At 41.5% G+C, this 58783-nt stretch overlaps 1 protein-coding gene across 1 annotated transcript; it reads left to right on the top strand.

The window, feature by feature from the left end:
* The first annotated feature begins 2648 nt into the window (after window positions 1-2648).
* Window positions 2649-39970, top strand: SEPSECS (Sep (O-phosphoserine) tRNA:Sec (selenocysteine) tRNA synthase). The gene is made up of 11 exons (XM_072862686.1): window positions 2649-2915; window positions 4312-4466; window positions 6776-6894; window positions 6976-7134; window positions 9695-9848; window positions 24157-24259; window positions 26516-26645; window positions 26766-26857; window positions 34205-34298; window positions 34946-35036; window positions 37047-39970. Exons 1-11 carry the CDS (start codon window positions 2802-2804, stop codon window positions 37294-37296), a joined length of 1461 nt encoding a protein of 486 aa, XP_072718787.1. The 5' UTR covers window positions 2649-2801; the 3' UTR covers window positions 37297-39970.
* The last annotated feature ends 18813 nt before the right edge of the window (window positions 39971-58783 follow it).

Below are 58783 nucleotides of genomic sequence, written 5' to 3'. Positions count from 1 at the left end.
GTTCCCACACCCATCCTTGTGTTATTAGCTGGGAGAAAGATAATACAACTATAACCCTAACACGCTGCATCAGACTTTGACATGGATGCCTTCCCCCACACCTCCCTATAGAAGAGGGTATTTCCTCAGTGCAGTGCTCAAAGGTTTTGGTGAAATGCAGGAGAAAGGTACAGGCATGGAGTACTTGTATAGAACTGGGATTCTGGGTTGTACTGGGAGCAAATCGGTTCTCAGCTAAAATAGTAATTGCACACATTTATTATTCATTATTCTCATAATTATTCATGATATAAGGATTCATTCTGGACATTACTTGGGTCACAGAAATTTCGAAAATTGCTTTGCTTGGTTACTGACAAAATAAACCTTACTGAAATGCTTGACTTGTGTTTGTTTTGTCTCAGGTTACCTGTCAGCTAGTGGACTTTGGAACTAAGTTGAGTGTCATTTACTCATGTAACTATTAATACCTGTAACACTTTATAAAATCTGTTCACACTTGCATTTCTGTTTCCATCCTTTCTACTAAAAGTGAACATATTCAGTCAACTGTGACTCCAGATGAATAGCCATTTTATGCCTAGTAAACAAGTATATGAAGGTTACAGCAACTGGATGTGATTTTCTGTACTGAAAATTATACCGATGTTAATTCCTGTGTGAAGCAGACAAAAAGATCAGACTAAAATGGGAGAAGTCTGACATTTTGCCCAGCAGACCATTAAGGAAGACTCCATCTCCCTTCAGCTACACTAGTTACGAGTGAGTTGCGGCTGTTCCAGTAACGCCCTGTCAAACACTTCATCCATGGGTTTCTAAACAGTTTGAAAGTTCTTTCTTTTGAATAAACTAAACAAGAAGTAACTCATTAGTTATTTCTTCTGATTTAGGGATTCATCTACACATGCTAGTGTGTGTCTAAATGCAGTTAACTGTCATTTTTAATCTTCTACTGCAATGAGAATTCTGTAACTTGCTCACAGGTCTTGATCTGGCGAAGTCTTTCCATTGCCTCAATCTCCAGTAGTGCAGAGTTCAAACACTATGACAGCTCATAACTGAACAAAATACACATCACCATCATAGTCATTAACAAACTATTAATTTTAATTCTGAGTAGCTAATACTCTCAATTAGCCACCTGGATTAAAATTACTAACAATTAAATCATGCAAATAAATTGGATCGTTTTCCTCGTTATAACAATTTTGCCTCTATCCTTCTAATCCATAGAGCACACTTTGTCATCTGTTTATATCTGAGCACTACGTCAAAACATTGGAGTGGGAAAAAGAGAAGGGAAAAAAAAGGGAATACATGCACAATCGTGGATTTTTAGCTTTAGGTGGGCGCCCTCTTGTGATACTTTAAAATACAGAACACGATGAATAGCTGCTCAGTATTTCTAAAGTAACAGCAGCACGACTAGGGGGACTAAGAAACGGGACAATTCAACTTGCAAAGCTCTTTTCTGTTCAAAAGGACTAAGAAACTGTGTTAATTATAGTCTGAGCCAAACAATTCAAACAGGTGTGTAAGATTACTCTGTCAGAACACCTGAAAGATCCTAATCACGCTAATTAAACCTACAGAAGCAGGACGATCACTATGTACTTTTCACACATTAATTAGCCGTCTGAGCTTAAAACTGTAAAACAGAAGAACCAGGTAAGTCTTCATAAACAAATTCAGTTGACCAGGTACAGGCTGGTTAAAAGTAAGCACACTGTGTACTTAACGCACCTCAATTTTCGCACACTTGCTACTGGCTATTTTAGGAAGGCAAATGGCAATCTGCCAGCCCCCATGGCTGCCTGAGTGCAAAGGACAGCGGAGGCAGCCGGGTGCTCAAGTGCCCTGAGGAGCCCCTGTGCTCCAGGTAAGCTTCCACTTGCTGAGGCTTTGCTGGCAGTTCCTAGTAAAGGTATCATGATGCCTGTCCCAGATTTCCTGCTGGCATAACTGTGTTTTCCCAAATAACGTGAAAAGAAAGCAAATCAGCTCTCTCCTAGTAGCGTGCTTCTCTACCTGTAGTGCAATGTTTTGCATTGCCTCCACAGCCCTGGCGGGTAGGCCGGGCTGCAGTTGCACCGAGTGAGCAGGTTGCTGTTACTCGCCGTGGACAGTCACGCAAGCGCCTTTGCTCACAGAAACGTGCAAGGAGCAAAAGGCTCTTACCCTGACAGGAACCTTAAGGGGAGTTACGTGGCTGTTCTCAACAGCCTCACGCTAAACTTCGAGGGGGAGGGAACCCCAGGAAAGGGTTCTTCACAGACAAGAAGTCTCGTTTCTGGTAGGCTTTCCGCCCTCACGGAGGGACGCCGCCGGCTGCGGGAGCCCGCGCTGCCTTTGAGTTCAAACGCTGTCATAGTGTACGAATTCACTTCCCCCGAGGGCGGAATGCGGAGGCCCCTCCCACGGCAGCTGCGGGCAAAGGCCGCCGCGGGTCCGTGCCAGCCCCTGTACCTCTAGCAGGGGGTGGCCCAGCGCTCCACCCAGAGGCCGAGGCCTCCGGTTGGCTCCGCCGGTTGTCTGCGCCGGGCGGCGGTGGCCCCGGGGGGAAAGGCCCTCAGCGCGGCAGCCCCCGCGGCGAGGCGGGCGCGGCCCAGCCTCCGTGAGGGGAGGGGCCCTGGCTCTCCTCAGCGGCGCATGCGCACTTCCTCCGCGCCTCTCTGGGGGCACCGGGCCGGCTAGCGGGTGCCCCGCTCGGCGGCCCTGCGCGCCGCGCCGGCGCTGAAGGGGGAGCGGCGGCTGGAGCCCGCGCCGCCGCCCGGAGCCGCGCTGCCGCCCGCCCCTCGGCCATGAACGCGGAGAACTTCGGCTCCAGCGAGCGGCTGGTGACGGCGGCCTACGTGCGCCAGGGGGCGCAGGGCCGCCGCGCGCACGAGCTGCGCCTGCGGGCGCTGCTGGAGCAGGTAACCGGGGCCGCCCCGCCAGGCCGCCCCCGCCGCCGCTCGGGGCACCGGGGCCCTGGAGCGGCGGAAAGCAGCACTGGGCCGCCCGCCGGCGTGAGCCCGGCCCGGCCCGGGGTCCCGCGAGTGAGCCGGTCCCGTCTGTTCTCCGCCCGGCGTCGGGCACGGCCCCCGCCTGTTCTCTGCCGGGGAGACCCGGGCCGTTCCGCTCCAGCAGCTCCCACAGTGGTTTTCCGGCCCTCTTTAACCCCCCGTGCCGGTGGGCAGGGGCACGGCGCTCCCGCCGTGTCGGGCACAGTCCGGGCGAGGTGGCTCGGGAGAGCTCGGCTCCTTTGCCGTAGTGGCAGAGACCTTACGGAGCCCTGAAATGAAAGGCCACGTTTGGGAGTAAAAAGTGATTGCCTTAGGTTGTGCGTTTGCTGAGAAAGGCCCAGCAAATAGTTAAAGAATTTTTTTAAAACAATAAGATAATAACATAGTATTACATGAGGTAAAAAATGATACTTGTAAGGTGCCAAAACAATGCATTTCTTTGTCTCCAGTGTACTGAAATAACTATCAATGAGTTCTCAAATGTTTCTGTTCTTGAACATCCTTAGTCACATCATCCACTGTTTCAAACTTAACTTTCATACCACACTTCAGAAATGAGTTAGTTTTACTGAATTTGTTTTACTGTTATTGGGCCATGTAAAAAAAAAAAAAGCCTCTGAACTGTTGAGCTGCTATAGTAATGCTTCATGGGTTTATGAGTACCTTTCCTCTGAGGATCTTTTCTGCAGCTTGCAGAGATGAGTGCAGTTCTTAATGCAGTAAAAAGCACAAGAGAGAGCATGGCTCTGGTTGCAGGCTTTGACACTTATTCTGTAAGTGGTTTCCTTACCTGTTAGATAATAACTAGAAAGGAAAATATGCAGATAGAAAGATGTGTTACAAGTGAAACTGTATTTCCCTTCTGCTCATAATTAATATTTTTGGTTCTATAATACCCAGTTATCTCCTTTTCATCCAGTTTTCTCTGCCAAATTCCTGTAGTAGTAGATTCTTGTCTAGAGAATACATCAAATAATCTATAGTCTTCTAGGGAGTAATTAACACATATGTGCTGCAGTGGTTTTGTGTGTACCTTAAGGAACACTTGAAAGTGAAAAATATCCTGACTATTTTGATGCCAGGATATGCTAATGTAATTGCACTTAATATATGAAAAAATAATTATTTAACTTTTCTCTGAATACAGGTTAATAACATTAGATAATATAAAATAGCATAATGAAAATACAAACTGCTGTTCTGCATGGGAAAGAAGGGTAACATCAATCAAACAAGTTGCATAAACTTTTGTTCATTTTTAATTTCCAAGTTTTGTAGTTACCTTTATATTATTATTATTATTAAGGGAAAATGTCCTGAAGATGGATGGGATGAAAGCACAATTGAACTGTTTCTTCATGAACTTGCTGTAATGGATAGCAATAACTTTCTGGGCAACTGTGGTGTGGGTGAGAGGGAAGGAAGAGTGGCATCAGGACTTGTTGCCCGAAGGCATTACAGGTACAAATTATTGGCAATTTGAATTATTCAAATTTATTATTAATGCTTTCAAATGGCGTATCTTATTGTGTCTTGTTATCTGATAGCATTTGAGAAAAACAGTATAATGCGATATTGAATTGATACAACTTTCTGTATTGAATTTTCATTAATAACTCATTGGAAAGTCTTGAATGAAACAAAAACGTTTTGTCAGCGTTACGTCCTGTATGCTGAACTGGTAGAAGCTTAAAATGTTGAGCTGACTGCATGCCAGGGAAGCAGAGATCTTCCTGTTTTAAAATAATCCATGCATTATTTGCCTTTTTTAACACTGTCCAGTTTTTTTATATGTATATAATTAAAAACTACTGCATATTGTAGTTGTAAAGTATCAAACATTCCTAGTGAACAGGTCTTTGTATTTTTTTATATTCATTAATATCTTTATAATGTGATTAGTTGGTATACACAGGAAAACCCAGTCCATTTATAATAGTTTTTATATGAAGTAAGGAGATCTATAAAGACAAGAAGAGCTTTTAATAACTTGTAGCCCTTCTGACACTTGATGCGTGTGTTGGATGCTATAATTCTAGAGGCTCTGCGTTAATTTCTTTATGAATATACTTTTTTTTTTTTTGCATAGAGTTCTGTGCTGAGTACCTTGCTGTGATGTTTTACCTAACAAACAGGAATGAAACAAAGTGAAATTTCCTGGAATGTTTCTCCTTGAAAGATTAACACAAAAGCATATTAGAGACCAGAAATGTAGTAACTTTACCATATGGAAGTTGAATTACTTAGGCTTAATGGCTTTCATAAGCCCTACACTACCATGAAAAATTAATGAAGAAAGCCAGTAATACATCAGTTTGGCCTTTTTTGTTTTCTGTACTGCTCTCTAGTCTAGGATATATGTGGTGAGGGAGGTAGAGGGTCACACCTGGGAGAGTATCCAAGGAAGTATTGCTTTCTGACAATGCTGGAGAAAGCATGCTCAGCTTCTGGCCAGAGAGAGCCTGGGCTGGCATTTCACTACTGTTGGTCTGATGCAGCTCTGTCACCTGGCATCTTGCCTTCACCTATGAGTGTCAGCAATAGCAAACGAAGGCATAGAGGCGTCCTCCACTCCACTTATTTCTGCAGTAAGTTTTACAGGTAACTTTGGGAGTGATGGAGGTAGCAGGAGATGGTTCTCAAGCTGTCTTTCCTTTCAGCTTAATAAATTCTAAGGGCCAGCCTTAGGGAGAATTGCTCCTTAGAAAGGAGTATGTATGTGCAGAAAAGAAAAAGTAGTAGTATGAGAAAGCTGTTACGAACATAGCAGCAGGAATGAGGGAAGGAAGAAAATATTTTTGATGGAGTGAGAATTTTATGCAAGTTTCAATTAATTATCAAGCTATTGTTGATTTCAATACATTGCTTGAAATGGGGAAAAAAATTCAAGCTGTAAAACTATGCTCCAAGAAGTTCTGAATTCCATACACTCATCAGACTGCATTTGACTTTATTCCCAAGACAAAAACAGAATTAAGGCCATAAATAGATGTGTATTGTTACTAGCTTACTTGAGCAGCTGCTGCATTTCAGCCATGGGTAAAGTTAGTTCTGTAAGCTTGTATTTTATACATGATTTCAGGATCCCCCACTCCTGAAAGGTGATAAACAATATCCAACATCTATAAGCGCAGTTTATAAATATAATTTATAAACAGAATGCAGAGAGAGATGGTATGGTATGATACCTAATATTGAATAGTAGAATGAGGTAGATGAAGTGAAGATGTAGAAAAAGATGGGCAAAGTGGTACATTAACCTAACTATCTTTCAGGACATTTTGTCACAGTATGTATTATTTCTTTGCCCTGTGGAGAAGAAGCATTTGTCAGGGGAGTAGCTGTACAATACCGCTATGCCTATCGTATGCTACACTATAGGCAACTGATTTTTGTTTTCCTTGGAGTTGTGTGTCTGAACATGTCAGCATTTACAATGCTAATTCAACAGACATCCAGGAGAGTTGAGGTGCATTTAAAAGGAAGCCTGCCAGATGCTAAAGGTATTGCTACTATGGGTCTTGTCAAAGTTTTTACTTGCATACTGGAACATTGTTTATCTACTGAAAAGAAAAAAAAAAAAAGACAGAGAGTTTCATACGAATATATGTAGTTTGTTATAATGGAACTCATTATGGCAGATATTGATGTTGCATTTGATACAGCATTTTCCACAATAGTTTATCATATTAAATGGTCTTCAGTCAGCAAGAATTATTGCTTTGGGATGTGAAAAAACTTGATGTATGTTTTCAACCTTTTTTGTTTAGGTTGATCCATGGGATTGGAAGGTCAGGTGATATTTCTGCAGTCCAGCCTAAAGCTGCAGGTTCTAGCCTTTTGAACAAACTTACTAATTCAGTAGTACTGGATGTTATAAAGCTGGCTGGTAGGTGTAAATCTGAAAATATCTCTCGTTTGTGGGGGCGTGTCATGGGTTCTTCATTTCTGACTTGCTTTTTATGTGCAGGTGTCCGGACAGTGACCAATTGCTTTGTGGTTCCTATGGCAACTGGCATGAGTCTAACTCTGTGTTTTTTAACATTACGGCACAAGAGACCAAAGGCAAAATACATTATCTGGCCCCGTATAGACCAGAAGTCTTGCTTTAAATCAATGATAACTGCAGGTAAGAAGTAGCTGACTGATTACGCAGTGTGTTCCTCTAAAAGATATCAAACTTCATCTAGCACAGTGATCAATTCATATGGTTGCAGTAAGATCCAGAAAAGGCCTAATGCATAGTAGTTCTAAGTACTTTATTTGTACACTCCTGATTTCTAACGTGTAGTCACACATATGAGTTGTCTTCCTAATGCCTTGTAAAACGTAGGTGTATGCTGAGATACAGAGGTGTATAAAGTAGTCAATAGAGAACACAATACCAAGGAAGTTACAGTTCACTCTTGGAGTTAGATGCCTAATTTGCTGTCCTGAGAACTGTGTAGAACCAAGGGTCATGGTTCAAATATCTCTCTTAGATTTATGCAAAAAACATATGTGTCCTAGGAATTGTGATCAGAAGGTGACAAGCTGTCTGATTTGCACATTCTTTTATTTTAGATTATGGGAAGTGTTAGCTGACCTATTTGTTTTTAATCTTGCAGTGTCACTCAGCTTACTCAGGAAATGAGTTTGGTGCCTTCCTTAGTTCAAACCTTAATTTCTCTCAAATGGAGTTCCTTGTTTACCAGTCTATAAGTTAAGGGTAGAAGTCTGTCCCTGCACTGAAGCTTTCCCCTTGATCCCCATGGGATCAAGGAAAGGGCAAGTAAGGGAGACCATAAGTTTCCAGCTCAGTGCACATACCTGCAGGTGGTGGCATAGATTCTAGTCCTAGTTCCTAGGACACGTTTATTTTTTGCATAAAAGACTCATTAAAGTGACTAAAACAATTGGAAGCAGGGACTGGATTCTGTCCAAGTAAGATGCAGAGGTCTTTGAAAGCAATCAGATCAGAACAAATAGAACATGTATATAAGAAAAGCGGGAGTGTTTTCAGAATATTATGCTCAATTTAGAACATCAAGCTAAGGAAACTACGTTTATAATGGAGAAGGTTGTGAGGAAATATAATTAATCTATTAATTTATTTACTAGTTAAGACAGCTATCACAAAATTAATTAAAAGAATTATCAACTAAAAATAAGAGAGAAGTAGGTATCAGATATCTAACAACTATTAAATGCAATCTCTGTCTTTGAGATCACTAATTGAAAACGAGACTAGGGCTAACAATGTCAATAAACCATTCTAGTCCCAGTTCTTCTGTAGAGTTTGAGCCTTACATGTCAGTGTTAAGGCATGGTGTTGAGCCATGAAGGAACAATTCACATCGCTGCTGCCATGTTACACTGTTTTGGAAATCACTCTTTCCCTTTCTCCTTTACTTTCATTCAGTAAACTGAACATCTCTCTGTTTTTAGGAAGGTAATGGTTGCTTCAGCTAGCATGATGTTGCTGCCATGCCACACCTGTTTGGGGAAGGGACTGGATGGTTTCCAGCGTTTTATTCTGTAAACAAAACCTTTCTGATTTATTTATAAGCTAGAAATTTGAACAACTACCATGACAGTCTTCCTTCTTTAAGAAAGAAAATTCTAAGCACTAGGTTAGGTCAACCATGTCTTTGTCTAGCTGAATTCTGAAAATCTTTGAGGATGGAGATTCCACAGCCTCTCTGGTTAGCAGTTCCAGTGCTGTGCTATCCTCTGAATGAAAAAAAGTTTTTCTTGCTGTTCATTCTGAATCCCTCAAGCCAAAATTTGTTGCTGTTGCCTCTTACTATATCCTACCAAGGAGAGTTCGGTGCTCTCGTCTTTGTAATTCCCGCTGCTATTAGATATTCTCTGTAGCCTTTTCAGGCTTGAAAAGTCTAGCTCTTACAGCCTTTCTTTCTAAGCTGTGTGTGCTATACTGCAGCCATCTTGGTAGCCCTCTGACAGACCCTCTCTGGTTTTTGAACATCCCTCCTGAGCAGCCCATTCCAAAACTGGAAACATTCCAGCATTTAGAAGAAGGGGATAACTTCCTTTTTTCAAACATTTTTCATATGTGTTCTTGAGAAACAACCTTATGAGGTTCAGCTGTTGTACATCTTAAATACAAACTAAAACTGGAAACTTATAAAATAAAAGACTTAGGAAATAGCTTGGATTTTATGATATGACAAAGTTAACTTTCAAAAGGAGGTCAAACATGGACATATTTATCTTTTAAGAAGTAATATGGAAATTTATAGATGGAATAAGGCAGAAGCTTAGGATGAAAGCCAATTCATAATGATCATTATTGCATTGCTACATCTAATGGCATCCTGTTTAGAGAGGCTGGTTTAGTATGCTAATGTTTTACGAGAATGCCACTCAAACACTTTCTTTTTAATTGGGAGGGAAGAGGTTAATCTGTTTTTAAAACAATCTTCAAACCTGTTGCTGTTGCATGCAAAGAATGTCCAGTAAACTTTTTTCTGGAGTCCAGTATTTAACAAGAATATTATTGTGGTTTTTAGCTGTATGGGTGTTGTACAATAAAACAGTTTAAGTATCTGTGTTCTTAATCCAAGTCTGAAAGAATCTGTTAAAACAACAGAAGCCAGAAGATTTTTTCAGAATTATACTAGAACTAAAAATCCACAATTAGTCAGAGATTTAATGATACACATTCAGGTCTTGCTGGTTTTGGTCAGGTTTTGAGCCTGTGGTGATAGAAAATGTATTAGAAGGCGATGAGCTACGGACAGACGTTGAAGCAGTGGAGGCTAAAATCAAGGCTCTTGGTGCTGAAAATATTCTCTGTGTGCATTCTACAACGTCTTGCTTTGCTCCGAGGGTACCTGATAGGTAAGTAGTCTTTGTAAGAAGTGTGTTGTTACTGTAAAAACAAACAAACAAAACCTCCATGTTTTGAATGTCCATCTTCCTAAAATTGCTTAATTACTGCCGACAATTAGTAAAAGCACTTTAATCCCTTTGCTTAAGGAAAATGGCAGGTTGAAACAATGTTCCACTTTCAGAAAAGTATGTTAAAAAAGTGGGAATAATGCAGAAGGTCTTCCTTCTGTCATATAACTGAGGTTCATGATGATCTCTTGTGGTGAAATGAATGTAATTTTGGTAGTGGTTTTCTTATAGTTTCATGGAAGTAGTAAAAGTAGACTTTCTTAGAAACATAGTCCAGGAAACGTAGTTCCATAGCTAATGCTGGAATTTTAATATTACTGTTGCCTTTTCTACTCTTCTCCTCCTAGTCAATGATGAACTTTCCTAGGCTGTTAATAGAGTTTTTTTAAAAAAAAGCTACAGCTAAATTTAAAATCTTTGCTTCAGTTACTCTTTCCTATATTATACTTATGTTTATAGAGCTAATTAAGATATACTGATATAAGGAAACTCTTGGAAGCATATAGGACAGATGTGCTGTGCAAGTATAACATATGAGATTTGCCCTGCTGTAACTTATCTTGAACATTTGCTGCCTGATTGCATGATGCTACTTCTTATCATTTCCAGCTCTGTTGTGGTTTAGCCCCAGTCAGCAATTAAGTACCACTCGCTCACCCTCCCCCCCCCCCCCCGGTGGGATGGGGGAGAGAATTGGAAGAGCAAAAGTAAGAAAACTTCTGGGTGGAGATAAGAACAGTTTAATAATAGGAACAAAAAAAATAATAATAATAAACTGTAATGAGAAGGAAAACAATGAGAGGAACAAAACCCAGGGAAATAAACCAGTGATACAACCGCTCTCCACTTGCCCACCGATGCCCAGCCAGTCCCCAAGCAGCGACCACTACCCCTCAGCCAACTCCCCCCAGTTTCTATACTGAGCATGACATCACATAGTATGGAATAGCCCCTTGGGCAGTTTGGGTCAACTGTCTTGGCTGTGCCCCCTCCCAGCTTCTTGTGCACCTGGCAGAGCATGAGAAGCTGAAAAATCCTTGACCAGTGTAAACACCACTTAGCAATAACTAAAACATCAGTGTGTTATCAATATTATTCTCATAGTAAAATCCAAAACACAGCACTATACCAGCTACTAGGAAGAAAAATAACTGTATCCCAGCTGAAACCAGGACAGTATCCACCCCTTATTCTATACCATCCCTGTCATGCCCAGGTCCCATTCTTTCCAATACATTCCAATTAATCACCACCACTTTCCCTGTCTTTTGATATATACACACAGATATCATTAGGCCCTTAGTCTATGGGCCATCCCTCTAAAGTGTCCATTGAGTTCATTTAGTCCATGCCTTTGGGCTCCATCTGTCATAACAGTCCTTCAGGGCAGGAGAGCTGGTGTGTGGTGTTGGATTGTTGCATGCTGAAGCCAGCTCTGGTTCCATCACTGCTGCACTTTGCTCAGTTTCATCAAAGTTCATTCTTCATTAATCTGGGTGATTCTCACTGAAATATTGTTGATATGGTGTATAGCAACCATAGAAGTGATGACATACAGTATTAGATAGCAATTAACATCATACTATTCAGTTCATTGGCTATTCTCACCCAAAATCAAATCCCCTTGAGGTACACAGCATAATTCCCCACCCTTCCGCATCACCCACCAAGTGCACCCAGGTCCTTGAGCAAAAGCAATCCCACGAATGGGCTTGCCTTTGCCCAAGGCAGGAATAACCCAGACTGTCTTCCCCAGCATGCTTTTTGTGTGTGCTACATGGACTTTATCCCCTTCTACAGTACGTAAGGGTTTTGATTGGGCAGGGCCAGCTCAATTGGCAGATCCCCTAGTGTTGACTAACCAGGTGGCCTTTGCTAGATGTGTATCCCAATGTTTGGATGTCCCAGCACCCATTGCTCTCAGGGTAGTCTTTAACAGTCCATTGTATCGTTTGATTTTCCTGGAGTCTGGTGCATGCTAGGGGATGTGATACACCCACTCAATGCTGTGTTCTTTGGCCCAGGTGTCTGAGGTTGTTTCAGAAATGAGTCCCATTGTCTGACTCAGTTCTCTCTGGGGTTCCATGTTGCCACAGGACTTGCTTTTCAAGGGCCAGGATAGTGTTCCGGGCAGTGGCATGGGGCACAGGATATGTTTCCAGCCATGCGGTCGTTGCTTCCACCATGGTGAACACATGGTGCTTGCCTTGGCGGATTTGTGGGAGCGTGATGTAATCGATCTGCCAGGCCTCCCCATACTGATATTTAGCCATCATCCTCCATACCAGAGAGGCTTTAACCACTTGGCTTGCTTGATTGCAGCACGTTTCACATTCATGGATAACCTGTGCAATAGTGTCCATGGTCAAGTCCACGCCTCAGTCATGAGCCCATCTATATGTTGCATCTCTTCCTTGATGGCCTGAGGTGTCATGGGCCCACTGAGCCATAAATAATTCACCCTTCTGTTGCCAGTCCAGGTCCACCTGAGCCACTTCAATCTCAGCAGCCTGATCCACCTGCTGGTTGTTTTGAAGTTCTTCAGTGGTCCAACTCTTGGGTACGTGAGCATCTACGTGACGTACTTTTACAACCAGGTTCTCTACCCAGGCAGCAATACCTTGCCACAATGCGGCAGCCCAGATGGGTTTGCCTCTGCACTGCCAGTTACTCTGCTTCCATTGCTGAAACCACCCCCACAAGGCATTTCCCACCATCCATGAGTCAGTATAGAGATAGAGCACTGGCCACTTTTCTCTTTCAGCAATTTCTAAAGCTAGCTGGATAGCCTTTACTTCTGCAAATTGTCTCGATTCACCTTCTCCTTCAGCAGTTTCTACCACTTGTCATACAGGACTCCATACAGCAGCCTTCCACCTCCAATGCTTTCCCACAATACAACAGGACCCATCAGTGAACAGGGCATACTGCTTCTCATTTTCTCATAGTTTCTTGTACAGTGGGGCCTCCTCAGCACGCATCACCTCCTCCTCTGGTGATATTCCAAAATCTTTGCCTTCTGGCCAGTCCATGATCACTTCCAAGATTCCTGGGTGACTGGGGTTTCCTATTTGAGCCTGTTGTGTGATCAGTGCAACCCACTTACTCCATGTAGCATCAGCTGCATGATGTGTAGAGGGGACCCTCCCTTTGAACATCCAGCCCAGCACCAGCAGTCGGGGTGCCAGGAAGAGCTGTGCTTCAGTACCAACCACTTCTGAAGCAGCTTGAACCCCTTCATGTGCTACCAATATCTCTTTTTCAGTTGGAGTGTAGTGGGCCTCAGGTCCTCTGCATCCCCAACTCCAAAACCCTGGGGGTCCACCTCCAGTTTCCCCTGGTGCTTTCTGCCAGAGGCTCCAGGTAGGGCCATTCTCCCTGGCTGCGGTGTAGAGCACGTTTTTGGCATCTTGTCCTGCCCGGACTGGCCCAAGGGCTACTGCATGAACTATCTCCTGTTTAATTTCTTCAAAGGCTTGTCATTGCTCAGGGCCCCATTTGGAATCGTTCTTCTTCTGGGTCACTTGATAAAGAGGGCTTACGATCAGACTGTAGTTTGGAATAGGCATTCTCCAAAACCCCACAATGCCTAAGAAAGCTTGTGTTTCCTTTTTACTAGTTGGTGGAGACATGGCTGTTATTTTGTTAATCATATCCACTGTGATCTGATGACGTCCATCTTGCCATTTCATTCCTAAAAACTGGATGTCCTGTGCAGGTCCCTTGACCTTACTTTGTTTTATGGCAAAACCAGCTTTCAGGAGGACGTGGACTATTTTCTTCCCTTTCTCAAGGGCTTCTTCTGCTGTGTTGCCCCACACGATGATGTCATCAATGTATCGCAGATATTCCGGAGCCTCACCCAGTCCCAGTGCAGTCTGGATCAGTCCATGGCAAATGGTGGGGCTGTGTTTCCACCCCTGGGGCAGTCGATTCCAGGTGTACTGAATGCCCCTCCAAGTGAAAGCAAACTGTGGCCTGCACTCTGCTGCCAAAGGGATTGAGAAAAACGCATTAGCAATATCAATTGTGGCATACCATTTGGCTGCCTTTGACTCCAATTCGTACTGAAGTTCCAGCATATCCAGCACAGCAGCACTCAGCAGCGGTGTGACTTCATTCAGGCCACGATAGTCTACTGTTAGTCTCCGCTCTCCATTAGATTTTTGCACTGGCCATATAGGACTGTTAAAGGGTGAGCAAGTCTTGCTGATCACTCCATGGCTCTCCAGTCGATGAATTGGTTTATGGATGGGAATCAGGGAGTCTTGGTCGGTGTGAGATTGCCTCTGGTGCACCGTTGTGGTAGTGATCGGCACCTGTTCTTCGACCCTCAGCAACCCCACAATAGAAGGGTCCTCTGAGAGACCAGGCAAGGTGGACAGCTGTTTTAATTTCCTCCATCTCCAAGGCAGCTATACCAAAAGCCCACCGGTACCCTTTTGGGTCCTTGAAATACCCTCTCCTGAGGGAGTCTATGCCAAGGATGCATGGAGCCTCTGGGCCAGTCACAATGGGGTGCTTTTGCCACTCATTCCCAGTTAGGCTCACGTTGGCCTCCAGTACAGTCAGCTGTTGGGATCCCCCTGTCACTCCAGAAATACAGATGGGTTCTGCCCCTATATAGCTTGATGGCATGAGGGTACACTGTGCACGAGTGTCCACTAGAGCCTTATACTCTTGTGGGTCTGATGTGCCAGGCCATGGAATCCACACAGTCCAGTAAACCGGGTTGTCCCTTTCCTCCACCTGGCTGGAGGCAGGGCCCCTCTAGTCCTGGTCACAGTATTCATTACCCACTTTTTAAAAATATGAGTCGGGAGTTCCTTCATTAAAGTCAGGAGTAAGACCAGCCCTTCTACTCTGTCTGGGGAACTGCCCACTGGAAACCAGAGCAGCAATTTTCCTGGAAGAACCCCCTTTGGTGATTTTTTTTCCTTGCAACTTACGTACCCGTGCCTCTAGGGTCAAGGTAGGTTTTCCATCCCACTTCCTCATGTCGTTTACGTGATGATGCAGGTAAAGCCGTAGGGTGTCCCGTGGTGTGTACCCTCTATATCTTCTCTCTTGAGCAGAGGGACGCTGACTTCTAATGGCTGAGATACTGGTCTGTACAGGTGGAAAGTAGGACCTATCTTCTTCAAGTCGCTGGACCTTCCGGGACAGTTTCTCCACAGCTGAGACAAGGGAGGAAGAGATACTTTTTTCGTATTCCCAGAGCTGGCTAGCTGCTTTATTCACTGTTGGACCCTATCTGTCTTTCCAGTTCAGTATTGCCAATGAGTTGCCAACTATGAAATGGTTGCCATCACGGAAACATGGTGGGATGACTCGCACAACTGGAGTGCGGCGATGGATAGCTATAAACTCTTCAGGAGGGATAGGCGAGGCAGGAGAGGCGGTGGGGTAGCCCTGTATGTTAGGGAGTGTCTGGATAGTTTAGAGCTTAATGATGGTGACGATAGGGTGGAGTGTCTATGGGTAAGAATCAGGGGGAAGGCCAACAAGGCAGATATTGTGGTGGGAGTCTGTTACAGACCACCCAACCAGGATGAGGAGACAGATGACCTATTCTGTAAGCAGCTGGGAGAAGCCTCATGATGGCTAGCCTTTGTTCTTGTGGGGAACTTCAACCTGCCAGACGTCTGCTGGAAATACAACACAGCAGAGAGGAAACAGTCTAGGAGGTTCCTGGAGTGTGTGGAAGATAACTTCCTGACACAGCTGGTGAGTGAGTCAACTAGGGAAGGTGCCCCGCTGGACCTCTTGTTCACAAACAGAGAAGGACTTGTGAGCCATGTGATGGAGGCTGTCTTGGGCAGAGTGATCATGAAATGATAGAGTTTTTGATACGTGGAGAAGCGGTAAGGGGAGTCAGCAGAACTGCCACCTTAGGCTTCTGGAGGGCAGACTTTAGCCTGTTTAGGAGACTGGTCAACAGAGTCCCCTGGGAGGCAGCCCTAAAGGGCAAAGGAGTCCAGGAAGGCTGGACATTCTTTAAGGAGGAAGTCCTAAAGCCACAAGAGCAGGCTGTCCCCAGGTGTCAAAAGATGAGCTGGCGGGGAAGAAGACTGGCCTGGCTGAATAGTGAGCTTTGGCTGGAACTCAGGAAAAAGAGGAGAGTCTATGACCTCTGGAAGAAGGGGCAGGCAAGTCAAGAGGACTACAAAGGTGTAGCGAGGTTGTGCAGGGAGAAAATTAGAAGGGCCAAAGCCGAGCTAGGAGCTCAATCTGGCTACTGCCATAAAAGACAACAAAAAATACTTCTTCAAATACATCAGCAGCAAAAGGAGAGCTAAGGAGAATCTCCAGCCCCTAGTAGACAGGGAGGGATCACAGTGACCAAGGACGAGGAAAAGGCTGAGGTACTTAATGCCTTCTTTGCCTCAGTCTTTAATAGCAGGGCCAATTGTTCTCTGGGTACCCAGCCCCTGAGCTGGAAGATAGGGATGGGGACCAGAATGGAGCCCCCATAATCCAGGGGGAAATGGTTAGTGACCTGCTACACCACTTAGACACACACAAGTCTATGGGGCCTGATGAGATCCACCTGAGAGTACTGAAGGAACTGGCAGAAGTGCTCATCAAGCCCCTTTCCATCATTTACCAGCAGTCCTGGCTAACTGGGGAGGTCCCAGTTGACTGGAGATTAGCAAATGTGACGCCCATCTTCAAGAAGGGCCGGAAGGAGGACCCGGGGAACTACAGGCCTGTCAGCCTGACCTCGGTACCGGGGAAGCTGATGGAGCAGATCATCCTGAGTGCCATCACACGGCATGTAGAGGATAACCAAGGGATCAAGCCCAGCCATCATGGGTTTAGGAAAGGCAGGTCCTGCTTGACCAACCTGATCTCCTTCTACGACAAGGTGACCTGCCTAATGGATGAGGGAAAGGCTGTGGATGTTGTCTATCTAGACTTCAGTAAAGCCTTTGACACGGTTTCCCACAGCATTCTCCTGGAGAAACTGGCTGCTCATGGCTTGGACGGGTGTACTCTTCGCTGGGTAAAAAACTGTCTGGATGGCCGGGCCCAAAGAGTGGTGGGGAATGGAGTTTACTCCAGTTGGCAGCTGATCACAAGCAGTGTTCGCCAGGGCTCTATGTTGGAGCCAGTTCTGTTTAATATCTTTATCAATGATCTGGATGAAGGGATTGAGTGCACCCTCAGTAAGTTTGCAGATGACACCAAATTGGGCAGGAGTGTTGATCTGCTTGAGGGTAGGAAGGCTCTGCAGAGGGACCTGGACAGGCTGGATTGATGGGCTGGGGCCAATTGTATGAGGTTCAACAAGGCCAAGTGCAAGGTCCTGCACTTGGGCCACAGCAACCCCATGCAACACTACAGGCTTGGGGAAGAGTGGCTGGAAAGCTGCCAGGCAGAAAAGGACCTGGGGGTGTTGGTCGACAGCCGCCTGAATATGAGCCAGCAGTGTGCCCAGGTGGCCAAGAAAACCAATGGCATCCTGGCTTGTATCAGAAATAGTGTGGCCAGCAGGACTAGGGAAGCGATCGTGCCCCTGTACTCAGCACCGGTGAGGTCACACCTCGAATACTATGTTCGGTTTTGGGCCCCTGACTACAGGAGTGACATTGAGGTTCTTGAGTCTGTCCAGAGAAGGGCAACGAAGCTGGTGAAGGGTCTAGAGCACAAGTCTGATGAGGAGCGTCTGAGGGAACTGGGGTTGTTTAGCCTGGAGAAAAGGAGGCTCAAGGGAGACCTTATTGCTCTCTACAACTCCCTGAAAGGAGGTTGTAGAGAGGTGGGGGTTGGTTTCTTCTCCCAGGTAACAAGCCATAGGACGAGAGGAAATGGCCTCAAGTTGTGCCAGGGGAGGTTTAGACTGGATATTAGGAAAAATGTCTTCACTGAAAGGGTTATCAAGCATTGGAACAGGCTGCCCAGGGAAGTGGTTGAGTCGCCATCCCTGCAAGTATTTAAAAGATGTTTGGATGAGGTGCTTAGGGACATGGTGTAGTGGTGGTCTTGGTAGTGTTAGGTTTACGGTTGGACTCGATGATCTTAAAGGTCTTTTCTAACTTACACGATTCTGTGATTCTGAGTTGGCACACAACGGTGTGTTCCGTACCAACTTCCGCCACGTGGGTCGTGTGCACTGGACTTCATCTGGATCTTTGGGTAACTGCTCGTCATCCAGGTCACCATAAATCACCTCCAGCATGGCTAATTCTCTCAGGTCCTGGATACCTTTCTCCGTGGTGGTCCATTTCCTGGGGTGATATACAACATCTTCCTTGAAGGGATATTTTTCCTTCATAGCTGACAGGATTCGCCTCCAGAGGCTGAGGACTTGTGCCTCTTTTCCAATTGCTTTGTTAATGCCCCCTTCCCTAGAAAGGGATCCCAGCTGTTTGGCTTCCTTAGCCTCTAATTCCAGGCTACTGTCCCCATTATCCCAGCACTGGAGCAGCCAGGTGACAATGTGCTCGCCTGGATGATGGCTGAAGTCTTTTCGCATATCTCGCAGCTCACTCAGGAATAGGGATTGGGTAGTTTCCATCTCATCCACAAGTTCTTCCTCTTCCTCTCCTTGTGATAGCCTTGCTCTTGCATCTTCCCTTTCTAAATGAGTTGACTTTTCACTTCCAGGATTTCTTCTTGTGTATAGGGGCAACTGATACTGACATGGGTTGGTTCCCTGTTTGAATGGCATTATCCGTCACAGTGGGGTTGGAGTGACTGCAGTGCCTGTCGCAGTGGGGTGTGGAGTAGCTGCAGTGCCTGTCGCAGGGGGGGCTGGAGTAGCTGTGGTGTCTGTCGTTTTGTCACCAGACCCTTGAGGGTTCTGAATAGTGTTGAACAGAGCTTGGTAGGGATGGGCCAGGCCCCAGCACATTGCAGTGATTTGTATCTCCTTAGAATTGTCAGGGTGACAGCATACTCTTCCCAAATATTCTACTAATTTTTCAGGATTCTGCACTTGTTCAGGGGTGAAGTTCCAAAAACCTGGAGGTGCCCACCATCCTAGGCATTTGCCCATGCTATCCCACACACCCTGCCACTCATAACTATCCGACCTTGGGGCAGATCTCTGGATGGTATTCTTAAATTGCTTACTAACTGTCTTGTCCCACTCGGTGGGTTGCGAGATGGGTGAATCTTTTCGGTTCCCCGACTGTTTGTGTACTGACAAAAGCCGATCTCTGCCCAGCAGAGCCGCGTGGTCGGTAGAGTCACAACAATGACCCAGAGGAACAGTCTGGCCAGCAACTTTATTAACTGGCGAATTCCACAAACGGACAAACTTAACGAACTGGCGAGCTTAACGAACAAACACAGGCAATTTGGCAATGGAGCTATTTTCCGGGCAACCCGTCACAATTTATCCCAAACTTGCATATATATTGGAAGAGCAGAGGAGAAGAGAGGAGGAAAGAGAAAGGAAAAGTATCACCACCCTTGGATCCCACGATGATGATGACAGACGTGGCAATCCTCCAGTGGTGGGCGCGCGCGCACTTCCCTGGGGGGGGGGGGCATGTCTTTTATAGGCTAATCCCCGCCTCCAGGTACGCCCCTTCAGCACTTACATGGTTCTTGTTCTAGAAAGTTCTCAGTCTTCTGCGCAGGCGCTGGGGGAGGGGGTGGTCGCGAGGGGTCTCTCGGGCGGTTGCAAGCCCCTTCCTCAGATCAGCGCTGTGTGACCTTTGCCATACATGGTCAGGTCCGGCAGAACCCGGAACCGCGCATCCTCTGACGCGCTCTCCACGTCCCGCTCTCGCTCTCCCCCACCCCGTGCTCGCCGACCTGCCGTCGCCATGCAAATAGTGCCTCAAGTCGCCACAATGTTTAAGACATTAACTCTTTCAGTCTCTCACACTAACCTTAGACAAAACTGAAACAATATTCCCAAGCAATACCAATAGAAGTATCTTAACTACCCAAGGATGTTCAAGATACTGAAAAGTTATTGTAACGAAGGAGGAAACATTGTAGAAGAAAGTAGCGAAGGTGCCATTTTGTATTTCCTCCACAAAAATCCTCCCGGAGGAAGAAGTATAATTGCTGATTGTCTCCATGAGGTGGTACCCGACGTACAGTAATGGCTTCAGTACGAAACTTAGATACCGAAGTAAACTCAAGGTCACTGTTTTAATAAGAAATTTCCCAGACAAAACATCACTAATCACAGCAGAGCACAGCAAGCTGCAAAAACCAACACCAATCTTTAACATGTACAGCAAAAAAATGAGCATGGTGCAGATCAGGTAAACCAATATCGAGAACAGATGAATCAATATTGTGGCCTGCAACTACTAACAGATCTAAATTCCTTAATACGCTCTGGTTAATCTGTTATTATCTCAAACCCTTCATGCCCCACATTGAGCACCAAAAAGGACTGTGGTGGTTTAGCCCCAGTCAGCAATTAAGTACCACGCAGCCGCTCACTCACCCTCCCCCCCCGGTGGGATGGGGGAGAGAATCAGAAGAGCAAAAGTAAGAAAACTCATGGGTGGAGATAAGAACAGTTTAATAATTGGAAAAAAAATAATAATAAATTGTAATGAGAAGGAAAACAACAAGACAGCGAGAGGGGAACAAAACCCAGAGAAATGAACAAGTGACACGACCACTCTCCACCCACCGACCGACGCCCAGCCAGTCCCCAAGCAGCGACCGCTGCCCCCCGGCCAACTCTCCCCAGTTTCTATACTGAGCATGATGTCATATGGTATGGAATAGCCCTTTGGCCAGTTTGGATCAACTGTCTTGGCTGTGCCCCCTTCCCAGTTTCTTGTGCACCTGGCAGAACATGGGAAGCTGAAGAGTCCTTGACCAGAGTAAACATTACTTAGCAACAACTAAAACATCAGTGTGTTATCAATATTATTCTCATACTAAAATCCAAAACACAGCACTATGCCAGCTACTAGGAAGAAAATTAACTCTATCCCAGCTGAAACCAGGACAAGCTGTTAAATCACCATTAAAAGAAGCTTAAAATACATTGCATTCTTTCCTAATGTTATGTGTCCATATATGTAACTTCCATAGTTGCTATGAAGATGTCATTCAATCACTAGCTGAAGCAGAGATGAACATTATGGTTATGGATGGGAAATAGAGTATCTGAGACATTATTTTAACGTGTAAGTTGGTTATGAAATATTTGAAAAACTTCTCAATCTGAAAATGACATGTTGAAGTAGAGGTGGCTAAAGCACTTGGTATATTGAGTCATTTGTCCAAAATGAGCACCTTTGTTACTCACAAAACCTACTTTCTCTATTGGCTTACAGAAGTAAGTATCAAGAAGCAAATTTGTTAGTTATACAACTGAATAGGTATATTTTTATGTGCTTGTATGTAATACACTGAAGTATGAGATGTTAGTAAGGTGTCTTTTTTTAATATGGTTTTAAATGTGGTGTATCAGTTGTTGCACTTTAATCATTTTTAATTTATCACAAAATTGCAAAGACTTATGTTTAGAGTTCCTCTGCAGCGCATGCTTTTTTGTTAGTTACTTTATCTTGAAAATTTAGTTGAATATTTGTAAGTCTAGGAAAGAAACATTATTGACTGAAACATGGCAAGGAAAGGTATGTTTCTCTCTGTTTTCCTACCTTTAAAAAAACCCAGTATTTATCATAGGTTAACCAATTGCTAGAGGGAAGTTAAAACTATATAATTCTGTGAGAATACTATGAACATTGCTTGAAGTTGACTTGCAGATTTATTTGCTAACTTAAATCACAGCTATCAAAATTGAATGGTCTATTTTATAGCTTGGGTAAATGAATCTTTTCCTTATCTGCCTCCTCTTTTTGACATGCGATTGTTTTGTCCTCTGCAACTAAGAGATGAATTATTAGGTAGTGGCACTGTGTTATGATATACCACAGATATAGGAGGATTGAACGCACTTTCTATTTAAAGGATACTGTCAACTGTTGAAGGCCATAACATTCATCTTCCTACAGGAAGGAAAATCCTGTAAGCATTTCTGGAGGGTACCATTTTAAATGTCTGTTTTAAAATATCTTGCATTTCTAAGGCTTTGTTTAGTTGTGGTGGTGGTGTTTTAAAATTTTAAGTGGCTTAGGATTGTTAAAAGGTCAGGCTAAGAGTTTTATGCCTGTATACCTATAGCTTTCATTTGAAGTATTATTTAACTTTATGGGAATAGTTCGCTAGTGTTTAAACCCCCTTCCTCGGAGAGACATCAGTTCTCAGACAGTCTTTTACCTGCTGTTGCTGTGAGTTGTCTCTAGAACTACTGTATTTAAAAGAGAACTAAAGGAAAAAAGTGTCATTTTCAGTTAGTTTATGTACTTAGCAGAACTCTGTATCTTGTTACTTTCATTAATATTATAAGAAAGAGCAAAGCTTTATTTTTATGAACTTTCACAAACAGGAGAGAAAGAAAGAATAAATTGGAAAATGTTTCTGTAAGTCCTATTTGTGACTTTTAAGAACTTCAAGTAGTAGGCAAACTTACATTAATGCTTTAGTTTTCTGCTATGACTAGCAGCACTTTTAATGGTTCATTTTAAGCTTTGGAAGCAGACAAGTAGTGTGTATAATTGTTTGTTTCCCTTGCATAACCACATATTCTTTTCAAACTGTAGCACTCTCATCCTGTATTGAATATAGATCTAATTGTTCAACAGAATATTTTTAGGAAAAGTTAAGAGACTTTTCTGTTTTCAGTACTTGTAGAAGCTAGCTTATTATTGCTTTAAGTCTCAGGAGGTGAGAAAGGCAAACGTGCATAGCAGTACACCCTCTATGTTTCCAGTTTGGTGAAATTCTCTACCTGCACTTGAAAAGAAGCCTGTAGGAGGGGAACTGTTTTCCTTTGAGTGTCTGTGGAAGGTGAGGAATGAGTCTGATTAAGATCAGCAGATCAGAAGGCAAAAACTTTGTCCTGTGTAGTGTTATGTTTCCTGAAGTATTCTATTAATGTTACATAGTTCAGGATTCAGGATGTTGATAAATGTGAAAAATTATTGCACATGCAGTTCCTGCTGAATATCTTGACTGTAGAAGATCAATACGTACATTATACTACTGGTGTTCCCTAATCGTTAAATACTTTTGATTTCTTTAGGGATCATACAGTGATGATGTTTTCCTAAGGATTGAGGTTTAGAAAATTTAATTTGAGGCTTGCAGCTGAATTTTGCATTACAAAATGACACTAGGCACTGTAATAGAAATAGAATGCAAAGGAATGTCACCTCTTGGAACATGTTTTCATACTCTGTCACATTTTATATGAATGTCAGTAAATTACAGTGAGAGGCTGTACAGAAGGAGGTAGAGTAAAAATACATTGAAGGTTTAGAGTTTCCTGATTTTTTTTTCAATAATATTACCTTTATCATCACTTTAAATTATTCTATATTAGCTTATTTTTTCAAATAGATTTTATTTCTAAAATATATTCACAAGTTTGGGGGAAATCAAGAGCTTTTTTAAAGAATAGAGCATGATTGGAGTGCTTCAAAAAAGGGTACTAAGTACATGTATGTTTAAAATGCTGAGGGCCCCTACCTGAAATGACCTGTGCACCCACATAAATCCTGGTTTGACTGAGAAATCAATCCAGGCTGAGCTCACTGCAATTTCAGGGATTTCTAAAGGCAAGTGAAGAATTGTCTTTATTTCTGAGTAAGCAGTTGAACAGAGTTTTAATTTGTTGATGTCCACATTCCGACATTTTAGGCCTCTCCATTCCTTTGAAGAATATCTTTTCTGTTAATCAGTTTACCTGAAATACGCAAGTGAGATTTCAGCCAAAGGGTTGAAATATTAGTTCTTTGAAATTAACAGAAGCATGTAAAGACTTACTGTTATATGATGCTTTTGATTCCCAAGACACACCTTGAAACCTCCATTAGGCCATTTTCAGGTTGAATATTAGAAGAAAAGGACAAAGTGTCAATAGCTAAAGCTCTGTTAGTTATCATTAAAGTAGTATAAAAAATGCTTATGTCTGAAGCAGAATTACTTGGGATCTATTTACTGTGTTCCAGACCAAACTTTCAGTGAAGCGTGAAAAATTTCAGCCCCAGGTCAACAATTTGGAGTATATGTAAAGCTAACAGAATTTTCTTCTTAACCTTTCAGGTGACAAATGCTACCTTGAGGTACTAATCAAGAAACTTTCTTTTCTCATTCTGACCTCCTTGTAGACCTTTCAGTCTTTTAATGGTCTGACTTGTAACATGAGTTATAGTTATCAATGCTTCTCTAAATCACAATTTTATGCTCATAGACTGGAGGAACTGGCTGTGATTTGTGCTAATTATGACATTCCCCATATTGTCAACAATGCGTATGGAGTTCAGTCTTCAAAATGTATGCATCTTATCCAGCAGGTAGGAGCTGTGTATTTCAAATAATAATTTTTTTAACAAGTATAAGTAAATCTCTGATTGTAGACAACACTAGCAAATTTTATCGCATGCTTCACAACTTTGAGACTAATCCCATGTGTGTCTGATATTTGAACAATTTTCTGAGAAAGTGGAGTAGAGGGAAATAGAGCTTAAAAATAATATTTGTTATTTCTATTATGTGATTTTTCTGTATTAAAAACGAACTTATTTAGGTTTTATGTTCAAGTGTCTCTCATAATGGAAAAATGTCTTTAATAAGCATTCTTAAAATATTTCATAAACTTATTAACTAAAAATAAAACAATGGTTCATACTTGAATAGGGATTAAGCCTTCAACAGAATGTGAGTTACAGATTTTCAACTGAAGGTACAAGATTCTACAGCAACACTTTATAGGTGATGCCACTGTTAAAATATTGTCATCACAGAGAATGGCTGAGAAAACTGGGTTAAGTTCAATGTTGTGTTCAAAAAAATTTAATTTCTATTCCTGTTTTATGTGAAAAGGAGGTTGCTTTATATCTAAGATCAGCCATGAAACTTAGAAGACTTGCATTTTTGCTCACTGCAGTGTACATGCACTGTTTCTTCAATATTTCTCTTTTCTCTCTGTTGCCCATATCAAAACAATAGGGGGATTTTTTTTTTTAACAGGATCCAGGGGATCCTGAACTATTATGAATTTAAAATATGTGGGTCATTTTTTTTCTAATTAAGAAGACATTACGCTATTAACTGTTATTAACTATAATTATGACAGGAATGTCATGTTGGCATTTCTAAACCTTGAGAGACTGAAGAAATTTGACAAAACTTGAAGTGATATGTGAAATAGAAAATGGCATGTACCTTATTTGTAATGTACTTAGGACATATTTATTGTATTTAATTTGCACAAGTTTAGTGAAATTCTGACATGAAGGGGGCTGTGGAATTGCTGAGTTTTACTGCATGAAATGTATCTAATTAATCTTTTCAGACTACAAAGCTGCAAATAGAACTGTTACTGTGTTGGTTTCTGTGTTTTTTCTTGGCTTCTTGGTAGGTTGTTTGGAGGTTTATTTTGTTTGTTCTTTGGTTATGCAAATGTATACATTTGAGCTCTGATTTGGTTTACATTTATTTACAAAAATGTATTTCCTGTGATGGAAAATGTACTGTCTATGAGGAAGTAGTTATTAATGAATACTTAGGAATATGTACATGCTGAGCACAGTGTGAACAGAACTAGCAAGAGTATCACAGGAAAGAGCTTTTGAAACCATTTCATTTGTCTTGCTTTTCCTCTGGTGGTCTCCTGTCAATTAAATCAAATGGTAACTGCTGGCATTCATCTTCTCATCAAAAAGCTGACAAATTTGGAGTTCTTCCCATTTCCCATGCACTAAGCTATTAAAACATAGAAATAGTAACCGTGGTTTAGTTGGATCTGCTTTTTTCACTCTTTTTACCAGAGCTATTAACTCTATTTCTATTTCTTGGTTTTAATATGTAGTACTTTAATATGTATGTATTTGAATATACTTTAATATGTATGTTCTTTAATACAGTTTTCAGGTTCTGTTATGCTGCATACTTTTTAATTGTACAGTTCACAGTAGCATATTACTCAAATTGAAGATGTACTGCAGAATCTACATTTTTTTCCTTTAAGAATATCTGAGTGGCTGGGTATAAGGATGTTTTGTTTTCTGGGAAGCGGGGAAATCTGCTGTAGGAAGTTATCTGGTTCTTGATTTTGCAAGCAGCCTTATAAAGAGTGCTGTCACAGCCCAGTTGTTTTAATGCAAATTTATACATGTATCAAGAAAAATCTTCTTCTTTTCCAATGAAGCATTAACCTGTAGCCTTTACTGTGAGAATCTGTGAAATGTTTTGGGTTGTACAGTTTTAACTGTATTAATTCCCGTTAAATTCCAATGGTTTTCTGTTTGGTGGTTGTTGATAATAAGCTACACTTAGACTTGCAGGAACTGAAATCAATGTTTTAAATCATAGCAAAATAGGAATTTTTAAGGTACTATGTAAGCAGACAATGGTAGTAACAACAGTGAGCAATGTTAAGGAAAGGTAATACTATGATTTTTAGTTTTTCATCACAAATACAATATCTGAGAGAGTTTCAGGAATTATATTTATTTCAGTTACTTTGCTGTGTAATCATGATGCTATCACATGTTTCCTTTTTCCTAATGCATACTGTGGAATTTTTTTTTTGTTCCTTTTTGATAAAGGGTGCTCGAGTAGGCAGAATAGATGCTTTTGTTCAGAGCTTGGACAAAAATTTTATGGTTCCAGTAGGTGGTGCTATCATTGCTGGCTTCAGTGAGTCCTTCATTCAGGAGATCAGCAAAATGTATCCAGGTAACTAGTTCTTGGACTGATTTCATCCATATGAGATAACTGTAGAAAACTTGATTATCAGCTTTCTTTCACATAAAATTTATTTTTGCCAATTTAATCTGTATATTGGTTTTTTTTCAGGAAGAGCATCTGCGTCTCCTTCTTTAGATGTCCTCATTACACTTCTGTCTCTAGGTGCCAGTGGCTACAAACAGTTACTGAAAGAGAGAAAGGTAAGCTTTTTGGCAAGCAGCACTTTCTTGAAGTCAGCTGTTAACAAAGTCTTCTTGCAAAACTGCTTTGTGTCGTAAATTCACTTTCTGTCTAGAAAGCTGTTGAATTTCTTCTGAGCTCACAGCTCTGAATCTGGAAAGGCAATATGATATAATTACTTCTTGGCCAAATGGTGCTCATGAGTAAGCATGATTTTCATGTTTTCCAGACCAGAAGGCTAAACTGAGGGCCTGTACTATCCTGAACAGTATTCATATTTGTTCTGAAGTGTGACTAATACAGTAGAATTTTGCCCACAAAAGCTTAATCTGAGAAGTACTGTGCTGTGTTATCATGGTCACACTGCTTCCAGGACTAAAGCATGAGATCGGACTCTCAGAGGTAACCCGGGGGTCTCTGCTCTTCTTTATTTGGCCCTATTGTACCTTTGTGCTATGATAGTGTTTAATTAAATGTTTGTGTACCACATTCTCTGGAGAATTACAGCTTCTGGTTAGGTTATAAATACTGTGCATGGCCACAAAAAGAGAAAAATACTGTCATTTAAGGTATTCATGTAGATGCAGAGCTAGGTTTCTTCTGTGCCTCCCACAGACTATATGTTTTATGTGGGGTATAACCGCAAACATTCAAGTGGTCTAAGGTTGGAACCTGTGCATATTGAGTTGTCCTTAATTCTGGACGTAAGACAGGCCTGATTGTGCTATCTTTATATGTTAACACAGAGGATTCTTTTTGTAGAGGGTTTTAGGTAAGGAAATGCTGTGAATTAAGTACTGCTAAGTTAATAGTTTTAAATCATGCATGATCTGTTCCATTATTTTAGTTAGAAACTAAGTTCCAGTTGTTTCCTGCTGCCAGCTTGCTGATGCCTCTGATTACCTGGCAGGGCAGTAGTGCTGGATGCTGTGACTTGTTTCTAGCTGCTTGTAGAGGCATCCAGAAATTCTGTACTGGAATTGAGATCCCATAGGAATAGCTAGACTATACAAAACCAAACCAGGTTAGTGGCCTTACAATGACTAAGAAGTGATCTGTGCAACTGAAGTGAAAACATGGCTTATGAAACACTGAAAGCAGTTACCACTTTTACCACTATTGCAATACAGTTTCTAACATTTTATTCTGGACTGTTGTATGTATTGCCATGTATGGTTGGTGTCTTCATTAAAAGCAAATTGTATTTTTTCCCCGTTCACTCTTATTTCCAAAAGCATCTCAAGTGAATTTATCATGTCTTCTTCAAAGCTGATTTTGATGTTAGATTTACGCTGGTAGCAGGTACATAATGGGCAGTATAAATATTCTCTAAGTCATAAATAATAATTCTTTTGTAAATCAAATGTCTTAATGAATAGCTGTATATTATTAATCATGTCATTTTCTTGGAAGTAGAATTCTAAAGTGAATAAAGCATTATATTTTTACAACTTCAGGTCTTTTTATTTCAAATGTGAGTATACTCTATAAACACAGCCTTATATATGGCATAAATGTGTTTCTTTTACTGGATTTGCTGTAGAAATAGAAACCTTTTTTTGCTTAAATTTGTTTCTTCCTGAATTGTAAAAATGTAATAGTGATAGTTTATTGCCTGTGCCCTGTGAAAGCAGAGGCAGAGCTATTAGGCTCCCAGCAGGAGCTATTTATAGCTTGACATTGAGTACTCCTTTCTATATCGGTGCAGCTACACCTACTCACACAAAGTCAGCTATAAAAAACTTCAAGTTTTTTTTTTTCTTTTTTTACCTTATCCTTATTCACATGGGTGTTACTTCAGGTTATTTGAGCTCCAGCCAGAAAGACCAGAATATTACTGAGAAGAGTTTAATCTCCCACAACCAAGGAAAGAAATAGTCTGCCCAGTTTTTCTTTTACACGGATGAACTGTTTAATATAGGAAGGGAAGAGATTATATGAGGGAGCGGAGCACGTACATAGAGTGGGATTTTCTGACAAGCTGGCAGTTGTGGAGTGTGCAATTGTCCAAGAGTATGAGATTCTGTGTTATGTTATGAAGGAGTAAAATGGTGCAGAAGAGCAAGGGACTAACACACGCATGCTGTCCAAGTGTCTGAGTAAAGGTGGCCATATATGAAAGCTTAATAAGGAATGTTTTCAACAGTCATATTTAACCTTGATGTTTCCAGAGAAAGGATGGAAGAAGACCACCGACAGTAATGTTTTCTCACTTGTTCTAAATTTTCAGTATTCGTTTTTATATGTTTATGTGGTGTTTAGAACAGTGGTTTTCTGATCTCAGTAGGGGTTTCTAGGTCCTTTTTTAATGCAGATAATGACAGCTGATCCGTAGTCAAATTTGTTAATATCTTTGCTTTTAAAGAACTCATATTATGTAAAGGTTATGTTTTTGTAGTGACTCCTTTGATTTCTTCAGTACAGGTAACGTTGTGTCCCATATTTTGCATTGCCAGGTCTTAAAACTCTCTATTTTCATGTATGTATTTATGTGTCTGAACCAGGCCACATGTAGCAAATACAGTGGTTGCACTGTGTAATAGCATAAACAGTAGACTTCAACTGTCACCTCAGAACTGATGGAGAGGAAAGACCCTACATTCAGGGTTTACATTCAGGACCCTACATGTCAGGTTTAATACCGGTTAACTATTTTCCAGTGTGGTCCATTTAATCCATTTAACTAATTATTATACTGGTATTATTGAAGAGGTGATGGCTTGATTTTGTTTTCAGCAGTTATGGATTTCCTCATTAGACTTCCCTTAACAATCTAACAATCAAGATAATTCTGATTTTCTTAAATGTATTTCTGTGTTACTTGGGATGTGATGGAGCTTTTTGTATCTGTATCCATCTGTCTGTATACTTTCTAAGAGTGATTAACTGGAGTCATATTTAAAATCACACCGAGTGGGAGGAAATTGTTTGGTTTTTACAATTCAGTAAAATACTTGGTTTACATTTCATGATTTATCATTGATGTAATTATTCTGATAGGAATAAATTATTTGTACAGTTCACTGTGAGTTTATATTGCTGCTCTACTTATGATTGAATTTAAGAATAAGAAAAAAGCCATTTAATGCTGGATATTAAAAATGTATTAAAAAATCAAATATTCTTACAACAAGACAGACATTTGTTACTCTTTTTTTTTTTTTTGTCTAGTCAGTTTGCTACACTGTAGTTTGTCAAACGTGTGGGAGTATTGAAGGATTTTCCTCATGTGAAATATGTGGAACCATATTCAAATTTTAGAGTGGCTGGAGGCAAGATAGTTTAACTGAATGTAATAATCTTAAATGGTGTTGTGTAGTTAAACAAGTGCCAAGTATGAATGGAAGCTTCAGAGAGGCCTAAGTACTCAAAGCATGTATTGGAGGTATGGAGCCTGAGAAGAGTTGGAGCCTATCAAGGAGCCTGATCTCAAGGTCTTGCAACTGCTGAAGAGAAAATGTGTTGATCGGTGTTGTTAAGAAAGACCTTTTAAACAAATATGAGTGTGGTGATTGTCAGCATTAGTGTTACCGTATCAGGTTGGCAAGACTTACTGGGCAGTTTCTGTAGATAACTTTTATATGCTATAAAGTTTTAAAGGTTCTGTAATTATTTTCATATTTTTAAAACTTTCCAGTATATTATAAATTCAGAACAAAATTCTCGATCTTGCAATGCAATAGAATCTATATATGGGGGTATGTGGTATATGTAGGTATCACACATGTGCATGTGTAGTTTCTGTTGTGTGTTTGGCTGCATTTCAAGAAAGTAAGCCTTCTGCTGAGGCTCTCTGGGGCATGTACAGGTCTCCATGCTCAGCACTGCAGCCTCTCTCTGTCTGCATGAAGTGGTGTGCCAAGTGGTCTGATCAGATCACAGGTCAGATGCAGCTGGTCAGTCTAGTATGCAAAGAGAGGCTATGATGGTTGCATTATAAACAGCTGCTGCTGCAAAGTGATTTAAGATGGGACCAGATCAGTCTCAGGTACAGCATATGAGAGTTGGCAGTCTGTATCTAGTGCAAAGAGGCTGTAAAATTACTCTTCTGCAGTGTCGTCTTCAGCGCCATAAATGGCTATATGGCTGTTTTCTGAGGAGAACTCATCTTTTCAGATGGGAGTGAAACAGGGAGGAAGGCAGAGTGTTACAAACTCAGAGCATAAGCGAACTGGGTGGTTAGAACCAGCTAGGATAGTTTCAACCATGCACAAAAAGTTTTCTGGCCTTCATCAGTTGTCTCTCTGTCACTTGATATGGGACTAATGGCATATTTAGTACCCCCATCTTCTGCTTTTTCTCTGGAGTTACTGGCTTTTTCCTTACTTCTTTCCCTCTAGTTATTTTCATTTGGAAAAAGAACAGTGCCTATCACAATGGAGCAACAAATGAAGAGTCACCTATGTTAGTGTAGGTTCTATTAAAAAATAGTTTTAGAATGTAAATACAGGATGATTCAAATATTTTTAATAATTGTTACAAAACTTCTTGGAATATTTTTGTATACGTATGTGGAAGTAGGCTATTTTGTCCAAATAATTGAGTCATTTGGCACATTTGATTCATACACCACTGTTGACTTTTTCTTCATATTTTTTGAGGTATTTTATTGTTTTAGGTGCTAGAAAGACCACAAAAAGTGCAAGACATTTTCACATAGTTTATCATTCATTTCACTAGCCTGGTGAGGTTTTGTGATAAGTGTCTAAGGGGAAAGAGTGAATTAAACAATGAAACTTAACTGACATTTAGTGCTTGGGCTGTTCAGTGCAACTTTAGCATAATAGTTAGCTTCACTGGAGAAAACTTGAGTGCCTACCACAGAAAATCAATTATGTAAGAGCTCATTTGTATATAATTGCTTAGGGTGCTTATAAATTTTCCATGTAACAGAAATATTTTATAATAGAGGTTGGTTATAGATTTGACCTCACAAAAATATTGCTTTTTTCCTTTTTTTGGAAAGGCCGTTAATCTATTTTGCAACAAACTGCTTAACTTCTGAAACCATAAAATATCTAGAGGGCTTCCAATGGAAAGATGCAAAATAGTGTTGTTTGTAAAAATAAGAAGTTTTGAATTTGTGCTCAGGTAGCTTCAGTCAAACTGATGAAAATACATACTTGGATTTTTTTTTTTATTTTTTTTTTCTGTCTCCATCTCCATCCATTCTACCTTGTTTTAACAAACTCCTATGTATGTAAAGGCTCACCTAGTATCCTAGGGATTTAATCTTAATTTAATTTGATACAGTTATACAGCGGGTAACTGGTTATACCAACTTGCAGTCCTTCCAGTAATAAATACTGTAAGAGATGCAATAGAGAATTCCCTAGGTACAACACACAAAAATTAATTACTTGGGAATTTGTTCCTGTTCCAGTACAGGTTTTTCTCAGTTCCAATTTCACCAATAATATCTCCATAGTAGACACAATTTATGTATATTTCTGTAATACTTTGCTGCAATTGTAGAAGTAAATAGCCAGCAGAGGGAGCACAAATTAATTTATGATTTGGCTTCCAAAAAAATACTAATAAAATGGCTAACACATTGGTGATGCTTATTGTGGAAAGCAAGTAACAAATTAGTAATGTGTTTATATTCAGTGAGGGACCAGAAGGAGGGCAAAAGTGTCTGAACTTTTGAAACATAAATGTTTTTCAGCTTCTGTGAGTGAACTATAAATAAAGTCTGATAAATTGAAACCATAAAATCACTTGATTTACAAATGCCTCTGAAAAATAAGAATAATTTTTCACAAATTTCAAGTTCTGATAATTAACCATAGATGCCTCCCAAAATTTTTGTTGTTGTTCCAGGTATTACAGAAGGTTTATGCTCTTGTTGATAGTTGAATCAATAGCCTAATTCATTTAGACAGTAACATGGTACTTTTTCCTCTCTGGCTGGATGCATTCTGTGGTTTTAGGAAGAACAGGTCAGGAGCTGTGTTCATTTGGTCACTCATGAAGTGAGACTGGGTTCAGTGCAGTGGCTCAAGAAAAGAAGCTGTAACATTCTTCTAACTTGGCTACCACAAAGCTCATTTGGTTTCATAAGACCTTTGAGAGATTCTGCTCAAAAACATAATTTTAATCACGAGCTATAATTTGTATCTGTCAGAGTGCACAGGTCAGAACAGGATACTGGTCTACAAACAGAAGAGGCAATTCTATTTAAAGAATGAATAATCACTTGTCAGGTCCAGAAATTGATGAGGATGCTTAAACAGGCAGTCACATTGAAGCAGATGAGCAGCACAATCTTTATGGCCAGAAAGAGGAAAAATCTGGTGTTTAGTATCTTTTAAAAAGACTACCCAGTATCTGTATCTTTTTGCTCGTTTTTATGAGAGACTAAGCATTAAAAAGGATGGAAAAGAAGCCAAAGGATACAATAAGAAGAACGGTGTTTATTCTCACTACGTCCATAAGTGTTTTGAGCTGATATGTGAAGAGGAAGATATTAAACTGAGGAAGACCATGAGCAATTATCATAGATTACTACTGGGGAAGAGCGAGGAAATAAAATAGGGATGAAGTAAGAGAAGCAGCCTTTTATGTGCAGTGTGACTTGTATCTGAGCCAAAACATTTATGAATCTCAGTTTTATGAAACTTTCACAATAAAGGTGCAATCTAATTAAGTGATAGCAGAGATTCAGATATCTCCATTCTTTTAGTAGGCTTGAACAGGAGGGGTTGGTCCCAGGAAGAGGACTGGCTACACAATAGAGCTGAGTATTCAGAAGAGTATATATTGTGGGAAAGAAAATACATTCAAACGTGTACTCATAGCCTTCTCCTTAAGAGACTGTATTGCCATTCTCATACAGAAAAAGAAGTCTATGCACTAGTGGTAATTGTGATTGTGTGATACATGGCAACAAAATGCACTACTTTTAGTCTGGGATATATTAATAGAAAACAAAGTAAGGAGCAATTTGCCGTTATGGCCACCTGTGATGGTAACAGTTCATTCTCTGTGGCTCAGGGTGCTAGGGTCAGGGGGAAGCTCTTGCAGGAGTGGGGTAGGGTAAGACCTGCTGTGCAGTGGGAATCTTTTCAAGATTTTACCTCCCTAGGTTTCAGGGCCACTGAGAGAATGACTGAAATCACAAGCACATGTATTAGACCAGATAGAGAGCTTTGTAGCAGCTTGAGGGGGAAGAACAGTGTTCAGGAAATTGAGCTGTTCCTTTATAGAATGATTTCGGAGGATTGTCTGGTCCACTTACTTGGTCCACATGAAGAGGATCAGCTGGGCACCTGTAGGATATAATGGGGACTTAACGGTTTTGTGAAATAGGTACTATTTTCTCTGTTTGATAGCTAATAACAAAACTATTGCATCTTTTTTTCCAGGAGATGTTTTCCTATCTTTCAAGTGAGCTGAAGAAGCTGGCAGATAACCACAATGAGAGACTGTTAGACACACCACATAATCCCATTTCCTTAGGTAATTGTTGTTTTTTACCTTTTAAAAAAAATTTCTACTATACTGTGCATTCATAACGCACTTTCACATACAGTTCCTATATATTAAACATTGTTCAGTACACTCCCTTAAATTGTTCTTAGGCTGAGATGAAACCATTGAACCTAATAAGGTAACCTACTATAAAAGTAGAGTACTGACTTGAGTCCTTTTATTTTTTTACAAAATTGCTCCTGTCCAACAAACTCACCTTGTAATCAAGGCCAGCAGAAGATGTTAGCATGTAGTAATACTTTATAAATAAGTAGATTTAAAAATAAATTAGGGTAAAATTATTTTACCCATTTTCTTATAGTGCTGTAAAAGAGATCATGGAATTCCTACTGAAGATATTTGTTCTAACAAAAAATTCTGCTGAACACCAAAGTAATATTGCCTACCTGTGCAGAATCTCTGCCTTACATAGAGTCTAACCAAAGAAGTAATCTATGACAGCTTGTGGGCAAATTAAAAATGATGAAATGATGTATTCGTATTTCTTTTTTTCTTTGTATCTAGACACAAATATTTGGCTAGACTTTTATTGTTTGAAAACAGCTTGGCCTCTGTGGTTCTTTGGGGAAAAAGAAGCTTTGTGGTAGTTTTAACCTGACCTTTTGTTACTTTAGCCATGTCACTGAAGAATCTGGATGAAAACAATGATGCTGCTGTTACCCAACTTGGATCTATGCTTTTCACAAGACAAGTTTCTGGAGCAAGGTAAGGATACTATGAATTTGAGAAATTTGGGGCGTTGTATTAGCATATATTTTACGAAATCCTATAATATTTGTTTTGTACCAATTGTGTCATGATTCCAGATTACAGTCTGACAATAATGAGTCAGAGAGTAATACACCCTTCATCATCACTGTTATCTACTAATAATGTCTACCTGCCTGAGTTAGCAATGAGGCCCTCTTTATTAGCTTTGGTAGGCTAAATAGATAATCTATGCCCATTTAATTTAGTGTCATTATTTCCTAGTATCCCTTGGTTTCATTTAGTTTCCAGCTGTTGCCTGATCTTATAGTTAAGTTGTAAGCTACTTAAGGAAGATCTTTGTTTTGTTTATTGCAGCACAAATATGGTTGTGCTGGATGTCAGGGGAATAAGCTTTTAATACCCTACATAGCTTTTTGTCATATGGAAGAAAATCCTGCTTTCCGGAACTAATTGTGTTTAAAAAAAATAAAAAATGTAAAATTAAAAATCTACAACCTGAGCCAGTCTGAGTTCAATTTATTCTTAGAAACACTGGTACGTGGAAATGCAAGCCAAATAATTTTTAATGATTTTGGTTTAAACCTTTTAGAAGAAGAGAATGATGTAAAATTTGTTTTGGCAGGATTCCTTAATCTGAATATTACTGCTGCCATGCTAACTTCTGCCATAGACTTAATGTCATTTTTTTGTAGCAGAGCTGAATGTTTCCACATCAGAAGGTATGCTTCATTAGCTTGGATTATTCCACTTCCTGCACAGATGAATGACAGTAAATCTATATGTACTGTAGTTAGATACTCTTTTTAATTTGCCTGTCCTAACCTTGGCTTGTGCTGCAATTTCAGCCATCTTTGGCTGAAATTATTCAAGAGGTTCAATTTTTGAAAAGTTAAAACTCTCCAATTCTTTGCCTGATACAAAGGTTTCAGATTTTTCCTTTTTTTGTGTAAGCAAATAATTGTTTTGTAGTATATACACTGTTTGACTTGGCATTTCAGCAGATTTTAAATGCTATGCTTCTGCTTGTGCTGAATGTCAGTGGTAGGAATAGCAACTCCCTACTTCACTAGCATACAGGCTTTTGCATAACCTGTGGTCTAAGCACTTGGACAGAGGAAGGATCTGCTAATCCTAGTGGTATTTGTCTAAATGCAGTTTCTTTTATGAACTGCAGGGATTGTCTCTATAGAGGTAGTAAATTCTTACCAATTGATTGGTGTTAACTGCTTGTGTAGGCTTTAACTATAGCCACAAGGCGAGTTGTTCCTTTTACAAGTAAGGATGTGGATTAGGGTCTTGATTTATCAGGGAATGGATATGTACTGAAAGTGCTGAGAAATAGGGTGTAATAGGTAGAAGTTCTTAGTATGAGGAAGAGATAAAAGTGGTGGCAAAACGTATCTGCTACAAGGAGGTTAACATCATAGGATGGGGGAGAAGGGAGATGAGGTAGAGAGGAATGGATGGGAGGAAGTTGGGATTCTGAGCCCTCTGAATCACTTGAATCAGACATTTTGGACTGCAGTAAACTATGCCAAGCAGATGTCTGTACTAAGGCTGCTGTCAGTGTGGTGACCCGAGGAGCTCAGGGTCACCAGGTTGCCTAAGGAGGGGTAAACAGACCCAGGTCAGAGACAGAGCAGGTCAGATAGTTAGGGCTTGTTATGGAATAGGAAAGTTTGCTGCAGATGTCTTTTCCCCCCCCGCACTGGGGATCTCATAAATACCAGTAATGAAGACCTTAATAATTTAACTGAAGAGGGGAAGGGACATATGCATATGCACACAGACTTGAGCTAATTCAGGATCTGCTACTGCTGTCGCTAATAGTGATGCTTGGGCACTAACTTGGAAAATGCCTGATCTAAGTCTGCTTGCATTAATTTGTTTAGAGTTAACAGATATTACACTATAGGAACTTGTGTAAATATGTTCATCGTAGTGTATCACATAAAATATCCAAGGCATCTTTAACGGAATCACAATTTTGTTTTTTTGTTTCAGGGTTGTTCCCTGTGGGTCTGTACAAACAGTGAATAACTACACGTTTAAAGGCTTTATGTCGCATGCAAATGACTATCCCTGTGCTTACCTCAATGCTGCCTCAGCAATTGGAATTAAAAAGCAAGATGTAGATGTATTCCTAAAAAGACTCGACAAGTGTTTGAAGACTTCTAGAAAAGAAGCAAAGAAAGAAAAAAGTGTAAATGAAATAAGTAATTCTAATACAGGCACAGAACAACTTGAGGACTAGAAGATACAGATTTAGTAGCACAGGAAGATACGCTTTTGTTTGAAGTATGTCAGGTTTGTATTGGATTAGCATTGTGAATCTGCAGTGGAGAAAATTTATTCCTGATCTGAAAACAACAACAAAAAGAAACTTGGGTGAAATTCAGCTTTAAAGAAAGTAGGTGATATTCTCTCCAAGACAGAGGGCCAGACACAAGTTTTTTGCAGCACAAATATGCACTTAGTGTCTGCCAAAGTGAAGCTTTACATTCATAAAGACCTTGAGCTGGCCTTTCAGTCTATGGATGATTATTTGGACCAGTTTTCAGCAAATCACAGAATGCTTGATTAACAAGATTTTCTGTGGCAGTGATTGAATTCCTTCCTAGGTATAGACCATCCAGCAAATATCTAATTTCTCATCAGCATACGTGCCACTTTTCATTTCTTTTCAAAGCTTTATATAAATGTTGGGATAGCCCTTACTAAACACAATGTTAAAACTGCATGAGGAAATGATAGAGTTGGAATAGTAGTGTTTTCAGGTGTTCTCACCTCTCAAGAACTGCCTAGAACAAAGCAGCCCTCGGTGGCAAAGAAAAACCTAGAATACCTCATATCCTGTCAGTACTCAGCTCTTGGAAACATTTGCATAGTTCAGCAACTCAAAGGAATTTTAATACTGAAAGCAAGGGGTTGTGGAGAGGTACAGTCGTATTTTTTTTCTTTTTTATTTTTTTTCTTTTTGCCATTTCATCTTTTCTTTGATAGGGTGATCAAGTCAGAGACCCATGAAAAGGAGGAATGCCTGGTGGGATTAATGCAGCAGTTTCAAGAGCCAGTGAGACCTGAGGGTATTTTGGCATTTTTAGTCCATTGTTGTTAAAATTTATAGACTTCCATTTCTGAAGTGTCTCTTGCCATTGACACTGTTGCTTTTGTGGCTGTGTGCAGTTGCTGATTTAAATTCATTAAGCAAACAATAGATTCAGAGTCTGTTTCTGAAACAACGGTTCTGTATCACTGGAGTGACAGTGCTGTAGGTTGCAAAACTTTTAGTTAATTATTCTTAAATGCAATTACTACATTGTATGTAGTTTTTATGTCATTTACTGTTCAAAGTGAGCTTAATGTTCAAAGACATTTTCTTTGTCTGTCGGTAATGTAGTAATACTTGGGACACCACAATTAATGAGTTCTAAATGTCAGGAAATATTCTAGCTACTTTGTTTGGTGGGATCTGAGACATGTATCCTTCAGAGCCCTCTGTAAATTGCTTAATCAAAATAGTGGTGCTTTAGAAAGGATTGTCTATCCAGCATGAATTGATACAAGAGGTGATGTTAATATGCAGAAGTTAATAGTATGCTAATCATCATGAAGGTGCTCTCACTTAGTGAGGTCCATTGTATCTTAAGCTTAAATTGAACTGCTGCTTCTACATTGTTATTGCTAGTTACACGTTAGATTGATTAAAGCTTATGAAGGTACGGCTCCCTGGACTACAGTCACAGTTGTTACTTGCTGTACAAACACATCCTAGGAGAAATGTAATGTAACATGACCACTGAGTCCTTGTGGCTATAAGGAGATGTAAATTTATTTTCTTTCTCTCTCTCTCTTTTTTTTTTCTTCCCCCCCTTCCCCTTTTTGTTATTGAGAGCATGCTATGCCTCATTTTTTCCAGTCAGTAAAGCTCTTCCACAAGCTTGAGAGCCAAAACTCTGCAGCTCACTGCCTCAGTATTTAGTGTATTGGAGCAGCCAGTGAAAACCACAAGGCCTTACTGATACCTTTCTTCTTGGTTTTCAGTATTGCTGTTCTGTGCCTGAATAAATTATTGATTTAGATGACTAGTCACAGAATGCAAACATTAGAACTATTGTTACAAGAGTTTAGGCAGGTGCATGGTAGCAGCTAAAATAAGTATTTGATGAATAATATCCTGAAACTGAATAAAGAAAACATCAGTTGCCTTCTCTGAGAGGAAGAAACCTCTGCCTTTTATGGTCTCATAATAAATTGTCTGCTGCAAATAATTTACTCTCTTCTACTATAGATTGAACTGCTTTCTCAGGTAGTGTTTTTCCTGTCTTTGAAATGTTTCCCATTTGAAATCAAAGCTGAAAATTTCAGTAAGTCTCTATAAACAAGTATCCAGGGAAAGGATTAAGTGGTTTGTTTTGATTTTGATGTTTTAAACCCTTTTTTATTTAAAAAAAATTTAAGATGATGGCTTTAATTGAAAAAAAAAAAATTAATTTGTGTGTCATTAAAGTCCTTCACAAATCTTAGTGATGCCACCTGAAGTCAGGAAATTTAAAATATTTTGAGGAATGTTCCCCGCCATGATGTATAAACTCTTGAACTAAATATTCGTGTTATATTACTTTGGTAAGCTGTTGTACCAGTTTGCAGTTTTATTTGCTTGCTTTGCCCCCATAAATGTCTTCAGTTTTAATTAATATTAATTTTTTAGAGACAGAAGCATTATATAATGTCACTATAAATATAATGAAATTTTAAGTAGTTCAAATGGCAATATACTTTGAAGTAAATGGAGAAGACAGTTATTTATGGCATATTTGAAACAGGAGATGCAGTAGATGATAATAAAAAGTATTTTTCAAGGAAAAGTATAAATCACTTATTCTCTATTCACTAATATCTATAATAAAGTAGTTAAATAATTTTCGAACATACACCCATGAGCAGAGTTTTTGTTTCCTTCATGTAACAGACACGTGGAGATTTAATGGCTATGGCAGGTCTCACCCACTAGAAGTAGTATTGTGAAAGATGGTAATAGCGTGGGCATAGGTTTGTCAAACAATGCAGAGTAAAACGAATAGATCAACAATATTTGCCTTCTGTGAAGATCTTTCCAAGATTGTACAGTGAAGTAAGAAGCTTCTTAACTTAGTTAACTGGGCAGCCCTTTTCCTAATCTCTACATAGGCACATGTCACTAAAGGCTTCCACATACCTCTAAAATCTGCAAGAGCCAACTTGCTGTCTCCAGCATCCACATTACTAGTAAGACCTCTAGGAAGGCTACCTGGGCTTCAGAACATACTTGGGATTCATAAAGCGAGAATCCTTAGTAGAAACACCAAGAACAGATGCCCATTTAGTAAGGCTATCTCACAGCTACTATTTATGTAGCTACCTATCTCCATCATCTTCTAGGTCACAGCATGTGGTTACCAGCCATGAAATAAGAATGGGCAAGCACTTGAAATATTCCAGAAAAGCTGAGGATTCAGAAAGAGAAGTTTAGGAGGTTACCATTCTTGCTACCTTGTCTGCTGCTCTAAGATACTGCCCTGTAGCAGAGGTAGCAAAGTGATCTGTCTGCTTGGCAGCTACTGCAATTCATACAGTGTATTAACAAATACTGAAACTGGGGTGTGTTTGAGCATTGCAAGTATGAGAAGCAGTGGCTGTAGAGCTAGCACATTTCCCATTCCGCTTCTGCAGAACGTATATTCTACGGATACTGGCTTACTGCAGACAGTAACCTTTGGCGATGGGGCAGGGTGCCTGAGGAGGCAGGGACCCCTCAAATTCCTGCAGTCTGAATCTCCAGAGTGACTTTCCTCCCTTATGGTGCCTGTAACTGTTCTGTGAGGTGCTTTTCTTTCCCTCCGATGTTGCATCTTACGCTATCTGGATCTATATAGGTGGAAGAAATGAAGGAGCAGATGGACGTGCCTTATAAAAAGAGCACTGGGATAATACAGTGCAAGCAAACTGACACTGAATGACCCATCTCACAGGCCCACTCTTAGTTTACTTCTTTTGTAGTATCTGAGATAATGAACAAAACGAAGGACTGTTTGAGCAATAATACTGCCTATTCACACTTTGTTCGTAACGATTGCCTAAGATACAAAGCAAATAAAATCTACCAGATGCAGCAAATTCTCTTGAGCCTAAGAAAGCAAAATTGTAATGTTGCAAATGTAAATGCTGGCATTGCAGCTTAATACACATATAAACCGAGCAATCTATATTGTGCGATCATCATTTTTTGAGAAAGGCTGGAGCCCAGAGACTAGCAAATGTTCTCATCTGCAGTGTATCAGCAGTTCTCAGTCTTCAGCTGCTGTATAGATAATAATTCTAATTGAAGAATCATTACATGAATCCATATGTGAATGATAGATGGGCTATAGCCTTTTGTTCGTGATGCTTTAAAAATTGACTTGCTGTTTTCACTTTTATAAGGGGTGATTAGATTGCCTTTTTTCTTTTTTTTTTTTTTTTTTTTTTAAGTGCAACATTTTAACATTTTAATCAACCTGGTCTGACAGGATTTGGAATCTGAAGGAAAAACAATTTCTGCAGCTGACAATTTTTTTAAACAATAGCTGTTTAAAGGCTTGAACTGGTTACAAAGTGACTCTCCACAGAGAGAACCTTAGTTCAAATGTTTTTAATTCTGAAACCAGTGCTTGAAAAATTGTGCTTTATGTGCTCTGTAATAATTGTTTTTCATGTATTATACTTTTTTCCCTCAAAGATAACAGCATACACTTTAGTGCAGTTTAATAATTCTTTTTAAAAATCATAGTTAAAAAGGCATTTGCTCTGTCACTCATCAAGCATCTGTCATATCAAAGTACTAGTAATATATTTATCTTGATGGGTAAGCTTCAGTGTTCTGGACCAAGTTCAGTGTAACTGGACCTAGCTTTCAATACTCCTTTGGGGATCCTGAAGTCGAGTTCATGATCTAATTAAGATCGGTGTGATAATTATATCTGCTGCTGAACAGGAGTCTTTCATCATACCACATTTCAACTAAATTCTTTAGCATGGCATCAAAGCCGATCCAGTTCAGAAGCTGAATTGCTTTCTTAACGTGGATGGTGAAATTTAATTTGCCTTTAGGTCCTGGATTCAAATCCAAGCTGAGTCAGCTATAGCAAAATTATAACTGCTTTTTTTTAACCTAATGTGAATAGAAAAGATACAGTGGTTTCAGCTGGGTCCTACCTTTCCTATTACTTGTTCTCAAAGAGCTGCAAACATTAGGCTACTACCTTACACTTACTGCTGGGTTGGGGCGGGGGAAGTTGGTCTTGTACAAATAACATGACAGCCACAGAGGTGTGTGCATTATTAGTCTTTCTCTAGGCATCCCAAGTAGGAACGCACCACTTCATTGGGAATTCAAGACAAACATGTAATACTTCTATTGATCCGTTCTCTCCCAAAGCTGTTTCTCAGGTGCATTTCTTGTGATCGAAGGGTACCCAAGGAGCACATGGCCAAGGAGCACAAAGGAACAAGGTCTCCAGCAGTTTGGAAGGTTTCTAGATTGGTTATATGTGTTTGGCTTTTGCTATGTATAAAGCTCATATTGCTATGTAAACCCTTGAATAAATGTTCGCAGCCATTCTCATCCCTTACCTAAACTGTTTCTGAACCGAATTCAGTGCAGTGACACCTCCATAGGCGCCAGGGCAGGGCGTGCCTCTCCGGCACCGCGGCTGACGGATCACTCCAATGCAGCGGCAAGGTCTGGCTGCGGGAGGGGAATTTGGTGCCCAAGCAGGCGAAAGCATTCCTGCTGTGGTTTGATACTGGACTGCCAAGCAGATGTAACAAGTAGAAGTAGTTTGCAGACACTAATAGTCTTGAGGAGTTAGTTAATCCTATAACTAGTCTTTCTGGAGTTTGAGGAACTGCGGATGGAAAGAATGCTTAGTTTGGTCTGTAATACATCAAATGAGGACTGTAGCTATGGAGGAAAGAAGAATCTGTCAAGTGTAACTAAAGAGAAGCATCTTAAAAACAAAAGTATGCAACATATTTTATAAACTCTTGATTAAATACAAGTCTTACTACTCTCATTGTTTTCTTCTGGATCTCTGTAATGAAGCTACAATGCAGATTCTGGCTTCTGCTTTTATACAGCATCTTTTTCAGTAGTGGTAGAGAAATTGCAAATGGCTTAGTGGGTGGAGAGGCTTGGGATACAGTTCAAGATACTTTTTTTTTTTTAATGGAAGATGAGGAAAGTGTCTAGGAAGTTTGTAAAAATAGAAACAGCTTGAGATGCTTGCTGTGCAGCTGAGGAGGTAGTGAGTCTCCAGCAGGACCTGAGTATGCATAGTAAAGTCTTGACCTGCTGTACAGTTCAAGCACCAGAGAATACTGTCAAAATACAGCTCTCATTTCATCACAATAGTAGCCTGCCCTCTAATTAATTTCTGGTACTCTGTTCTCCCCACACCCCACAGCATATTTTTGGGTGGTTTTTTTAGCAGACTGCTGTACTAGTGCATCAGAAGAAGGACAGGGAGGGGGGAAGGATGCTTACCAGTGTATTGCCATCCCCAGTGATGCAGAACTTCATATGCAAGAAGTCGACTGGAGCTCACAAAGGCAGCAGGTGCAAGTGCACATGCTGCTAGCTTTTCTTGTTGAAGGGTTTATAATCAGTAAATGGATTTGAATACAAAAACGTTTTTTAATAATGATATAACTGATGCTATTAAAACTCAAGCTCATATTCCATGCAGATGGCACAAACTGTCACACTCCGGTTTTCTCTTTGGTTTTGTTTCTAAAAATTTCAGCTGAATGTTAAATCTGTGTCAGGGCAGCACTTCAGGTTTCAGAAAAGACGCACACCATGTCAGTCTTCTAGCAGTCGATGGTGTGGTCAGGCCCCACACAGTTCCTCTCCCCTCTCTGAAGGCATGCTTAGGAATTCCTGCCTATTGCTCCAAGGCCTTTGGAAGTGAGATGTTTCTCAATGACGCTGTGTCTTCAGAAAGAATCTGTTGTGGCTGCTGGAGGTCGTTGTAGGCTACATGTACTCCTCACGGTGCCTTGTGGTGACTTCATGCAGTGACTTCTGGATCCCTGTGCCCTTTTACAGGCAAATAGTTTTTTGGTCTCTTTTTTCGCACTGAGATGGGCAGGACAAACGCTTCTTTATTACTCGCACACCCTTATCAGTATTAAAAGTTGTGGCGAGTGAAACACTACCGCTGCCTTCAGCAAGGCTGTAAGGCATGTGGATTTGCTAATGGAGTGGAGCAGGGCTAAGGGTGTTCCAGCTCCAGCATTAGCAGGGATGGTATGCTTTGTGCTCCGAATAATGAAATGCCGTTGCACTGCCAACGGCAGTGCGGCGGGGGCTGCGGCGGCCCTTCTGCAGGTGTAAGCTAGGCAGAAGTGAACTGTGCAGCTGGCCTTGCGTTATTTGGTCTGCTGATCCAGAAGGGAGTTGTGTTTTCTCTTTTCTAGATGCAAGGTCTCTGCAGCAGGCTCAGGAAGACGAGGCAATAACAATGTATTTTTGTCATGGAAGCAAGTAGCTGTGACTCACAAGGCTCCTGGGGCACCGTTTAGCGGGGTTAAAAGATGCTGTTTTCATTTAGTCGCTATATAACTGCATTTCTGAATCTGTTCTTCGTTCTTGCGTAAGCCCCTCTACCTGCATTTACAGGCCCTAATTTTCCCCTACCTAGCACTTTCAGTAGATTTTTATGTCCGTGCAAGTGGTGGTAAAACTCAGCTCTTTTGATGTGAGAGCATTTAGCATATATGCTGCATTTACTTGGCACAAGCATAGAAGGCCGTAGCAGGGGCAAGGCAGCGGGGAATCAAGCCAGTTGTTTACATCTTCCTCCAAAGGACTGGTAGGTCAAACATCCTTCTCCTTGTCCACAATCCTCTGCCATTAACAGCTGTTAGCGAGTGTTAGCGCATCATATTTTTTTCCCCTCGAGGCTGAGCACATTATCTCTACAACACTCCAGCACCTTGCTGGGAACATGCCACAATTCTGTTTTCAGAGTGTTTTGTTAATGCTAGTGACCTTGGTGGTGTGACCACAACACCTGCTTTACCTGATAAGATCATTAATTTTTTTCTCTCCAGCCTTTGTGTCGAGCGTAAGCAAATCTTCATTTGTACCTGGAAAACATTGCCCCAACATCAGCTTATTGGAGCGCTGACCTGTATCTCTCGGTATTTTTTAAGGCGTTAAATAGGCAATTAGAAGAAATCACTTCAATAAAAGTGGAATGAACACAAGCTCCTCGTTAGCTGCAATGGAGCAAGACGGTATTGGAATCAATCGCACAGCTTTTCAGCTGTCACTCTGCTGCAGCAGCAGCTGTCTGTCAGTCGAGGTGACAGCGGAGAGCTGATCTATACTCTTCTCTGAGCTACAGAGATAAGCTGCACATGCACAATGAATGTGTTCCCAAAATAAACACATTGGGAAGAGCAGGGTATTTTTTTAATGATAAATCTTCTCGCCCTGCTAACAGTTCCTCCTCCCTCCTCCTTTGGTAGTTTACCAGGTTGCTGTCACCCCCTGCCTTTTTTCTTACAGTGGCTCTGTGTTCTCCTGCCTTTTACCTTACAGGTTTGTTCTTCTGCGTGCTGCTGCTTTGTATTTCTGTGGCTGCACCCGCCTTCTGCATCCCACCTTCGGTCGAGGTGGGGCCCATCCACGGGAGAGACGCAGGCGGTGCTGCCTCTGGGACCAGCGTGACCATGGCTGGCAGTGCCGCGGCCGCAGCTGGTGTCCCTAAAGTGCTGATCGGAATCGCTCAGAAAAGGTTTAAATGGATCTGAAATTAGGTGTGGAGTAGAGGAGCTGTAACTCCCGAGCTAGCCCTAATTCAAGCCTTACCCCAATCCTTTGTGCAGACAGGACTCCAAGGGGTTTATATTTGCTTTAGCATCTTTATTGATCAGGCATTCATTTATTAAATGATAAGGTGGGTTCAGCTTCCCCCTCCCCACTGTTTGCTCCAGTGTTGTTCCACCACAGCAGTGCTGATATTATTTGCATTTACAGGGCAGTCCTGAAGCTCTTCTCTCTCTTCCTCACCCCATGTTGGATGTAGAGAAACAGATTTCCTTGGCAGAAATCCTGTGCTATGGGACTTGCTACGTGGCCCCATGCACAGGTATATCCTGGTCGTACATTCTGTGTGACAGGGCTGTTCAGGCTGCTCTGCTCTCCAGTCTTGCTGGGGTTGAGGTTGCTCCTGTTTTTCTGCTTTACTCTACAGTGACAAGCATTAGGAGGTATTTAGGAGTCTGTGAGTCTTGGGTGACCTCATTTCCTCAGTAAAATATAGCAGTGTAAGCATTGTGTCATGAAAGTGCAGGGGATGACAGTGGCTCAGAAGACTGATCATGTCACTGGTCCAGACTAATAACACGTACATCACGAGGGACTTGCTTCAAGGCCTTCCATAAAGACCAGTAGAAACTCACAGCTGGCATAAAAAGGGGAAAAGCTGATCTCAGGGAAACCTTTATACATACCAAAAACCCCTAAATCTTTTCATTTAAAAATTCAGTTTCATTCTTTATTTTATGATCTTGGTTGTACAAGATTTGTGTGTAATTTTTAGTTTTGTCTGAGGTCTGCAAAGCCTGAAATGGAAAGCATGGATTTCTTCATGTTCTGTGAGATGGAGCTAAGTAAGTATCCTTCCCATTTTATAGGTAAGAAAGTAAAGACAGAAGGATCGCCTCCGAGTACCAATTGCCTTTCGTGTAGCCGTGCTGGCTGATGCTAGTTACGCCCTTTGGTTCCATCTCGGAGAGCCCAAAGCAGCAGGTCAAAGTCTGATGCCCGAGACAGGTAGCTCAGGACACGTGCTGTCCCTGTCCTTGCGTCTTGCTCTTTAAGGTGCAGATTACTTCTACTCTTCCATTTTTAACCGTTTTCTACTTAAACAAGGAGAAATACATTTTCTCTTGAATAAGGTTTCCTATAGGATTCACAAGACCAAATGCCACATTATGGCATATACAGGGGTAAAATCAGCAGCTCCCATTTTCCAGGCTGGTGGCTTTGACTAGCTGACTCCTTTGATAATTTCAAAGGGCCTAAGATAAAAGGAGCTTAGAAAATACAAAGACCTCTGATTTCCTTCCAGAGGTACAGTGGAGGAGCAGGGAAGTGACACTGAGCCATCACCGTTTCTATAGCTCTCAGTTCACTGAATATGCACTGCCAGAAAATGCCAGTTTTCAGGCCTGTCAACAGATATTTTTCTTAAGTATTTGAAGTGCCTCAGCAATGATAGTTACATCGCCTCTTGCACACTGTCAGTCCTACCTTTGAAGTCTATGGTTTTAGGAAAGTTTAATACAGCTTGCTTAAAGTTAAGCCAATAACTTACCCACATGCAATGGAAGTCTCTTCATATTATAAAACTTTTTTTTTTAAGCTGTTACTTGCAGCTTTCCAGGAAACAATATGTCTAAAATAAGATTTTGACAGCAAAAATTTCAGCACTGTCAGTTAGTCAGAAACATTAATTTTCTTTCTGGTTCTATCTCAGAGTAGATCTTTTTCTTTGAATTTTAACAGATAGAGGGTGCAGAACAGCAGCAGCATACGCTGCATCTATACACAGAGATTTGGCTTGTTTTCCAATGAGGTTATAATTTCTGTCCAAACTTAGGGCATTGCTGAGCTCTGGTTTCAATTTTACTGCAAAGTCTCAACAGTAAAGTAAATAGAAGGCATACAAAAATACCTAAAATTAAAGGCAAAAAATAACAAAACTAGTCATTTCTGAGATATATTTAAAAAAATCCTAATAGTTTAAACTATTCTATTTTAGTAAAAAATAGGTGCCATAAATCCTGATCACCTAAGCCACACTTAATCCATACCTACACAAAATTTCCCTCAGGATTTCACATTTTACATGAATGCTTTCAGTCTACAAATACCTTTCCAAGATTTTTGTGAAATCCTGGTATTTTTAATAGTGAATGGAAATAATTACATTCAGAAATGTCAAACATTAAAGAATGAAGCAATATCCACATGCGGTAGACAGAGACATAAACTGTGCACTGTGTTTCAGGCCAGCTTGTGTTTGTACGAGGGCTGGGACATCAGCAGGTTATTGATCGCTGCCACGCGGCTGGGCCAAGCACAGGCAGGTCCCAGCGGAATTGTTCGCTCTTGCCTGTGCCCTTTATTTAACCGACTGTTAAATGCAAGAAAGATAACCAAAGTATGAGATAAAACAACGCTGTTTGGGAACGCCTCTGAACAAATCCAATTAGATGTTAATAGAGCTTGCAGGAGCCGGGCCTGATCCTACCGGCTGCTGACAACCAGCAAATGAACTTCAGGGAAAGCTGAGGCTCTCGCTGGCACTCGGCATCAGCCTGGGCAACGACCGCAGCTCCTGATGGACCTCGATCAAGTCTCCACATAGGCTTTTCCCACTAATGTTTAACCTCTCTGAACTGCAGACCAATCTGATTTTCCTCTGAGTGACAGTTTCTAGCTAACAGGCTAGCAATAAAAAAAAAACCAAACCAAACAAAACAAAACCAAAACACCAAACAACAACAAAAAGGTGAATAAAAGAAGATGGGTGCATGGAATAGACAAATTAATGCATTTAAATTGTAGGCTTACTAGGGCAGCAACTGTATTGCTCCATGTCCAAGTCACCTGTGCCATTACAGAAACCCCGTCATTGCTGGTAACCATTTCTATAACAATGACAAGAGCTGACTAAAAGCCCCCAGAACAACGCAAGAGGTCCTAGCTTATTTCTATCCAGCTCCGAAGAGCACCGATGCTATGATGGATGGCGCCTTACTTGAAATCTCCTTTCCTGAAAAGCAAGACTGCCAATATTTGTAAGCTTTACTCACACGGGTCAGTAAATATAATAGGCAAATATGCAGAGCAAAATACATTTTGATTGATTAGGCAGGCTTTGGAGAGAAGGCACCAAGTTCTTTATTACAGATATTTATCTTGTAGTCTTTTCCACTCTGCTGCTTGTTAGTGCATACGGAGTTTTACGCATGTATTTTTAAATACTAGTAAGTGTGAGAGACATGGGAAAGGCTTTTCAGCTGATTCTCTCTTATTTTAATTGAAATGAGGTCAGATATAACACTGGCCTAATCATATCTTGTTAAGCTCAAACCTATCTGTTTTCCAAGTACCTAGGGCACTATTGAGAGTCAACCTCGAGTATGTCACAGGAAGTACAACTAAGAATCCCGTCTTTATAAATATTTCAAGTGTCTGTTATAAAAACAAACATCATAGTAGCAATGGCTTTTCTCTTTTATCTGCATAAGCGTATTTGGGAATATGCCAGCATTTTCCCATCTAAAATGGTCACCAATAGGTGGTGCTAACTATTTCCAAATTCAATACCAGGTTCTTCCCATTTGTTCCTTAAGCAAGTTCTCCTGCTTGCTTCATCTTCCTAGCAGATCTTCCTCAAAGACTATTCTTGATAAATACGCAATTCCCAACAGATTAATCTCATCTTTTCATATTCCTTCTTTGCTGATATGACCTTTAGTTGCTCTTGCATGCTGGTCTTTGGGTTTTCCCTGTGCTCCAGTTGATTGCAGCCAACTGTCAAGCAGGAACTTCTGGGAATGTGATTCCTGCACCCAGAGCTTTGGCTGCACGCCCGAAGAGCTTACCTTTGTCTTTGTCTTTGTTCAAAGTTCTTTGATCTTGACTGTATTTTTCCATTCTTTCTGGAAATGGCTCTTAACATTGCTCCAAAACAAATAAATCATTTTCACTCAAACTCATCTTTGGTACAACTTTTTAAAAATTCTGCTTTTGAAAGCAAAAGGGAAAATGTAGAGAAAGAAAAAGGTCATATAAATATAAAGCAAAGTCAGTCAAATGGTATAGAATAACTCTGGTGACTTCAGTAAGCTCACTGATTCAGAACTCAAACCGATAGGTATTTTCTGTTTTCAGTGACTGTCTGGTTCAGAGCAATATCCCGTTACTCCAGCTAGCAGGAACTGTAGTGCTAATTCTCCCGATGCAAGCCATGATGTTAGATTTGCATTGATGGGGAGAACCAGGCTCGTCACTACTCAGCTGTTAGCATTGCATATTATGTTGTCCTGAGCCCTGTTCAGGGGCCGAGAAGTGCCGGTGACTGCTGGACCAGAGGGACTGCATGAGCCGAGCCTTCGCACCGGAGATCAGCATACTTCCTCTTGTAGCTGTGATGCTCAGGGTACATATTTGCATTTGTAATGGCTTTGTTAAGCCTCTTTTTTCCAGTGCTGTCTATAAAAAGCAATAGACTCAACACTGAGGATGTGCTAACTAGGGTACTTCTGGGTTGCGTCTACGAGTCTGGGCCTGGAGTGGGGCGTAACCTATAAGAGGAGGAAAGCCGCCATCTCCAGTGCCTATGAGGTACAGTACGGCCAGTCCACGTCCCTCAGCTCCCTCTTGATTCCTGCTAGAGGGTATGGCTAGGCCAGAACACTTTTGGTAAGAGACTGCCTCCCTGGAGGCTTATTTCCTAACGGTCAGAAACAAAAAAAGACATGGGTACCTCGAAGGGCGATGCTGCACTCCCTAAGCCCTTTGAATGGCATCCACAGCCCCCAGAGCGTTTATAAAGGAGCTGCCAGAAGTCTTTTTGGCCTAAAAATATAGAAACTAGGAGCCTTATGATGTGTCCGACGGACCAGAGTGCCTCACTCGGAGGTGTGGACAGCCACGGGAACTCCCCGGCTGGGCCTCAGCCGGGGCACCTACGCCACTCGCTCAAAGAGCGGTGGCATCCTTGGAGCACTGCCCTCTCCTTCCCGACTCATCAGGCCACTGGTCACCAACCTATTTCTTCCTCCTGCTCAGTTTAATGAACATTGAGAGGATTTTTTTTCCCCTCGTTGGCACACCTGGAAAGTTGAAGTACATCCCTCCTCCTCCTCCAGAGGAGACTCTAAGCCTCAGGCTAAGACTCTTCCCTCAAGGCTTAGAGAATCGCCTGGGGCAAAACGGAGAACAGATTTGTCATTTCCTGAGGAATGGTGATCAGAAAGCTGTTCAGGGAAGGTGGGACTTACAATGATATTTTAAAAGTAGTGGCTGGAACTGCATTTCGTGAAGGCCTTGATCCCATGGTATGTTAAGGTGCTCTGAGAAAACATAGTGGCTCAAGGCTTTCATGGGGACAGAGGCAAAGAAATGTCCTGTTTCTGCATCGCCGTTGAATTTAACTATGCCTGATCTGGAGCCCTAAGTCGTGGGCAGTTTTGGGGGCATGGACACCTTTTGAACTCAGGACCCACCAGAGTGAGGCAACAACCAAGCCATTCGAGAGGCGGCCACCTCACTACTGAAAACCGTGTTCTGTAGGTGATGCCCAAATGCCCAGGCTGTGCAGCCTGCTTGACTTCAGATGTAATCATTCTTCTCTGAAAGGCCAAGGCACAGGAAGGGATGCCTCAACCATGTAATCTAGCACCTCTACGTCAGGTTTTCCTTTTTTTCCCTCCAGCCTACCCTGAGTTAGCTGTTGTTACTGATCCATCCTCCTGCCTTTTGGGAGGGAAGAGGCTTGTGCCTTCCCTCACGTGGCCTTCCAGGTCCGTCTGATACTTTACTGAGGTTTCAGTGTTCTGCACCTAGACCTTGTACAGAGAGCTATTAGCTTACTTTCCCAACTTGTCTTTTTTTCTTTAACTGAAAGGTACAACTCCTAAACTGCAGCTTCTAACATGTGTGCATTGCTCTAGATAAGATCTTGCTGACCCTGTAAGAGACTTCACTATAAAATAAATTATTTCGTTGCATGATTATGATTTATGAGTATTGAAATGTAGACAAGGATCCTAGCAAGGAAAATAGAAATCTGATATGAGGAAAAGAGATGCTGTTTGGGTTCACAAACTGGAAACATTGACGTCCTTGTTACAGCTCTGGAGAAACCGGAGCAGGTTAACCATATGATCCAAAACATAATGGAGTGTCCGCATTAATTTTAAAGACCTCCGTAAATCAGTAAGTGTCTTGAAAGATGAAACAGATGTCCTGAGCTTGAATATTCATCTTTGTCTCCCATAGGTTTTATACTAATCTAGCCGTGTTATAGAAGTTAGTGAAGCAACCATCTTTCACTTAATATCAGCACCAGACACAGTATAAGACATATGTAAATTCACTGAAGAAACAGAATCATCTGGGAAGAGGAACTTTTCTGATGCTTGACTATAGATGTAAGGGAAGAGAAAAACACAGAACTGAGCAGAAAGTCAGTCCTACCCTCAATAAGCATGACCCTAAGAAAAAGCCCAGAGGGGCAGGTTTGGAAATCCGCTGTCTGGAAGAGACGTGGTAGAAGCACAGAAACTGTCTTTGTTTACTTAATCCCTCCAATGCCCGAAGGAACAGGGCTCAGAAATTCTGTAAGAAACAACATTACATCAATTTCTCCTAAGCAGAGTAACTCGCCAGGCCTCCGCATTTTTGGCCAGAAAGAGTCTTGGATTTGCTGTTTTGCAGCTGCTTTAGGATCAAGTTTTTAAACATTTTATAACCGCATCCTTTTTCCCCCAGTTTATTCCATTTTATCAGGCTTGTCTAGGGCTGCTACATATTGTCACTCCTCTGCCATGTAGGAACAGATTTGAAGCTTTGCAGGTTCCTGTCCTGTTGAGCAAGAAACCTGTGCTGCAGGAATACATTTTTAAAAATTCCTTTGCTTTACCTGCAGACACTGTGTGTGTAGATACAGACAGAAAACAGATCCAAGAAAATCCCTTGTCGAACTACGTGCAACGAACAGCACCATGTGGCTCCTGCCGCGCAGGCTCCAGTGGTGACCAAGCCTACCTTTTGCTGTTTGTAAATCACTGCCTTGTATTGACCACTATGTGTTTAGTCACTTATTTAACCTCAGCAGAGATTGAAGAGAACGAAGGTTAAAAGAGAGATGTGCAAAAGATTACTTAGTACCATTAAATGTAATGTCTTTTCTACTAATAGATAAGATATTTTCTGTCTAAAATATTTTTGACTCAATTGTAGGCTATAGCAGCAAAAAAAGACATTTTTATGTCTTTCTGCTGTTTCCCAGTTCAGATGCTTTCTTTTATTCACTGTTTTTTTTTCTTTGCTTTGTATTAGATGGTTCCAACATTTTGTCTTGTTTTTCCTGTTTCTCAATGTTCCTAATAAAAACTCCAGCAATAAAAGAGCACTAAAAGAAAAATTCACACTTCAACTGGGATTTTATCATATATTTTTCATGCATTCCCAAACCCTCACCCCCAAAATCCACAAACAGGAAATAATGATTTAAGTTTAGGGATCATAGCAGAAGGTACAGGTGATGGTATCTCCCAACCTTTATTCACATCATTAGCCAAATTGGACTAATACTGGGAATTAGCTGACTAGGTGCTTATTTTGTAAGTTTCCTGCAAAAATTGTTATATATTCTATTACTTTACTGTGGAATGACTAAACAATCATATTTTTGCTCCAGTCCATAAGTGTTATTGCGTAGGCTTAATGCTACTCGTAAGACTATATGAGCCACACACACAAGGAGGCCCAAGTACACCTAATAAAATCAGAGTCTTAAAATGTCACCATTAGACTTAAGAATCAGCCACCTACAATTTAAAAATAGTTCTCTATTCCTACGGGTCATTTAAAGAGAGAGGGCAGGCTGCTCTGCCAGCCGGGTGACAGAGGCAGCAGCATGGGTGCTGTGCTCGGCGGCCCTGGCGCACACGGGGCGGGGATGGCGGGCAAGCACCAGCAGCACCACCAGACACGGGCAGGCGATGGGGGCTTGGCCTGACCCGCTCCTCTCTCCGCCAGTGTAGCCGGTTTGGCACGAGTGGGATGCAAATATTTAGTCCTTTAAAAGGCTGTCACAGTTCTCTCCTTGCTGCCCTTGGGCAAGGCGGAAGCGTTTTGGCCAGTCTGCCAGGAGCACCCTGAGCCGGGGCAGGTCTGGCAGCTGCTGTGGGGGCTTGTCCCCAGGGGTGCAGGTGGGCATTCACCAGCAAGGCTTCACCATCCTGAACAGAGGCGCGGCTGATGCACGCACACGAAGGAAGATGTGATCAGCTGCTTTCCTGATCAGCAAGCCTCTGTCTTGCACTCAACGGACTTCAGCTAATCAACCCAGAGGTCCCAAGGAGTTAAATGCAGATATAATTCCTTCTCTCATAGCAGGCTGGGGATCCGCAGGCAGGGTTCAGCCACGATGCTAAAATCCCATTCAAGCAGATATGTCACGTTATTTACTTATTAAAACAATGGTCTCATTACAAAGACGTGTTAGGAGTGAAAATATGACAATGTCTATTTTGGGTTGTCATTGATCTTTAATTTGCTGTGACCTGAAGGTTTTCTATGTAGTCAGTGCTTTTTGGCCAAAATATATGACTGCAGGGAAATGAGTAAATGAGTGCCAGAGATGTTCTTTTTTTCCTATGAAAAGACTGAAATTTCTTTGTGTAAATGTGTGGAAAATGCTGATATTTTGTTTCTATAAATACTTTGCCTCCTGCGTGCTGTATTTCATTTGTGCTGTTTCCTAGGAGTATTTGGCTTCTTATCACTTTTACACAGGGTGCTGAATACAAATGAGCTACGGTTCACCCAGCAACCAAGCTGCGGAGCGTTTGTGACTGCTGTGCATTTCCTGAGCAAGAGTAACTACTGAATGAAGCAGATTACCCTGTAGCCTTGCAAAACACTGAGGATTATAAAACATGCATTTAGTGGATAAATACACAGAGGAAAATGCACAGACGCTCTCTGTTTCTATATATACGGACGTGCGTGTCTATGAATATATCTGGGTGATGTAAAAAAAAAACCTGAAATAATCCATCATTTTTAATGAGAACTTAGATACAGGGAAGGCAAAAAAATTCAAAGTTGCATTTCTTATTCTCAGTGACACCACCTACAACCAGGCTCCTTGTTTATGGAGTCTACAGACAAGGCTCCATTACCACAGACTCATGTGATCACAGGATGGTTCAGGTGGGAAGAAACCTCAGGAGGTCGCTAGTCCAACCCCTGCCCAGAGCAGGGCCAGCTCTAAGGTCAGACCAGGTTTCTCAGGGCTTGATACAGTTGTTCCATGAAACCCCCAAGGATGGAGACTGCACAGCCTCTCAGGGCAGCTGTCCCACTGTCTGATTGTCCTCCTGGGGAAAACCCTTTTCCATCTACCTGGTCTGAACCTCTCTGTTGTCTCTCATTCTCCTACCATGCGTCTCTGTGAGTGAAGACCCTGGCCCTGCCTCCTCGATGACCTCCCCGTAGATGCTGGGGGGCTGCTGTGAGGTGCCTCCAAAGCCATCTCTTCTCCAGGCTGGACAAGCCCCATTTCCTCAGCCTGTCCTCACCAGGAAGTGCTCCAGACCCTGGCCAGCCTGGGGGCCCTCTGCTGAACTCACCCCAGCTGATCATCCTCTTTCTTTTATTTGAGGAGGGCAAAACTGGACACAGGACTGCAGGCATGGTCTCACTACTGCTGAGTAAAGGGGTTTAGTTACTCCCTTGGACCTCCTGGCCATGCTCCTGTTAGTACAGCCCTGGTTGCTCTCGGCCGCTGTAGCTGCTAGGGCACACAGCTGGCTCAAGCTCAGCTCTGCCCCAGTCGTGTCATTGCAGGGCACTCTTTCTTCCCAAGTGCAGGATGTGGCATTTGTCCTTGTTGGAGTTCAGGAGATGCCTGCTGGCCCATTCCTCTAGGCCCAGCCTGCCCAGGTCCCTCTGGATGGCAGACCTGCCCTCCAGTGTACTGACTGGTCCCCCCAGTTTGGTGTCATCCGTGAACTTGATGAGAGTGCACTCATGGTGTCATCGATAAAGATGTTGAACTGGACAGGTCCCAGAGATCAAAGTTAGGCTGACTGGCTTGTGTTCCCCAGGTTGTGCTTTTGGCCCTTTCCAAAGACAGCTGCAAGATTTGCCTTCCTCCAGTTTCTGGGGACCTCCCCTGCTCTCCAAGACCTTTCAACGGTGACAGTGGCCTTACAAGGGCAGCAGCCAGCACTGTGAGCAGCCTTGGATGCAGCCCGTCAGGTCCCATGGACATGGACACCTATGGGCCAAGTTCTCTTGAGGTCCCCGGCTTGATCCTCACCCACTGCTGGTCATCTCCTCCTCCAACCCTGCCTCTCAGAGCTGAGGCCTGACGTGATGGTGGCAGCTGGGAAGTGCCAGGGCTGGTCTGGATACGGTTTGTTGGAGCAAAGGGAGGAGAAGGCAGATTGAGGTAACTCCTGGCGCGTTCCAGAGGTGGGGTGAATGGAGAGGGCAGGCTCCCTTTGCTGGCAAGGGAACAGGCTAGGAGAGCCAAGAGGAAAAATTCAAATTTTGTCAATAACATTTTGGGTGAGAAGCCTGGACAGCTATTAAAAACCTTTTTGAACAATGGCAGGAAGCTTTCCTGAGTTGGGTAATTAGCCACGGGCAGAGCAGGGGTGGGAAAAGTGCACTTGGAGTTACACACCTGAAGTCATCACCCAAGTCAGTTTTAGCTTTTACTGACTGAAAGCCCGAGCGGGGACTTTGCATTGCCTTCAGAGGGGAACGGCAGTGTAAGCGCCGAGCTCCTCAGCCCTGCCCACGTGCGTGCCACTTCTTTAATTGCTAAAATACACACGTGGATGTGCCTGATCTTGTTACACGGGAATGCTTGTGCTGTCTCAAATCAATTTAAATGAGTCTTGCTCAGCTGTCGGACACAGGTAATACAGCTGGACTTAGCAATTTTATCCTTTGCTTAAATTAAACTTTAGTCTGTGATATAGTTTGCCAAATTAAACAAAATGATGTTATGATTATTGTAAGCTAGTGGTCCCCATATCATGATTTCCACCTACTTCATACTTGCAGTTTTAAACCTGCCTTCTTTGCTATCTATCGTACATTGGGGTAAGCTTTTCAGTGCACTGGATCAGAGGTTGTATGTTGTAGTAAAATATAAATATATTTTATAAATATAAAACATATTTTAACATAATGTAACATCATTAAACAGAGCACATACTTAACGAAAATACTACTTACACCCTGTAGGACAGTGGTTACCACACATGATTTTCATGGGACTGGATAAGAGAAAATGAAAGAGGGGACTCTCGCATGGAAATGAGTATAAATGGCATCGGTGGAGCCTCCTTCCATCCTGATCCTCTCTATGCGGGCAAGGCAAGGGGGAGGGCATCCAGCGATGAGCAACCCACCTTCAGGTAGTTGCTTTATGAAGACAGAGCTGGCAACGGGGCAGAAACATCTACAACTATTCCAGTATATAAATACTGTGGTGGAAATGGAGCAGGACAGACTCGCAAGGGAGAGAAAGGAGCAGGCAGGGCTTGACAAGGCCCCTTCCCCTTCAGTCAGCGCTGCCCCCTTCACACTTCCAGCAGCATTTAGCATACCTGGGCTGCACAATGGACCGAAACCACATGGAAATTAGGAGGAAGATGAGAGAAATCTAGCAAAGATGGCGCCAAATGCTGTGCTTGCCAATATACCCAAGCTGCTCCGCATCTCGTTGGGTAATCTTGGACTGTTCTCCCTGTCCTTTTTTGCTGCGAAAATGGAGTTTGACTTTCCTGAAATTCAGAAAATATCATAGTACTTTCTAACATAAATAAAACTGTGTCAGATTAAGTCTACTTCAAATAAACCTGGTGTTTACAACCTTCAAGCTGAGCAATGTCTGTTGTGTGACAGACGTAATCTTCAGCTTCATTTCAAATGTGCAGAAGCCAATGTGGGGTCATTTTCAGGGAAATTGGGACTGCAGAGAACTGGTCCTCTTCTAAAACCTAGTGACTGTTTTCTCCATAAGGGTGCCGTACCCAGCAATCCTGGTTTGAATGGCAAGGTTTGAAGTTGTTCAGTGCACATGAAATCAATAAGTGGAACTGGGGTGAAATGGTCAGGGAACTGCAGTTGATCAAATGGCATTAAAATTTATTAGCTGATTGTACAATTTGTCAGTAAACAGATATATACAAGGCAAAATCTAGCCTTCTTCATCTTAATAGTCCCCTGATATGATTCCCACAAAGCCTGCTTTCCTTCTCCCCCAGCCTCCCTGTCTCTTTTTGTGGGTTATCTGAAATTATGGGCTATCTAAGGATTTATGGTCAAGTGCCTATGCTTTTGAGGGACTGCACATTATCTGAGCTTTGGCCATACATGGAAAAAATACAGTAATTCTGTTTCATTGATTACAAAGGACATAATCCACCCATGAGTGGACCACTTTTTCTGTAGCCAATGCTATAGATATTCTGTCCTTAAGAATATAAAGGATGAATTTTACTTTCATTTACAGGTCTAATTTAGAAAGATTTTTTCCGCGTTTAAGGTGGAAAGAGAAAAATTAAAATTCCTTATTGATTTTTGGGGGGGTTAGGTGGTCAAATAGCATACCAAATTTCACATAGTGAAATAGTGAAATGCAGTCATCCTACAAATATGAAAATCCCTTTTTCTCGTAGAATTGTCATCCTCTCTATGGGGTTTTTCTTTTGCCTTGTGTCCTAAAGAAATGAGACTCCTGTTATTGCACTATCTGTTTGCATTTGGGTCTGTTTGCCAGAACCCTTTGATAACTTTGAGCTCATTCAGTTTGAACCAGTTTGGAGAGAAGGGTGGAGGACGCAGAGATCCTGAGTTCCCACTGACAGCTGGTGGGAAGAAG

The sequence above is a fragment of the Ciconia boyciana genome, chromosome 5, assembly GCF_034638445.1.
Source record: "Ciconia boyciana chromosome 5, ASM3463844v1, whole genome shotgun sequence".
NCBI lineage: Eukaryota > Metazoa > Chordata > Aves > Ciconiiformes > Ciconiidae > Ciconia > Ciconia boyciana.
The sequence above is the reverse complement of the archived record's forward strand: the minus strand, read 5'-3'. Positions and strand labels throughout refer to the sequence as shown.

Bases quoted from the DNA above. Each gene is read 5' to 3' on its own strand.
- SEPSECS (XM_072862686.1), top strand. From the start codon at position 2,802: ATGAACGCGGAGAACTTCGGCTCCAGCGAGCGGCTGGTGACGGCGGCC. The intron at 7,135-9,694 runs GTAAGAAGTAGC...GGTTTTGGTCAG, and splicing joins TAAATCAATGATAACTGCAG to GTTTTGAGCCTGTGGTGATA. The intron at 26,646-26,765 runs GTAACTAGTTCT...GTTTTTTTTCAG, and splicing joins GATCAGCAAAATGTATCCAG to GAAGAGCATCTGCGTCTCCT.